The sequence below is a fragment of the Vulpes vulpes genome, unplaced genomic scaffold (genome assembly GCF_048418805.1).
Source record: "Vulpes vulpes isolate BD-2025 unplaced genomic scaffold, VulVul3 u000000652, whole genome shotgun sequence".
NCBI lineage: Eukaryota > Metazoa > Chordata > Mammalia > Carnivora > Canidae > Vulpes > Vulpes vulpes.
In genome coordinates, this window is record NW_027325771.1 from 2,086,888 (window position 1) to 2,158,976 (window position 72,089).

A 72,089-nucleotide genomic window follows, 5' to 3' on the forward strand; every position below is an offset into this window, starting at 1 on the left:
TTGACGTCATTAAGTTTAAAATGACCATAAGGCTCAAGGAGGAAAACTTTTTCCTTTCAAAAGCATGCTTTTTGAAAACTAAACTTCGCCCTCCCTTAAATCACGAACACGCAAGTTCCAATTTCCTGAAAATCTCTGTAGTAAAATCTACCCATTAGAAAACATCATAATTGAATTCTAGTTTTGCCAGAAGAAATTGCTTAAGTATGAACCCAGTATGAGAGTTGCTCGGTGCACGAAATGGTCTTTCATATCGGATATTTAAATTTTTTTTTTAATTTTTATTTATTTATGATAGTCACAGAGAGATAGAGAGAGAGGCAGAGACACAGGCAGAGGGAGAAGCAGGCTCCATGCACCGGGAGCCCGATGTGGGATTCGATCCCCGGTCTCCAGGATCGCGCCCCGGGCCAAAGGCAGGCGCCAAACCGCTGCGCCACCCAGGGATCCCCTCATATCGGATATTAAAAAGATTTTGTATCTATTCACTTACTAATGATGACTTGGCTTTATGGACCAGGGACCAGCCAGGTTTTTAAAGCAAAATCATGTACCCAGGAATCTAGGGACCGGTGCTTAGCGCTGAGCTCATGGGTGGAAATTTAGTTACACACCAGAGTGGGGTTTCTGTATTCAAACCTAGACCTTGGGGCCACATTATTTCCCCCACCCAAGTCTTGGCTGCTTACTCTCTGCAGCTGGGAAGCAGTCCTCAAGGTTAAGCCTGTTCATGAAGCTCACCAGAGAAGGGCCATTGCTCCTGACCTCAAGATCTATATGGATTCAGTCGAAATGATTAAAAAGGAGGGGCATCACCCAAAACCAAACAAAAGCACAAACTCAGCAGCTCTCCTCGATTACAGAGATCTTTGCTTAGGAGAGGCTGTTAAATGGAAGTGGAAGAGTGTGCCTTTTTTTTTTAAATAGCAATATAAGGACTACGCATAAACGTTACAGTCCGTATTTTGTACACTGCAAGGTGACTTCCATCAGGTAGTGTCGGTCACACTCCCAGGTGTGCCTACGGCTATGGTGCTAGGGTACTTGCCACAGAAACCAGTCTGTACCAAAAACGGTTCTTACACTGTGGAGTGTTTACAGGTGCCACAGGTGCTGCCTGAAAACACCAGCCCTCAGGCTCTTATACAGGAGGCCCCAGGTCCATCTGGGAATCTTCATTTTTCTCTTGCGGAAGCACATCAGGTCGTTCTGAGATAGACGGTTCACAGACCGCCCTTTGAGAACTTGATTGAGCAAACACGGTAAATCATAAACCAAATCGGAACACTGTACGTTGCAAAATGAGGAAGAGGAGTAAATCCGATGGTATCATTCTGTAAGGATGGGAAAGCCAATATGTTTAAAAGTCGTCTAAGTTCTGTGTTTTTAAAAACTTGCAGGTATAAGTGTTTAAAAGGGCCAATAAGCCCTTGGATGAGGCCTGGAAGTGACCCCTGCCCCCTGCCCCTCACCCCAAGCGAGCTGGTTTATTTACTAAGTGACATCAATCAATTCCATGTGTATTTAGTGGTTGTCCAGTGGTTCTCTACCCCGGATGGATGCACATTAGAATCATCTGGGAGCTTTCGATAAACTCATCCCTGGGGCCTAGCTCCAGAGATTGACTCAGCAGATGTGGACTGTGCCCAACAGGCATGGGCAAGCTCGCAAAGCTGCTCAGTGGTTCTGATGTGTAGGCAGGGCTAAGGGGCACTGCCCACCTGCTGTATCCATCCTCACTCTCTCCACAGACATGCAGACATCCGCATACACTTTATTTATTTATTTTTAATTTTTATTTATTTATTCATGAGAGACACAGAGAGAGGCAGACACAGGCAGAGGGAGAAGCAGGCTCCATGCAGGGAGCCTGATGTGGGACTCGATCCCAGGACCCCAGGATCATGCCCTGAGCCAAAAGCAGGCACTTAACCACTGAGCCACCCAGGTGTCCCCATATACACTTTAAAAAAGGATAAGGGAGGGAACTGTAGCGCAGAGGGATTAAACAACTCCTCCAGGCCAAGAATTGAGTTGCTGCGTGCTGAGTAGGCTCCCATGTCGGAAAATTAGACAAGCAAGACGATCAGGAGAAGGGAAGAGGCGCTGCTGGAGAGATGTGTGAAATCAAGTTGCCTCTGGTCTCTCTGCAACCCAGGAGATAAAGAATCAGCATTAAACAAAAGGAATTGCAGGAAAGACTAACTTGTGGGGGTTGAAAGCTTCCAAAAAGGGAGGCTTTCCTTTGATGAAAAAGGGACAGAAGAATGCAAGAAGGTATAGAGAGCATTCCAAGGAGGCAAATTAACCCCTGCTTTCTGGTGAGCAGAAATTAGGCACATGATATTCGGGAGGCAGCTTGGCCTCTACTGCCCCTGGCCCTCTCCCCACCGGAGCTCACGGCAGACGGCATTCGCTGTTAACAAGACTCTCCTGACCTCAGGCCCAGCCTCAAAATGCTTCTTAATACAGAACTCACAAACCACCAGTGCACCCCGTTGGGCACAGGAGGGAACACTTATTTGCCTTCCGTGGAATAGTGGACTCAGACTTAAAGGTGAGTACCAGCCTGGCCCCTCCCTGGCTGTGTGGTCTTCGGCAAGTTACCTATGTTTCTGGATCCCATTTTCTCCATAAGTTAAAAGGAAAAAAAAAAAAAAAAAGAATGCCCACCTTGCAGTTTCACGTAAGGTAAATAAGACAAATCCAGTGTATGGCACATAGTGGGCCCTTAACAATGGGTCATTGCACAGACACTGGGACTGTCTACTGCCTTGAGGGAGACATGTAGAAATAGGGAAGAAGTGCCACAAAGCCTTAGGGGGCCTGGCCCAGTAAGGACCCCTGGCCTGTGCAGAATGCTATATTTTACAAGGACGTCTCAAGCTGTGGATGAAATAGATGAGACTTTTGCCAAATCACGCGAGTTCACTGCACGACCCGCTGACTGCACGTGGAGGAAATGCTCAGACGACAGAGCAACTCTTCGCTCTGACATCTGCAATTAGTCCCTGGATTAGAGGAGCAGCAGAAAAAGCACAACGTGGGACAGGGATCTCCAGAGGTCTCTGTTTCTCCTCCTCACTCACCTCCCCTGCCCAAATTGCCTTCTCCTCTCATTTCACCCTAACCATAGCCTGTAAGGTGTATTATTACGAGGATGGTGCCTGTTTCACCATCAGAACACTGATCAGTGGAGCTAATCATCCCTCGTGGTCGAGCTGAGATCTGAGTTCATGCAGTTAGATTCCAGGGCTCTGTGCCGGGAGCTAGACACACGCATCAGGACTCTTTCACCAAAATACATCAATAAATAGATCCTTCCAGGGGAGCAGCCAGGTAAGAGTCTTGTGTTCCTTGATCTCTCAGGTTATTAGAATAATCTAAAAGCAGCAGTCCGCCCCCACGAAATAAAAGCCCTGACCCTTCCTCTATCAGTTACATTAGCTCAACTAGAGGATGACAGAGGGCCCGGGAGCCGGGAGCTAGAAAGCAGTGGTTAATTTATGTGTGTGTATCCATTTGCTTTGATTTTCTCCAGTTAAGAAATGAGGAGATTCAAATTCAGTCTTTACGAACCACCTTCCTACGTGAGGAATCTCCTAGAGTAGCACTTGGGGTCCTTCAAGGCTTAGAAGCACTGCTGTTAGCAGGTAGCACAGAACTCAGGCTGGAGACAGTAAAAACAAACAAACAAACAAACAAACAAACAAACAAAAAACCCCAGCATCTTTCTACGAGATGTGCTACAGAATCAAGATAAATTCTCACAGAACAAAAATAAGTTAAGATAAATGACTAAGCATGTATGATGATCGTTTTTTTCTCTCAATGGATTATTACGGGCTGCGCGGTGCTGGCCTCTCTGGATTGGTGGCCACGGCATTGGGTTTCAAAGCTGTCAGGATAGGGGAGCTTTTGCGGAGGGGCAGGGGTTCTGGGGTGGGTGTTTGAAAGAAAACAGAGTTGGCTGATGCTCAGAGACCAATGGGTTTTACACGTGCCCAGAATGCACTTTCTCCTCCTGCAGATACAAGAGAGAGGATTTTATTTTAGAGGAGGATTTGCGGTTTGAATCAGAATAGCACTATTGTGACAAAGTTGGCTGTCGGGCTAAGTGATGTATTGGCTGAAAATGATGTCTACGCTTTCAGCGGGAGCTCGGAGTGGGTTAGAGCTTACTGCTATGTTTTGAAAATAAGTCCATAAGCGGTAGGCAAGCAGAAGTCCTTTAGCGATATTGACTTACACGTCATTTTCCATCAGCCTCCGAGCTGTGATGATCTAGATTAGGTTCCCTGGATGGCAGGCTGGAGGGAGTTCATCAGTACAGCAATAGAATCCTGGATGCTTCTAGAGTTTCATGGACAAAAATGGTATTTGGTCACATTTGGAGGATGCTCTTGAAGTGCTTAAAAATGTGCTGGGAAATTTGGACACATTTTTTTGAAAATGGTGTCACTTTCTCTCTCATAAATCCACCTCTGAAAAGGTAGAGTGAAAGGGCACATCGGGTGGATCAGGGATTATCCGTTTGGGAAGTTTATGAGATGATATGGTCCAGGCAATGAATAGGATTAAGTATTCGACGACACCCAGAGAAACATCAAAGAGAGTCAGACCACGGATCTCATGATGCCACAGACACCTTCAGGCCTATTGGTTTCCTTCAAGTACTAAAGAGCATGGATCACATGACCTGACGAATATTAATAATGGCATCTAAGACCATTTCTGCCTGAATTCTCAGGTCCTGGGAGGTGGACTGGGAATGGGCAGAGAGAAGTATGCAAGGCCTAAGTGGAAATGCTTAAACAAAAAAGTGTCCAGAAATCTCAATATATTTAAAATAATACTTTGCTCTTTAGGAAATTAATCAAGTGGGAACAGTTATATCAAGTCTGAAAGCAGTCTTTAGAGAAAACAAGGCTAAATAACGGCTATTTTAAGTTGTAAAGACAGAAGCCAGGGATTGCTATGTTTGAATATTTGACCCACAAATTCTAAGGGAACTGATAGAAAACAAAATTGAATTGGTAATGAATTCATTGGACGCCCAAGCAGTATTCTAGAAATGTTTATGAATCACTCAAATCACGGATATCAAGAAATCATATAGATTATGGTCTCTTGAGTATTTTGCTTCCTTTTCTACTTGTCTTTATTAGTTTATTTGGGTTGGTGTAGTTTGCTATTTACTATTTATATCTTTATTATTACTGGATTTTTTTTTCTCAGTTCTTTGTAGCATTTTAATGAAACTAATCCATCAGGTTGTAATTCAGTTTGGGATATAAATAGACAATAAAATTTTTTGAAACATTTTAATAACAGGATTTTCTCTTTGTGTTTTTTTTTTTTTTTTGGCAGGGGAGGGAGCAGTAATAAACAAAGGAAATAAATTACATATTGTTGGTCCTAAAATATCATTTCATAGTTTACTATCCATCTCTTTATATTTAAAATTGTGAATTTTCTTTGTTTTCAAGAACTAATTGACAATGGAAATTTCTTTAAACATTTCCATATGCATTTTTACCCCATAATTAAATCAGTTGTTGATGTGAGATTCCACTAGTACAAGTCAAGTTTGTTCCTATTTCAAGAACCTTGCGAAATGACTATACAGCAATAATTAGAAAGAAAATACAGGCCACATAACTGTTACCAAATAAAATTTGGTGAATATGGAGTCGTTCAGATGATCCCAGAGAACAGGGAGCCAGCGCTTGGCCACAAGGACATCAGAGGTAAGGGGAACAATTTGGGCCTCTCATATTTCCAAATGCTCTGTCCAATTTTAACTTTGCATGACTTCTGGATCAGACGGGCCACCAGCGTGTTTTACCATGCTAAATAAGGTGGTTCTCCACACCTTTGGGGCACTCAAGGGAAAAAGATAAAAAAACCACCCTGATAATTATCACCAGAAGGAAATAGTAGAAACTTTCAAAGTTCTCACCTTTTAAAAAGCTACATTTACGCACATTATATTGACTTCTGTCATCAAAGAGGACCTATTCTACTGTGATTCTCAGCTGGGAATAGTTGTCATAAAGCTGCTACAAATGCAGCTTCCCCTCCCTGCCTCAGTGGGAACTTGGAACAGTGAGCTTGTTCCTAGACAGTTTGTGCTCCTCAGTTCTTCTTTTCTAGTTGCTCAGCCTGTAGTAGAAGCAATTTCACAAAAAGACTGAGGAATACACATGTGATAACCAGAAGACGTTAGGAACAAGCGCATTCTTCTGATTTAAGAAGAATGGATCTCTTGGCCTCCAATTGCCCCTCCTTCTGGCTGGATTAGGCTGTTTTGCTGGGCTCCTTGACTATCCTTTGGTGGTTCTTCTGGGGAAAAAATACTCTTTGCTTTTCCACTTAAAAACCTGTTGCACCCGTGAGCTACTATGGTTGTCATCTTCATCTAAACTGCCTCATAAACTGGAAGGTTGTGATCTCTGCCATCTCCCTCTTCCCACAGTCAATGGCTCTCAACCTATAGACCCTGAAAACTGTGTCTCAGCTTCCTCCCTGTACCTCTGTTCCCGCTGACAATGTCCTGGTTCAAGCCAATCAGCAATGACCTGGGTTTGTGCTCTCCTCTACAGACTCTCTTCTGGTTCCTCTCTCCTTGCACTTTCCCTGTGGGATCTGTGTTTGAAAGCTCTGCTGGAAAGATATTCAGGACTGTCATTACTTGGCCTCCAATTGCCCCTCCAGCTTGTCCCATACCTCAACCGTTTACCTTTTCGTACATCCTCAAAGCTTGGAGGAGTATCGCAGGAATTTGGGGCAGCCCAAGGTCTTAACTTTGACTCAGCTTCTTACTTGCTGAGTAACGTTGGGTCAGTTATTTATATTTCATGCAGTGTTTGGGTGCTGGGGACTGGCTTGGGGTTCTAGAGTGAACAAAGCAGATGAAGTCCCTGCCCCCAGGGTATGTTTAGTGGGACCACTAAACACTCAGTGGTAGCATGTTTCTAATAGGCAAATTGTGCCAGCCACCATTAGTTGCCCACCAAGTATCCACTCTCCTCTCCTCCTGGATGGCAATGTGTACTGCTGAGAGAGCACAGTTCTCAAATTTCCTTATTGCTTGAGATGATCAGTGGGATCCAACTGAAAGTCACCGAGTGGAGCTTCTGGGAAAACTATTTAAGACACAGTGACTCAGTGGAACAACTCATCCATTTGCCATTTTCTCCTTCATTTCTCTTCCTGGCTAGACTGCAGATAAGATGGACAGCTATCTTGGGCAATGAGGCAGCTTTGAAGATGGAAACATTTTGCTTCATCGGGAAGATGAACAAAGATAGAAGACAACCAGTTTAACAGATGACTATGGAGCCTCCAAACCAGCCTTGGGGTGCCTGTCTTAGGACTTTTACGGGAGAGAAAAATACAGGGAGCCTCTATTTCATTCAAGTGTTTTTTTGTTTTGTTTTGTTTTGTTTTTTAGATTTTATTTATTCATGAGAGACACAGAGAGACAGAGAGAGGCAGAGACACACGCAGAGGGAGAAGCAGGCTCCATGCAGGGAGCCCAATGCAGTACTCGATCCTGGGTCTCCAGGATCACACCTTGGCTGAAGGCGATGCTAAACCGCTGAGCCACCCAGGCTGCCCTTGTTTTTGTTTTCTTAAGTGGGCTCCACACTGGGTATGGATCTCAGGTCATGACCTGAGATCAAGACCTGAACTGAGATCAAGAGTTGAACGCTCAATTGAGTGTACTCATTCAAATTCTCTTGAGTTGAGTTTTCTGTTTTGCGTAGTTGAACTTAAACCTCCTTTAGTGCACAATCACCACTTAAATGCCAGATTTGGAAACTCATGACTTTAAATGGTAAAAAAAATTAATAAATAAATTAAAAATCACCTAACTATAATCTTGATAATCATTGCTAGTTTTATTATCATTTAAATAATCACAATGGTTGTGAGAATGTCCAATATTATATTTATGTAAATAAATAAATCTTGCCTTGACATAATCTATCTTAAGTCAATCTTCACATCATCTCTAAACTGAGGACGCAGTTACAGTAATGTCTGTCATCCCTGCTTCAAATTGCTCTTAGTTTTCTCTATGTAGATTCTGATTTTCATATTTATTTTAACTTCTGAATATGGTGCAAGAACTACTTAACATACATGCCGACACTTTCCAATCCCATGTCCATGCCAGACATTAATAATTGATGATGCCATTATCGCGGTTTCAGCCTCTTTCTTATAAACCCTTGCAACGTAGTGCCAGGCAGCTCCTACCATTTGATCACAATTGGTAGCAGACATGCATTTATTGTAAGCCACTTTCAATAATTTTTAAAATGTTGAGTGGGGTTGAAATTATATATTTTTTCTTCAAATTGAAATATTGAGTGTATTTTTAATGTAATATAAACCAAGTAAACATCATTGAACAGATGCTGATTTGTGTCTTAGGTTTTAAGAAAGGGCAAATGGGAGCACAGTTTGCTTACAGGAGCTCTGATATCAGTACAGATTGATGAGTTTAGGGAATAGGCCACATCTATTGGGCACCCACTGTTCAATAAATAGTGAGGATGGAGATAGTGGGAAATATAATGGCTCCTTTTCTCATGGATTTATAATCTAATGAGAGATACAGGATAAATCCAAAATGTTGAATGTATAGATGTCAACAGTAACAGCTAATGGTTTGCAAAAGATCTTCAGGGATAAGAAACTTGAATTTCTAAATGGTATTTCTGTCATGGCCATTGAAATAATAATAAAAATAGCTAGCATTTCATGATGACCTCTGTGTGTTAGGGTCTATATGCCACGGCTTTTCTGTAGGTATGGGGGCCGCATGGCTCTTTAGCTTCCTCCTCCCCCTGGACTGCTCTCTAGACACACAAAGGTGGACTTGTGTCCCCTGTGACCACTGGGCCTCTCCTCATCCTGACCCTGGTTGGGTGACCCAGTTGATTGACCTGATCCAAACTGAGCCAATGAAATTCTCTCTCCCTGGAATTTACGGGAATGAAGAGGCCGTGGCCTGTGGCCACTGAAACTGAGCCACATCGCCATCTGTTCCAGAAAGAAGGGACACAACAGCTGTTGCCGGGATCCCAGAGTGGTCCTAGCTCCTGCCCTCTGAGAGATTTGTCAAGCTTGAAATCATTAAGAACTATGGCGAGGTCTGTATGTGAGAGGAACATTTTAATCTACTCTTTCTCAAATCACTTTCTCCTTGAACAGTAAGATAACTCCAGTGGTCACAAATACTTCTGTTTCTTCTTCCCCTTTTCCTTCCTCCATTTCTCCCCCTCTCTTTTTCTTGCCTCTCTTCCTCTTTTTTTGGGGGGGGCGGAGGGGGCTTAAACTCTCCAGAATCAGATACTATTAGTTGCAACAAAATGGCTTTCACTAATACAGACACATTATTTTCTCTAATCCTCACTACAATACTAAGGGGTGCTTCTGTGTCCCCAGTTGTGAGATACATAAGTTAAGGCGTAGGGAGCTTACAGAATTTGACTCAAGGTCACATAGCTGTTAGGTGGCAGGCCAGGATGCGGACCAAGCTAGGCCTAAGTAAATCGAGAGCCAGGACCTCAAGCAGATGTTTGGTCCCCGACGTGGTGAATCAGGACTTGCCCACCCTTTGTCTTCCAGAAGATGGACAAACTGCCTTCACACGGCTGCGGTTCTGGGAACCGCATTATAAAGCACGGGTAAAGCAGCTCCTCAAAATGTACACCTACCTCATCTTGTCTTTTTTTTTTTTTGGCCTGTCAGTGGGACACGTGCCTTCAAATAGAGCACAAACTATGTGGAAGATGACAGCACATTAGTTTTGTTGTATTTGATATACCAGGTGATCTATTCTTGCTGTGTTTGAAACACCAGATGAAGGTGACAGCAACATCGATAATCCCTTTCTACAGTCTTCCTGACGACCCCGAGTCAAGTCCCCTTCTTTCTTAAAATATAGCTTCCTTCCAGGAAGATTTCCTTAACTGATTTCTTTTTTTTTTTTTAACAGAAGTTGGAATGAAAGGGGGGGGGGGAAGATGCTTATGCTCAAATCTTGATGCATTGTTGCATCCTGAGTGGTTTCCATTTTCCATCCCTCCAGAATTTGTTTCTCTACCTGCTTTCTGGCCAGTAGGCTAATCTGCTTGGACCACGTAAAAGGGGCTCTATTTGATCGTGGCTAATGAGAGAGAAGAAGTAGCAGATTAGAGAGAGGAAGGAGGTAGGGGCTTGTGTCCTCTCGTCCTTCATTTTCACTGATGTGCAAACCTGCTGCACCGTGGTCAGTACTCTATGGAAGCGTCCAGACATTTAATGCAACAGTTAAACCTGCTGTCCAACAGGCAAAATCTGACTTCCATCTCAGAGCTATCTCCAAGTTACATGTCACAATTTGTACCTAACATTCTCACAATTAAATTAGAAGTGACCTCATCATTAGAGTCTGGCACATTTTTTTCTTCTAGTTTTTTTTTTTTTTTTTTTTTAAATAGTTAGAAATGGAGAGGCTCAAAAGGTTACACAACACCATCCAGTTGTAACTTCCTGGGCACAGCAGCTATTTTTGAATTGAGCTGTGCTGCCCAGCATGTGGATGATTTGGGTATCTATGAACACGAGGTCCCAAGAGATGCTACTGGTGACGGGAGGGCTGACCATGAATTAGTAGCTAGCTAGCTTACACTGACTTATTCAGATTCTGAAACCGGGTGATTTGCTCTCGCGGTTTGGGGGAACAAGTCAGAGCATAGTAGGCCAATTGAACGAGCAGCACAAATGGCTTCATATTTAGGGTGGAGAATTCACACAGAAAAGACACCATCGGTGAAGTCACCACTGTTGTGTTGCTCACGAGAGATGGAAGGTACGCCTGCGATCGCGCGGCAGCACACGCGGCCTGGCTGAGACGTGGGCCCTCGGGAAAGCATTGGGGCCTTGCTCTAGGCTCCTGGGTGTGCCGTGGGCCCCTCTCGCCTTCGGGTGCGACATCATTGTCTTTCCATGCTATCTTTCGTGCCGAATCACCTATTCGTTGCACTGAAAGGCCGTCCTCTATTCCCAAAGTCCTGTGCACCCACCGATCTGTACTCCCCAACAGCTGTGCCCTGTCCTCCTCAGTCCGGGTTCCACCTCCAGAGTCCTTGCCAGGTGGCTCCTCTTAACAATTAAAAAGAAATGGAAGTTTCAGAAAGTCTCTTGGCTCGGGATTGAGGGACAAGAAGATGCGTGCGGCAGGTTGGGTTCCTGAGAAGCCGGTTCCGAGGTGGAGGCTGGGAGGCAGGACTGGGATGGGGAGTGAGGAGGCAGGATGGGAGGAGGGGTGAGCAGAGGAGGGGTGAGTGGAGGAGGGGTGAGCGGCAGCGAGGCAGCCAGGACGGGGCTGGCCCTCCCTCGCGGGGCCCCGAGCTGCACTGGCCTCGCATGCCCAGCCCAGGCCTTTGCACCCTCCCCGCCGCCGTTACCAGGCTGCCCCAGGGCAACTGGGCGGCCTTGCGCTGGGCACCCCATGGGGCTGGCGTGAGCAGCTGCAGCTGCGGGGCCAGGCTTCCATCCCGAGGGCGCCCCCGGTGAGCGGCACCTGCTGGGCGCTCCTCCCCCCGCTCTGGTCTCCTTAATCCGCTCGGCTGCTTGCTGTTTCTCGGGCAGCACCATGACCAGGTGGAGACCCGGTGGACGCAGGAACCGTCTCCTTCTTAGGCTCTGCAGGAGTTTCCTAAGACGACCACTCTGCAGTGCACGTAAGCTCTGCGTGTGCAAAACACATACCTCGCGCACCCAACGTGACCTCATGAGCAGAGCATTCCAGGGTCGCCCGGCTCCCCGGGGCGAACGCAGGGCCCCCGGACGTGGCTGCGCTCTTCCCGGGACTTGGGCTTCCAGCCAGGCCGAGGCCCACCCTTCCCCAACAGCGCCTGGTGCTGCGGCCCTGGGAAAGTGACTGCTCTTGACTGACTGACATTTGGCTCGGTGGACCTGAAAACTCATTTCTTGGGGTTTAATTCCTGCGGAAGCTTTCACCTTCCTACGGAGGGGGACAGCACACAGAGGGCCTGCCCTTCCCACGCAGCCTGGGGGCATGACAGGGGTGCCAGAGCCAGGAGCCCTTCCCGCCCGTCGCCCTCCTGGCTGTTGGCTCTGCGGTCCCCAGGCAAAGCCCTGGTCACCTCAGACCCTGCCCGTGCCCTCACTGTGAGAGCAGCTGTGCGGAGTCTGAGTTGACGGCTGTGCAAGGGCGTCGTGACCTGGGACCCACAGCTCAGGCCTCGGCTCCCCGTGTTAGACCAGAGGGGCGCGGTGGCCGCTGAGTCCCAGGGGGGCCCCAGGGCTCGCCCAGGACCGCCCGGAGCCCGCCGGGCACCCCGTCCCCTTACCCCCGGCCAGCGCGTCTCCCGGTTGTCCCTGCAGCCTCGGCCCCGCAGCCCTCCTGCTGCAGCTCGGGCTGCGGCCTGGGCCTCCTGCTTCCAGACAAGCCTCGCGGAGATTTCAGAACGGCATAATGTTTGCCCAAAGCTTTGAATCTAGACTCTGGAAACACGACACTCTTCAGAAGGACTATTATTCAAAAATTGTTACCTTAGTCATTATGCTAAAATCCCCGTTGGGCCACAGTAAAGAGGAGAGGAGCTCATCTTGTATTGGTAATAGAATTACTGAGTGTGCAGATCCATTCGTGTGTGTGCGTGCGTGTGTGTGCGTGTGTGTGTGTGTACGTAGCTAGTCAGAGAGGGAGACAGGCAAAGATGGGGAGAGGGAAAGAGAGCCTCTTGAAAAAGCAAATTAGTTTACCATGTATTTTACATTATTTCCTATCCCTCCTATTGAATAAATTGAGCGTTCTTGTCATTATTTTGCATCAGGGGCTTCGCTCTCAGCATCCTCAGAGTCCTGCAGCTTTTCTGCTTTTCTGTAGGTATTCATTTCCAAAATTTCATTACCATCCCACATGTGAGTCATTCACTCCCATGCAATCCATTTAAAACACCCAACATGCTCCGGGGGCAGAAGGAGAATGCTCAGAAAAGGCCACCCCTCTTCATCTGGCATGTTGAGGACCTGCCAACATGAAAGGGGACAGGAGGCCCAGCAGGGTCACCCCAAGGTAAGGGGTAGAAGAGGCGACAGCATCTGGTTGCCACCCGCCTCCCACCTCCAGGAGTGTTTTGCTCTTTGCTTCATGTGTGGGAGTCTGGACAATGCGGCTGGTGAGAGAGAACAGAGACGAGAACGATTCCTTCAGCAGGATAATAAACATGTGTAAGCTGAATATGAAGAGACAATTACAAAGGCCACATGTGCACGTCTGACGGGTATCAGGAAACCTCAGTGTCTGCAGTGAAATGCGCCCTCGCATGTGAAGGTGGTTGGGGATGTGACGTTTATTCAAGTGTCCATGTATTTTATACCCTAACGGTGAATTATATCCCTGATTTCAATACGGTCCCTCTGATAGGCAAGCAGATAGCTCGAACGGGGGTCTGCATGGCTTCCGTGGCCTCTGAGGGCTCACGGCGGCAGTGTTGCCGGCCGGCTTTTCCTTATTAGGAAGGAAGTCATCTAAGGGGTAACTCTGACAAGCGAGCCCCATGGAAGCTTTCAAGGTACGGGCCTTGGGGTGCACTGCCACTGGACACAGGCGTCCGGGGCCGTCATGCTAACTAGGCCGGGAGGTTCTGCACGGCAAGGCATCACTTCCCAGAAGGTGCCACACGGTGGCCCTTTGGCAACCCTCATCTCCAGCTACACTTAGCAAAGCTAATCAATTTTTCATCTTCTCCCAGAAATGCCAGCTTGGAAAACACAGTGTGAAAAATGCCCTAGGGATGGCCATTCTCTGCCTTCTGCTACAGAGGGGTCTCTACAGACAGTCAGGCTGGCAGGGGTGGCTCCCACAAATAAGCTGTTGCCTCGAGGAACAGGTGGTAAAGAAGGAGGGGGGCATGGCACCCACATCCTTATTAGCAATTTTCTGTGTGTGGCATTTAAAACTGAAGAAGGAGTTAGATACTAGCTCTTGGCTGAGTCCAATACTCAGAAATTCCTGCAAGAGCTACTGCTCTCAGATACGCCACTGCATGACCAGCATGGTGCTCTCTACCCTCAGAATGGATTGGACTTTTTCAGAAATGGTTCTGTTCTTACACCTTAATATTTTCTCCATCCTCCAAATTCCTCTCGTAGAGGAGAGTCATGCTGCTCTATACATTAGAAATTCAGCATGTGGGTTCAAGAACTCCTGGCTACGGAATACGCCAACACACCAGAGTTGGGTTGGGGTTTCTCCTGACATGTGGTGGCTAAGAGGTTCTTTCCCTAAGTGTTTCATTACCCAGCAGAATTGCTTTAATTTTCATTCCGGAGGAAGAAAATGGAGTTTGTGACTCATAAGAGGCAGAGCTAAGCTGAATTTGGAGAGAAGAGGGAATTCCATGACCTTGGCCTGGAGTTAGACCCAGGGAGGGGAATGCAGATCTTTTTTGATTCACATCACTTTGTGCTGTGGGATCTCTCAGATTCTAGGAGCTTGGGTTCCTTCAAATCTGTCTATTTAATTAGTTCAATAGGGAGAAAACTCCAGAAGGATTAAAGGCTGTAGCAGAAGTAAAAATTAGAAACAGAGGAAAAGTGAATTGTAGATATAAGGCAGTTATAGTAAGGTAAGGGCCTGATGATCCAATAAAGGCCTGACTCCCACTATTTTTTAGCTCAGAGACCCTGGGGGGAAAAATCACCATTACTTGTCTGGTCTTTGGTTTACCTGAAAACAATGGAGATAACTGTGGCTGCCTCTTCCACCAGCACTCCATTTATCTCATAATTGTTAGAATGAGCATGACAGTTCCTTTGCAAGCAATAAAGCAAAATACTTCAAGACCGTAGACATCTTGCTCATGTATGTGCATGTGAGTATGTATAAGTGCATACCAGGCAAGCACTTTGTTTATGTATGAGTTTGAGAGTTCTCTTTTCATTTTCTATTTTCTTTGCTAATGGGGTAAATTAGATGTAAGCACGTCAGGGAAGGGTCATCGCTTGTGATGTTTATGGTAGACAGATACATGAGCCAATCTGCACTCTCCTGTGTATTGGAAGTCGACAACTGCAGAAATTATCCTGACATGGGTATCACATTAGCCTTAGGAGAGACACATGGGCCTGTGTCAAAACCCCAAGGGTCAAAGGCCTATTGCAAGAGAAGAGTGTTAAAGGCATACAGTGGGGACTATATTGCTTTTCTATTTTTAGAAACTCCCATGATAGTCTAAAATAGTTTCTTTCACATATCCCTGGCCTGAGAAAGCCTTATCTGATCTTGAAAAAAAAATTTAACCTAAGAACTATTTTAATGTTTTGTTTTGATTCGTATTTGGATGAGATTCTTAGGGAGAAAAAAATCATTAGTTTTTTTTTTTAAATCATTAGTTTTTTAGTTTATTTTTAACATAGGTGGTCTTATAGGAAAATCCTCTTCAATGAAAAGGATGGTCTTTAAATAGGGAAAGAAAACTGTGCTCTGTCATGGTAATTATGGAACTAGTCACAGCCTACGTACATAATAAAAAAAAATGGCTTTCTCTTCTACTGCAAGGAAACTATCAGATTCCAACACCATAGTATTAGGCCAAGTTCATTCAGTATGGCTCTCAGGGGAAACATTCAATTAAAGCATTGAATAACCTTCCCACTGGCATTGTCCTAAAATTCCTCCTAACCTTAGAAGCTAAACCAGTTGAAATTAAACAACAGGCCAAATGTAAAGACAACCTATTGGGTTTCCATAAAATAATGGGCCCTCAGGTTTTCTTGTGAAGTTCAAAGTTAGGAAAGGCTTAGGAATGTTTCCCAAATGGAAAAACATATACCATGAAAATGGATGTGGGGGAGAAAAAATACAACCCTGGGGTAGCAATACTTATATCAGACAAAATAGACTTTAAAACAAAAACTGTAGCAAGAAACAAAGAATGACACTATATAATGATAAAAAGATCGATCCAACAAGAGGATATAACAGTTGTAAATATCTATGCATCTAACATAGGAACACCTAAACATATAAAGCAAATATTAACAGACATAAAGGGAGAAATTGACAGCAATACAATAATAATAGGGGACTTTAATACCCCACTGCATCAGTGGATAGATCATCCAGACAGAAAATCAATAAGGAAACAGTGGCTTTGAAAGACACATTGGACCAAATGGACCTAATAGGTATATACAGAACATTCCATCCCAAAAGAAGGAATACACATTCTATTCAAGTGCACAGTGAACATTCTCCAGAATAGACCATGTGTTAGGCCACAATACAAGTCTCAATAAATTCAGAAAGACTGAAATCATATAAAATGTCTTTTGCAAAGACACAGTATGAAACTAGAAATCAGTTACAAAGCAACAAAAACAACAACCACTACACCACCCTCTCCTCTCCCCCCACCCAAAAGTACGAACACATGGAAGCTAAACAAAATGCTACTAAATAAATGGGTCAACCAAGAAATCAAAGAGGACAGCATCATCAATAGGTGATGGATTCTAGAAAAAAAAAAATAGGTGATGGATTAAAAAAAAGATGCAGTATACTTATATAATGGAAAATTACTCAGCCATAAAAAAAAATGTCATCTTGGCATTTGTAGCAACATGGATGGACCTAGAGGGTGTAATGCTAAGTGAAATAAGTCAGTCAGAGAAAAACAAATCCTATATGATTTCATTTATGTGTGGAATTTAAGAAACAAAACAAATGAACAAAGGAAAAAAAGAGACAAACTAAAGCACAGTCTTAAATACAGAGAACAAACTGATGGCTAATCAGAGGGGAGACAGGTAGGGGAATGGGTGAAATAGGTGAAGGGGATTAAGAATACACTTATCATGATGAGCACTGAGTAATGCATAGAATTGGCAAATCACTATATCGTGAACCGGAAACTAATACAACACTCTACGTTAACTACACTGGAATTAAAATGAAAACAAAAAAATAAAAACCCCAAAGAGGACATCAAAAAATACATGGAGACAAATGAAAATGAAAACACAACGGTCCAAAATCTCTGGGATGCAGCAAAAGCAGTTCTAAGGGGGACATTTATAGTGATACAGGCCTACTTCAAGAAACAAGGATAATCTCAAATAAACAACCTAACTTACATCTAAAAGAGCTAGAAAAGAACAAACAAAGCCCCAAGCTACTAGAAGGAAGGAAATAATAAAGATTACAATAAAATTAAGTGAAATAAAGATTATAATAAAAATAAGTGAAATAAAGATTTAAAAAAATTGAAAAGATTACTAAAACCAAGAATTGGATCTTTGAAAAGACAAACGAAATTGAAAAAACTTTAGCTGGACTGATCAAGAAAAAGAAGAGAAGACTCAAATAAATAAAATGAGAAATGAAGGAGGTGAAATAATAATGGACACCATAGAAATACAAAGGATTGGAAGGAAATGTTATGAAAAATTATAAATTGACAAACTGGACAACCTATAATGTATAGTAAATGGATAAATTCCTAGAAACACAATTTTCTAAAACTGAATTGAGCAGAAACAGAAAATTTGAGTAGACCAATTACCAGTAATGAAATTGAATCAGTAATACAAAAAACATCCCAATAAACAAAAACCCAGGACCAGATGGCTTCAAGGTTAATTCTATCCTTTATTTATTTATTTATTATCTGCAAAGTTTATTTCACAGAGCCCCATATAAATGGAGGTGCAACAGAGTGTTCCAACATGTGACATTTTTGCAGAAAAATACCAGAAACTCATTTATTAGGGCAATTGTCTCTGCCTCCTATATAAAAGAGCTAGTGTATGAAAATAATTTTTAAATCTAAGGCACCAAGCTCTAATCTGTAACAATGGCACAGGACTCTGAATAGCAAGGAATCAGAAAGAATAATTCTTTTCTTTTACTGACCCAAGATTGGTGGCTAGAGAGGAACATGGACCTGCTTGAAACTCTGTCATTCACCAGAAAACTCACTAGCAGTAGGACAACTGATGTGCATTCAAGTTTTATTAAATGGCTTATGCAAAATTTGATTCTACCAAACATTTAAAGAAGAGTTAATACCTATTCTTCTCAAACTGTTCTAAAAAAACAGATGAAGAAGGAAAACTTCCAAGTCCATTTTATGAGGCCAGCATAACCCTGACACCAAAACCAGAGAAAGACACTATACGAGAAAAACCATCCAGCAATATCTCTGATAAACATAGATGCAAAAATCCTCGACAAAATATTAGCAAACTGATTTCAACAATACATTTTAAAAAATCATTCATCATGACCAAGTGACATTTATTCCAGGGGTACAAATATGGTTCAATATTTGTAAATCAATCAATGTAATACATCACAGTAACAAGAGGAAGGATAAAAAACCACACGACCATCCAAAAAAAATGAAGAAAGAGCATTTGACAAAATATAATATCCATTCATGATAGAAACTCTCAACAAAGTGTGTTTAGAGGGAACATACCTCAATATAATAAAGCGATATAACCCCCCCACTCCCCCGGGGATCCCTGGGTGGCTCAGTGGTTTAGCGCCGCCTTCGGCCCAGGGCGTGATCCTGGAGTCCTGGGATCAAGTCCCACGTCGGGCTCCCTGCATGGAGCCTGTTTCTCCCTCTGCCTGTGTCTCTGCCTCTCTCTTCCTCCCTCTCTCTGTGTATCTCATGAGTGAATAAATAAAATCTTAAAACAAACAAACAAACAAAACCATAGCTAACATCATACTCATTGGGGAAAAGCTGCAAACTTTTCCTCTAAGGTCAGGAACAAGACAAGGATGTCCACTCTCACCATAGTACTGGAAGTCCTAGCCACAGCTATCAGACAAAAAAAAAAAAAAAAGAAAGAAATAAAAGGCATCCAAATTGACATGGAAAAAATAAAATGATCACTATTTGCAGATGACATGGTACTATACATAGAAAACCCTAAAGACCCCACCAAAAAGCTTTTAGAAATAATAAACGAATGCAGTAAAGCTGCAGGATACAAAATTAATATACAGAAATCTGTTGTGCTTCTATACACTAGTAACAAAGCAGTAGAAAAATATATTAAGAAAACAATTCCACTTATAATTGCACTAAAAAGAATAAAATGGCTAGGAATAGATTTAACCGAGGAGGTGAAAAACTATAATACACTGATGAAAGAAATTGAAGACAACACAAGCAAATGGAAAGGTATACCTTACTCATGGATTGGAAGAATTAATGTTGTTAAAATGTCTAAACTGCCACGAGCAGTGTACAGATTTAATGCAATCCCTATCAAAATACCAATAGCATCTTCTTTTTTTTTCTAAGATCTTATTTATTTATTTATTTATGAGAGATACAGAGAGAGAGGCAGAGACACAGGCAGAGGGAGAAGCAGGCTTCCTGCAGGGAGCCAGATGCAGGGCTCGATTCCGGGATCCCGGGATCATGACCTAAGCCAAAGGCAGATGCTCAACCGCTGAGCCACCCGGGTGCCCCTTGAACATCACTTTTAACAACATATTTATGGCTATGTCTCTACAGGCAAGGGAAACAAAAGCAGAAATAAATAATTGGAGCTACATCAAAGTAGAAAGCTTTTGCACAGCAAACGAAACCATCAAGAAAAGAAAAAGGCAACCTAGTGAGTGGGAGAAAATATTTGTAAATGATCTATCCGACATGTGGTTAATATTCAAAATAAATAAAGAACATGCATAACTCAACACCAAACCACACAATCTGATTAAAAATGGGCAGAGGATCTGACTAGACATACTTTCAAAGAAGACACCCAGGCGGCCCACAGACACATGAATAGATGCTCACCATCACTATTCACCAGGGAAATGGAAATCAAAACTGCAATGAGATACCGCCTCACACCACTCAGAATGGCTAGACTCAAAAAGACGAGAAATAACAAGTGTTGAAGAGGATGTGGGCAAAATGGAACTTGTGTTGGCGAGAATGTGAATTTGTGCAGTCACCGTGGAAAACAATATGGAGGCTCCTTGAAGAATTAAAAATAGATCTACCGTAGGATCCAGTGATTTCACTACTGCACACTTATCCAAAGGAAATGAAAACACTAGTTCAAAATGATACGTGCACCATGTTTATTGCGATATTATTTATGATAACGAAGACATGGAAGCTGCCAAGTGTCCACAGATAGATGAGTAGATCAAGAAGATACACACACACACACACACACACACACAATGGAGAATAAAAAAGAAAGAGATCGTACCATTTGACACAACATGGATGGACCTAGAGGGTATTATGCTAAGTGAAGTAGAGATGAATACCACAGTGGTTTCCGTTATATGGCGAATCCCCAAAACAAACAAACAAATAAAAAACCCCAGACTCAAATACAGAGAACAAACTGATAGTTGCCAGAAGGAAGGGGTGTGAAGGATAGATGAAATAGATAAAGGAGATTAAAGGTACAAACTTCTAGTTATAAAATAAATAAGTCACAGGGATAAGAATTACAACATAGGGTATGTAATAAAAAATATCGTAATAATGACATAGGGTGACAGATGGTGACTATAGTCACTGAGATGAGCACTGAGTAATGTATAGAACTGTGGCGTTGATATGTTATAACCTGACACCTGTAATAACACTGTATGTTCTTTATTCATCAATTAAAAAAAGAAATGTTAAAAAAAAAAAGAGAAATGTTTCCCAAGAACATCATCTTTAAGAGAGAGAAAGACTTGGAGAGCATGTAAATTTTGTGACAGTTCATGGTAACAGTATAACTTTGCACTTTTATATTATACCTTCTGTCCAGAAAACTCAATGAGCCACAAATATTTAAGCACTCACTGATTTCTCAGTCCTTATATCTTTTCAATTTATATTATTCATAGACTTTACATAGTTTTCTATTGGCTGTTGGGCCTCCACGGTGGTGGTGGTGGTGGTGAGGGGGCATTATGTTGCCATGAGCAGAGGGACCTGCTTATTAGTTGAGATGAACTCAGATCCAGAATCATTCTATATGGGGCACCCGGGGGGGCTCCGTGGTGGAGCGTCTGCCTTGGGCTCAGGGCGTGACCCCGGAGTCCTGGGATGGGATCGAGTCCCACGTCAGGCTTCCTGCAGGGAGCCTTCTTCTCCCTCTGCCTCTCTCTCTTTCTGTGTCCCTCACGAATAAATAAATAAAATCTTTTTTTTTTTTTAAAGAAAGAATCCTGCTTTCTGCAGGGCCATGCTGACGTTTTCTAAAATTTTTGAACAAAGACTAGATGTCTGTCGGCAACAACAGACATCTACGTTGGTTGCTCTAAACTCTGGATGGTTTTTTCAAAAGGCTATTTCCATGTGGTAATAAAGTACTTGAGGCAGGGGAGCAGTTCTCTGCCCCTCTCTTGAGCAGAGGGAGCTCTCCTGGGGCCACCAGCACGGAGGGGGAAGAGCTGGGCTCCTGCGGGAGCTCTGCGGGGCGTTTGTGGGGCCGGGTGCAGGGCCTCCTGGCTGATCGAGCCTCAGTGTCCCCTTTTCTAACAGCCTCTTGCTCTCTTTCTCCGCAATTGCTGCTACTAAATACAATTCTCGTCTGTGACGACCCATAAAGCAGGCAAAGTCACTTGGCCAACGTGGCCCAGCATCCAGAGAGCGGGACTGGCTGGCTGCGCGCCGCTGGGTCTGTGCTCTGAGCAGGGGACACAGGGCACTGGTCCCCTGCTGGTGAGGGCCTCGTCCCCACCATCTTCTTTTTTTTTTTTTATATTTTTTAAAAATTTATTTATGATAGTCACAGAGAGAGAGAGAGGCAGAGACATAGGCAGAGGGAGAAGCAGGCTCCATGCACCGGGAGCCCAACGTGGGACTCGATCCCCGGGTCTCCAGGATCACACCCTGGGCCAAAGGCAGGCGCCAAACTGCTGCGCCACCCAGGGATCCCCCCACCATCTTCTTCTAATGGAGAATGTTCAAAATGTTCTCATTTCCAGGTTTGTGTACAGTGAGCCGCACGTTCCAAGAATTAAGTCAGATGGGCGCCGAGGCCTCAAGGTGGCCGGTGAAGAGGCTGGGGGACCTGGGCCCGACGGGCCACCTGTGCCGCAGCCCCGCCACCGGGCCCAGGAGCCTGAGCTCCCCGGGGAGAAGGCACCCTCGACCGTGGGGCCGACCCTGAGCCTCGTGTGGGGTGAATGAGAACGGGACACGGGCTGTGGTTCTCCCTGGAGTCGACTCCCACCGAGCCCCGGGGGTGGGGGGGACAGCGCAGCCCAGTGTTGCAGTGGCCGCGGGGTCGGCTGCTGCCACCTGGTCACCTTGGAGAGCTGCGGCTTGGCCCGGTGCAAGGACAGAAGCTGGGCACCTCGGTACGAGCCGCTGGGGGCTGGCTGCTGGGAGCCCTTTTCTGCCTGAAACCATGGAGAAAAAGACCCCAAGAGCCAAAGCGGTCCTGCTTAGAATAGTAGGGTGTAGGGTGCCAGCCTCAGACCTTTCCTTGCCACCCCCGTTGCCAGCCCAGCCCCTCTGGTCCCTGTCTCCCTTCCTTCTTTTCATTACGTCAACTTTTCCTGCCCCTGACAATACCGCCTTGAGTTTTAGAGAACACAGCCTCCCGTCACGACTGAAGTCTTTATGGTTATGTCCAATCCCAGAGCGCGATTGATGTGGCGGGTGGTGTAGGCCGCGGCCTCTCCTCCGGGTAATGAATCCCAGCCTCCTTTTGGGAAACTGGCTCGTGGCAGGGCTGTGGCACCCAGGCCAGGGGACCGGATGTGAAAAGTGGCGCTTCTAGGCCAACTTGGAGATGACACTTAGAGATCATTATTTGAAGCCCTGAAAAGAGAGGCTGTTACCTCCACGGACCCACTGATCCTATTTCCTTAGCACTCTCCGTCCCGGGTGGCCTCATTTACCTATAGCTATTAAAACATTTGTTGTGTCTTCCCACGTCCTGTGCAATCAGCATCACTGAGATTCATGACAATGTGATTTCACGAAGCTTTAGAAATAATCTACTAATATGTCCAAACGAATCCTAAACTCCTCCCCGCCCCCAAAGAAAAAAGTTCAAGGGAAATAGAGAAATGGATTTGGAGCATAAGGACCCATGGCACTTTTTTTTTTTTTTAAAGACACACACGTAGAATACTTTTACCTGGAGGCAACAGAGGCTATCTGAAACTTGGCAAACTACCGGCGAAGAATTGAGATGAAACGAAACAAAAACAAAATAGAACTGGGATAAAATCTCCACCGAATCTGTCACCCTCTGTAAGAGTCAAATGCAACTTTGAAACTTGATGCCAGTTCCCAAGTGGTCCAAGTTACTGCCTTTGCTCTTTTTAATATGTTGGCTGATTATGGAGCTAATAATAAATATAATTGAAAATCACTGTTGGATCCTTTGAAGTTTGCTGCCAAATAACGTTTTGTGAAAAAAATGTAAGAAAAAAAGAAAAGAAGTAGAAAAATCCTGAAGGAAATTTCAAACAATACTTTAAATATTCACAATCAACAGTCATTTTGTTAGATTTACCTTAGGAGGTTTTCACAGCGATTATAAAATATAATATTAACACAAGAAAGCACCCTAATTCCTCCATCTCTAATAAATGTCACCAGGGCAGTCATTGTTCTAATTACTTAATTTCTGTCTGGCTCTGACTGAAGTTAACTTCTTATTTCCAAACAAATGTGTGAGCAGAACAAAGGACACAAATTAATCAGCTATTATCAGTTTCATCCATGAATTTGGAAATGATGCCACCCCAACAAAGTCTTTTTTTTTTTTAGCAGGAACGATGTCGTTTTGTCCAGACTTTCATTTTAGGACAGGATTTCTGCTGCAAATTAATAGTCTTTAGAAATGGTACAGAGCTACAATAACAGCTTTCTGGTTTTGATTATAAGGCAGAATGATTTCTGGTTCTCGGTGATATTTGCATTGTGAATGGAATTCCATTTTTTTTTTTTCTCATCTGGATGCAGTGATCAGGTAAGAGAGATCTGAGCCTATTCCAGCAAAGACCCATACTGTGACCAGAATACAAATCACTTGATTCCGGTTCTTTAAGAGACACAGCTTATTTTAAAACAGAGAAGCTAGGAGGGCAGTGCACAAATGAGAATTTGAGAAACCATGCCCACGTATGCTGTGCACTGTGTTACTCTGGGCTTCATGGTTGCTGGCTGCACACCTCTCCACTGAAATGCTTTCCTAACCCTCTTCTCGGGTGTTAAATTTGAAAAATTAGGTGTGTAAAAATAAATGCGGCCTAAACAAAGGTAAGGCAGTGGAGAGGGATGTCATCCCGGACCACTGTCGTGGGCATAACTCCAAGGAGATGGCTGAGATCAGAGGCCTCCAAGCCCGCGGATTTCAGCCGGTAGAGGTGTGAAGAGCGAGAGAAATGGATGGTGGATTCTAACCTCCCTGCGGAACTGGGAAAATCACCGAGGTGTCTTTTCTTTCTTTAATTTTCACCCCCTGAAAATGAAAATGCAGTGGTGATGGTGTGTATCATCATCACAAGGCTGATCAAAATCTCTAGACAGGGAATTTTTTTTTTTTTTTTCAGAGAGATGGCGCCCCCAAGCTTAATGATCAAACAAACCAACAACAAAAATGGCTCAAATCTGAACTAGACTTTCTTCAAAGTAGAGCAAAACCTCTTATTTCATTATTACTGTTCATATTTTCAATCAATTAGTGCCTCTCTGACCAAACCCCTGGCATTTCCTTTGTAGAAACATTTCTTATGCCGGTTTGGCTCCACACTGAGCAATGCTAATTCCTTTCCCTTGTGACCATCCTAAAAATATTTGAAACAGCTGTCATGACGCCCTGAAGGATTCTTCTCTCCAGGCTAAACAAGCCCGGTTCTTTGTAGGCCATGGTTTTAAGTGCTCTAGTTATCTTCAGCTCCCCTAGCTACAAAAGTCTTTTCTAATGTTGGGATATTGGGAACAGAAAACGGGGCTCATGTTGTGGTCTGTCCACGTGGAATCGGGCAAGCGTCCCTGCTTCATGTGCTCAGCCTCCCATGGCTCTTTAAAGACAGCCCAAGTGGACTCAGTTATTTTTGGGGGCCACATCAGATCATTGGCTCTTGTCAGACCTGGACTCAATTAAAACCACGAGTCATTTTCACACATGCCCCTGCTAAGCCACTGTGTGTGCGCGCAGCTATATATAGTTGCTATCTGTTGATGCTTATTACAGGCAAGGCAATGTGCTAAATGCTTTGCATCTTCTGCATCTCATTTAATCCTCACATCAACCCAATGACACTATTAGTACGTACCCCTAGCCCACGCTGCAGATAGGTGGAGGCTCACACAAGTAGACACTTGACTAAATACGTCTGACTCCCAAGGCGGTGCTCTTGACCTTGTGCCACTCTGCCTTCTGTACTGGTATGAAGCTTTTGTTTCTGACTTCTCTTAGAAGGGGGCTGCAGAGGACGACATCAAAGAGCAGAACCATGAGATATGAATCACGTTAGACCTGCTCATCCTTTCAGCCTGCTGAGATCTTTTGGATCCTGGGCTTTCCCCAAATATATTAACCATTCCCTTAAAGCTTTATGCCACCCGTGGATTCATCAGCTACCATCACGATTCTCATTCAAGTCATTGCTTCAAAAACTAGAACCAGACCAAAGACAGAGCCCCGCCCCCATCCGCATCAGAGCCTCTATTGTATTGGCATTGATCGCCACTCTGATCAAGTTACAAAGCCATGGTACTGTGATTCAGCTCACATGTTTTTCCTCTTGTCCATCATGAAGACCTTTGCCAAATCCTTTGCTAAAATTCAAGTGCAGAATTTCTAAGGCATGCTTCTACGAGTCTAGCATTACTGCCACAGAAAGCAAGGAGGAGAGGTCTGGCAAGATTTCTTGGCTGTGAACTCACATTGTTTTTAAAATTTCCTGAGCAGGATTCCCTATGCTAAGGGAGCATGGGCCAGCCCTAATTCTCCATTCTAGACTCTGGTCTAGGACTAATATCAAGGTCACCACTTTCTGATTTGCAGCATTCATCTTCGCCTCCTTGAACATCTGTTTTACATGTGACTATGTTTAGCTTTCCTATTTCTCAAAAGAAGCCTTAGTGACAGTAGTTGGGTGCCATCCTATACAAGCTCTTGGCATATCTCAGAGCGTTTTTTTTTTCTCTTGACAAGGAGATCTGACCACATTCGGGACACACAACCATATTTGTTGAACCTTTCACAGGCTCAATACAATTTTATTTTATAAAGAAAACAAAGTAAAATGCTATGAAGTCATTTTGTAAGGCCTTCCAGTTCAAGATCTGCATTTTATTCCTTTGAAGCTATTGAGGTGCATTCGTGCCATAAGTAAAGCAATACTACACTGTTACCTCTCCGTTTCGGATCTGCTCTTAAAATTGGTGTTCCAGGGTATGTATAGATCCTTCTGGGGTAGGATGAAGATAATACTACGGAACCTATGAACCAGTATCTTAAGAAAACAACAGAGTCGAGAACAGTCAGGGCTCACACTACCCCGGATGCTTGCCAGCTTTCGTATGCAGTACAACTCCGCTGAATGGAGAGAATAGAAGTTCTTTAATTTTTTTTTAATTAAGCGCTCAACAGATAATAGCTAATTTGATTTTTCCACCAAGCCTTTATACTAACTTGAACCTGATACAATAATTTAAACTATTTGTCTAGGAAATAATGTCATTTGAATATAAACAGTCTCTGAAGGTTGCTTTCTCCTTCTGCTTCCTTTCCGAAGATGGCATCCAAGTTGGGAGAGGAACTTATATGTCACGGTGGCTTAATGCAAGGATGGGACGACGGGCCTTATGCTAGTTCTCTGTGTGCAATAGCTCACTCTTTAATGGCCTCTCCAGTGGTTGGCTTTAGGCTTTTTTGAATGCTCTGGTGGCCTCCAAAATTGTTACACAAGACCAGTGAAGTCGTAATCTATTCTTTCCACTTACACGTGCTCATGGGAAAGATAAGCCATGTCTCTGTACATGACTCAACTTTCTTTGTGGCAAGAGGCAGACCACAGGGTTTCTACGGCTTCTCCATCAAGTCCCTCTGGCCAGTGTTTTGTCCCAGCCTCTGCTCCTAGTTCAGTCTGTCCCATGACCGCGGCCTAGCTCGTACTACCATAGTCCTCCCCCGCGAGAACGGGGGCTAGCTTGGGAGCACCAAACAGGCCCACCCTCTGCGTGACCCCGCGTTGTGAATCCAACCTGGCAACTAAGGGAATATAACCTTGACCCGGATGCTCCTCTCAATGGATTTGGCACTCTCACTCCTGTAGGCTAAGGCGCAGAGGGAAGTCGGGAACAGGTCTGTTTAATAACCTGACTTCTCTCACTTCCCCTCTGCTCCCTGTCCAGTTTCTTCTTGAAGGCAGGGACCGAGCTGACATTGCTTTGGTTTCGCCAACATGCTGACCTACTTCTCTCTAGCTCCAGCTAAGCCAGGAGGGTGGCTGTATCTCCTCTGTGTTGCAGTAATTCTTCCTCTCTGAGCTGGATCCACAGAGTTCAGCTGTTGATAGGCTGAGGGGAAGACAAAAATTTGAACGTTTTCGTCTCATGGCGATGCACGAATCGACTGACTTTCAAGGCTATCTTCCTATTCCTGCTGCTTATTCTTAGGAGACATTTTATATATAATATAATACACATATACCTATCATATGTGTACAACATATATACACACTTTATATGTAACACTATACGTACACTGTACGCAGGCATGCGTGTATGCAGCGGCTTAAAGGTCTTCTCTGCTGGGTCAATATGCAAAGCTTCCTCACTGCGACTCTATCTGCCTCTCTGATGCAGTAGCTGGCACTCCATGAGTGGGATGCTTGAGTTGCATCCCTCCACCTTTCTGAAAAACTGCCTTCATTCATTTAGGGGTAGGCAGAGATGATTACTGTTAAACAAGGAAGCGGGAAGACCCAGGATCTTTTCTTCGGTTGATAAACAAATGTATTTTGCTCTCATAAACAATTTGCAGTGAGAGACCACCTGCTCTTGGGCGGCGTACTTTGGATTCTAAGAGTTCCCTCCCGTTAGCCCCCACAAGGTTTATTTCATTGAAGAGGCCACATGGGTCAAGGCAAGAGGACAGGTTTGAGGCTAGTTAGGTGGAATTCTCCACCATCAGGAGAAGTGTCCTGGGGGGACTTGAGTTGCTCCGTCCCTATCTGCCTTGTTCTCCTGTGTCTAAAGGGAGACCAGAGATGCCTACACGGTTAAGGCTTGTGGAGTAAGATGACACCAGGAAGGGAAGTGACTACAAGTTGCCTACGGTTTGCCCTATCACTTTTGACCTCTTTTCCATATATACTTTGCCAGTTGCCTCTAAAAATAAGAATCCGCTGGTTCCACAGTTCTAGAACCATGTGACTGTAATCCAACTCCTGGACCAAGCAGAGAAAGTGAAAATATTCCTCTCACTCTCCTGCCCTCTCATCAATGACACAGCAGGTAAGCAAGGCTAAGATCAAGAGGCAGACGCTCCTACATGATAAAATCAATTTATCTCCACAACACAGTAGGACAATTTGTGTGTAGACATATATATATAAAATATATTATTATATGCTTAGATAATTATATATTTATATGTTTACATATATTATAAATTTTATATATTAGATTTGTGTGTCTATATATTTATTTACAACATATATATCCCATTTATTTCTTTCAAATTAAAAAAAATTTTGTTCAGTCTGTGTACAGGTAGAGAAATGGGAGATTCTTTCCCTATTATTTACAAACTATTATCAACCCTTTGTGTCTGCTGCATCACTGCCTCCTTCCAGCAGTCTGGGTCACTGTGATGTAGGGTCATTTGTAGCCCCTGGACCCACCTACACCTTGTGAGGCTGGGATTCGACGTATAGCTGAGAGCGAGTAAAAAACTATGCTGTACTCCATCCTGGGGTACGGCAACCTCTTGGGCTTCTATTCCTCTTAGGGCCTGCACCCCTAGCCCACTCTACGTGCCTCGTAAAGGAAGCAGCATAAGTCCTCCTTGTAAGGGACACAGAGATAACGGTATTTTTGGAGTCCTCCAATACAACAGACAACCTCTAAGGAGCCACTGGGCAGGGTGGTCATAAACGTTCTCCAAGACCACTGACTCCAAACATGTTGAGGCCAAGTCCCTTGACTTTAGGGAACAAATGACTTATGAAGGACACCTGCGTCCCGTCCTTGCTCTGACTGGTTCCCAGATGCCGAGGAGGACATGTGCATCAGACCACAATCACCAATAAAAACCCCAGACCCCCAGCAAAGACAAGACTCATGCTCCTCTTCTTGCCGAGTCTCCTGGCCTCTCCGTCCATATCTCTTTCTCTATATGTATCTTCAGTCAACTCTGGTTTCAATTCTGCTGGCTCTCGTTGGATTTCCATCCTGTTTAAAGCCAAGGACCTTCTTGGCTAGTCCTGTTGGAGCCCCTCTCTGGGTCTTTGGACTCAGCCTGCCCGCACCACAAGGACATGGACTTTTTCTCTTGAAATAAAATTTTAAACACTGATAATGTCCCCAGGTTACATTAGGCTGAGACAAAATCTTGGGAGCCCATGTAGGTAGCAAAGATATTTCCTTCCTCTAAAGAGAGAGGGGATCATCCCACGTTTCACCTTTAGATGAGGCCAGGCCACAAACCACAGCTCATGGTGGGGTTTGACCTGGCAAGAGGGCAAACATCCTCAGCTCCCAACCTATGGACAGGGACAGTAGCAGTAGTGCTAGCCTGTTCTTTATATGTCTCTCTCCAGCCTCTGTAGTTATGGACTGCTTGTAGAAAGGAGGAGGAAACTATTGGATGCACACGTCATATATTTCCCTTTTGCTCATTTAATTGTCCTCGCTTTTCCCTGCTCATCCAGGATGGTCTTTTCCACTTATTTCCAGCTGTAGGCTCCAGACCCAGGAAGGCCAGTGGTAGAGATTCTGTTCTGGGTGAGAAATCTTGAGAACCAGGAGCTTGGAGGGCAAGAGGGAAATGTCCCAGCTAAGGCAGTGAGGCGAGAGTGACTTGTCTTTCCTCCTCCCTTTGTTCTAGTCAGGCCTTTGGAAGAGGCCCCCCCACCCCAGGGAGGGCCATCTGCTTCACTCAGTCCACCAATTCAAATGCTAATCTCCTCTGAAAATACCCTCACCAGACACACCCAGAAATAATGTTTAACCAGCTATTTCTGCATCCCGTGATGGACTCAAGTAGACATTGAAGATTAACCCTCGCACTGTTTCCACGCATTTTTGTTTGCTTTGAAAGAAAATATTCTCTGTATGAACCAAATCCTTTTTCACAATCAAGCACTAAATAGGAGATACAGGTCACATGGTTTATGAACAATTTGGCATCATCCACGCATCTCAGCATATTCTCTCTCAGTATATTCCTGTTACTGGTGACCTTTCTCAGATATCCTCGCTTCACTGATCAATAAATATGTCTTTTGTTTTTGTCTTGCGTTTAGCGGCAACGCAAGAACCCTACAGCCCAGGTGGTTTTGTGTTGCGGGAGTGTGCGAGAGGAACTGGGGGGAGGAATTCCGTGCCAGAAGGGTCCCCCAGACTCCTGGGTGATGAGAGCTCCTGGTGTCTTCCATCAGCTGGGCCAAAGCTGGGGGACTTTGACCCTAACAATTTGGAGTCTCCCTGGGGAAAGGATTCATCCCACTGACCTGGCACAGAGCACAGGTGGCCTCAGTTTGCTTCTCGGGTGACTGAGGAAAGGACCGTCTGTGTGCTTGGACTTGACCCGCCTGAGAGGACTTCATGTCCCTCGATTTTGACCTCAGTCTGTGCTTTCTAATTGGGTAAGTTCTTTCCAGCTTATCTCTTAACTCAGGCCAAAGGCCCGCAGGCCAAAGCCTCCCAAACCAGTCCCTGGAGCAACCGGAGGCCCCCTGAGCCCACAGGTCCCTGCCCCCAGCTGACCCCAAGTCAGTGATGGCCTGACCCCCCGCTGCCCAGGGTCCCTGTCCCGTTTTTGCCCTGTGTAACTGGGAGGCACTTTTTGACTCTGGGGCTGGCCTTTCACTGGGGCCACTGTCTTCCTGGTGGTGGACTCCCTACATTAATTCCTTCCTGGTTTCACCACTGCTCGTCTCTCTCTGCCTTTGGGTTTTGTCACCAGCCAGGGGCCACCCCGGGTCTGTCTGGGACGCCGGGACCCAGGTGCTCCTGCGCTTGGCCTGCGGGCCCAACCCCACTACGACTCACTCCACCCCTCTCCCAATTTTAAGGCTCGATTACATATTTGCTCAAAACAACAAAAAAAGTTGGTATAATTAATTTAGTGTTAACGACCAGTGTGCAAATGTTATGTCATGACTAAACACCTTGGTTAAAATTTATGAGACTTAAATCCTATTGACCACCCATTTTCCAGTTGTGAGCAGCATTAGCTTGAAACCCCATGTTGGGGATTAATGATTCTTTACATTTATGGGAACCTGTACTAGGAAATATTTGGTTCTAATGACAGAAGATTCAAAAGGTTGTATTATGGTACAGATTTTCCTTTGTTGTGTCTCTTTTTTAAAGTTACAAAAAAAAAAAACTGTTTTAGGTATAAATGTATTCACCAGCCATTTAGTACACTTAGACACATTGCATATTTAATGTTCTACTTTACCGCTTGCTGAAAGAAATAAATGCATAACAAAATGCTTTGAAAAATGCTTAATTTTTCAACTGTTGATTTAATGTGTAACGGTTCAATAAGGCGATGGTCTACAACCACTGAAAAATAGAAAAATTACCCACACTGGAAGGTTGAATCTGTGAATATTAAGTTTGTCAATGTAATTTATGACTCGGCAGGTAATATACCGGTAATTTGCATACTAATTGCCGTGGTGGAAGCCGAACGCTTTAATTCAGTAAATGAGTCTGCCTAAGCAGGAGCCAGCAATTGCCTCGGTGCTGGGGCTGGAGATGAAGCCTGTTGGGGAGGAAATGGAGCTGGGCCGGGAGGCAGGCGGAGCACAGGCCCTCTGCTGGCGGCCAGGCCAGGCTGCGGGGCCCTCGCCTTGCTGCGAGCAAGCAAGGGTGGGGGGGTGTCCTTCCTCCAGCAAAGCCCAGAGGATTTTCCAATTGATTCAAATTCAAAAAACAGGTCAAAGGAGTTCACCCTGGGTAAAAAACAATACATGTCTGCGTGTCCATAAGAGAATCCATGAACATGTGAAGGCACACAAATAATCCATTCCAGCTTCTTCAATGATTATTTGAATGATGGGCACTCTTTAATTCTTTAAAAAAAAAAAAAGGTTTGATTCTCTTTCTTAACAATAGAGGTGTGTAAAGAGGAGAAAGGCTTAAAAAAATTAAGTCGAGGTGTGTCTGGAGAATCGCAGGAGAATCAAACAATATCTTAAACGCCATGGAAGCAATATGCATACAAAAGGATGCCCAGCCTTCTCAATAATAATAAAAGAAAAGCAAATCGAAACGCTGAGGTGTATTTTTTCCAGCAAAAAACTAAAAAGATTCAAAGCTTTTATTATTGTCAAGGGCAAAGGGAAATGCACATCGTGTAAACTGGCATAACCTTTTAGGTGGGCAGGGTAATAGTGGATACAAAATTTTAAAAAATGCACATATGGTTTGACTCACCAACCCTACTTCAGGAAGTGTATCCTATAGAAATACAAATGTATAGCATGAATCACATGAAATTACTGCGCTCAACCCTTCTGATACACAAAAACAGTAATTTCGAATGAGTCAACATAATACAAGGGTATTCACTGGAGCATCTTGTAATGATGACAGTCTGGAAAAAGCCTAAATGTTTAGCAAAAGAGACTGATTAAATAAAGAGCAGTACATGTCTTATGAGGCTTTTAAAAAGCAAGAGGTGGAGCCAATGTAACTGAAAAGGAAAGGTGACCACAGACTATTAAATAAACAGACCAAGTCATGTGATATCAGGCATAATCCCATTTTTCTTTAAAAGGTGCCTGTGTGCATATATTTATATATTCTGCTTTGCGTACAATACAGGCACAGAGGAAGACTGGACAGATAAATCCTAATGTTTCACCGTGGCCACTCTAGAGAGTGGAATAGAGTCTGGGGAGAAGCGTCTTCTTTTGCCTTCTTTGTATTGTTTGAATTTGACAGTAGCCAGAGTGCCCTTTTCATGGCTTAAGAAACCCACAGAAGAGCATGAAAATAACACATAAATGCTATGAGGGATTTACCTGATTAAAAGCAATACTGAGTGAACTAAGTTAATATTCAGCAACATAGTATTTGCTGTTTGGCATGTTAAGATTCATCCATATTAAACTCCTTAAAAAAGTGGGATGCACCCCTATGTACGGGTCAGTATTCCTTTCAGAGTGGCAGGTAACAATTAGGGTAAACACTGTGATTAAAAGTAGTTATATGTGAAATTAAAGAAGTTCAACAGCTTCAAGAATACCCAGTTCCAAACTAGGTATTTGCCACTCGTCACTGTGATCCTCAAGTTTAGAAAGCAGAGGGCTTTCCGTGAGGGCTTAAAAAGGCACTCGAGGGTATGAAAGTCATGAATGAACAACTGGACTAGATTACTTATTGAAAACACGGTTAGCTTTTCTATCCTTTTCTTTTCTTTTTCTTTTTTTTCCTGCTAGTGGCTTATTGCGGCATAATTTATATGGAGGAAATGTCACGAATCTTAGGTGTATGCTCTGATGGAACTTGATAAATGCACCCAGGACGTACGGGTCAGCGGGCTCTCTGGACGAAAAAGCAAAGTCTGATCTGTAAGAGTTATTGATTTTCACGGTTTAGATACACCCACCATGGTCAATGTCAAGCTAGCAATGGTTTAACAACGGGCTCACAAAATTATCCTGATCATTTAGGAATTGCCTCTCAGGAACACCAGAGCCAGACTCAGCCCACTGCTATGTCCAGCCACTATCCATATCCAGAGTACTTGGTCCCTCCAGAAGATCCCCTTATGGTCCTTCCAGTTAATCTACCACAAGTCTGACTTTTATTGCCATAAATTAGTTTCAAGCTCCATATAAACGGTACAACATAGAGTATGCTTCTGTTTATGGCTTCTTTTGCTCAACTGAATAGTCTTGAAATATTCATCCATATTGTCGCAGAAGACATTATATTAAAATCATTGTGTTTTCCTATCACTATATCACCTATGTCCTTGTAGGTTGAGATAAATCATATGATGGCTAGGGGTCAGGCAGGAAAAATTAGTCATATATGTTCTTGAGTAATAATGAGTGTAGATAGTGTGAATGATCCATTTATTAGTAGCACTGAGAGGAGAAAAATTGCTAGTGTGAGATTGTTTGGGCTACAAGTGGCTCGAAGGGCTCCAGTTAGAGCATATTTAGAGTTTGAAGCTCATCCAGATCAGAGTCTTTGGTCCATGACTGGGATAGAATCTACGCTTTGAATCATAGTTCTCCTCCTTTGGAACTCCTGTTTCTTATTTGCTTCCTCTCGCTGCTCGGAATGTGATGTTGGCCACATAAAACACAGGATATAAGACAAAGAGGGGATTCTTTGACTCGTATTATTCCTAAATTTCAGATCTCATATTTTATGAAAATAGGAATTGAGTGGGGGAAAAATCATGGAATATCACCAGAAGCTGTTCTCCATTTGGTTTCTATTCATGGTGTGTGTGTGTGTGTGTGTGTGTGTCTGTGTGTGTTGTGAATCTCTGAATATGGTCACAGCAAAGCCTGGCCACAAGAGAGTATGCACCAGCCAGACTCAAACCTAAAAACAGCCTGGATTTGGTGCACCAGCTGGGAATGTTTTCCATGGCAACACCCCAGACTCATCACAAAGACATTAGAAGCTAGAGGCTAGAGATGAAGGTCTGAGGCTCTAGGGCCTGAATACAGGAGCCCTTCAGGTAAACTGATGTCTGGTGGCCACGATGCTGTATACTGTCACTAAGAATCGGTATGAGACTCGGACATTTCATGGTGTTTTCAAGTCATTTATGCAAGGAGTTCCAAAAAAGCCATTTCCAACTGCTCCAGAACTGCTACTGATTTTACAAAGAAGGCAAATAATGGGATCTTGAACCAGTGCACATTTTAAATCATCTGTTTCCATTGGGAACACACCTTCCTAAGTTCTGATCAGCATTTATTTAAACGTGTCACTTGGGGTTAGATGACAATTGAGCATGGATTTCAGGAAAGAATTTCCGAATACTTGTATTGACTAGGTTTTTTTCTTTAATAGTAATTTAATAATAAAATAATAATTTAATAAGCAGAGCTAAACTTTTGGGTTAAATCGAGTTTTGTAGACCCAGCACATCGCCATCCCCTTCCAACCAGGACTAGCCTGTGATCTGGGGACTTTGAGCACTTGTCAAACGCCTGTTCTAAGCACCCACAGAAGGCAGGCTTGAGTTTCTATAGTTCCTGCTCCCCAGGCCTGGCCACTTCACTCTGCTCTGATGTAACTCCACTCAGATGTCTGGTTGTCCTTTCTCCCCCATCTGGCAGGGCGCTAGGCTGAGATGGGCCAGCGTAGACTGCTGAGCCTACGGAGAGCCAGTGGGTGTGTGCGGGAGGATAAATATTATTGTTGCATCTGCACTGAGGACATGTTCCCCCCCTCCCCGGTTGTTCCCTGCCAGTGACCACTCGTGGCATGGAGGCTACAGGAGACCCATTTCAGGGAACCATGGGACTCCTTTGGCAGCCATTGTGGTGAAGCACCCTCCCTGTCTTTGGCCAAAGAAGAGATTCTCCTCCTCCGCACCAGTCTTGGCTGCTGCTCCAGCAGAGGGGGAACTGTGAAGGGAGCACTGCCTGGCATGACATCCTTACCAAGTACTTGCTGTCATCTCTTTCTGGCCCATGCCATCTCTGTGATACTCTGACATAGCTGGGCATGAAAGGGAGTCTCTGGGCTTGAATGCAACATTGGAGGTGGGAACCAAGGAAGACCCCATGCATTCGAGAATCTGGACAAATATCCTCAGTTGCTCTAGAATCAACCAGAAGACAAAGGTATGGTGTCCATACACTGCTCCTTCCAAGTGAGTACCACAAAGGGTGATAAGAGAGCTTGCCAGTCTAACCAAATTTCAACAACAGGAAGTAGATGCCACCGCCGCCCAAGAACAAGAAAGAAGAGATGAAAGATCTTTGCCTTTCCACATTTTACCTCCTATGTTCAGCCGACTGCTGAAAATCTCCCTGGAAGTAGGAGAACAAGGATCCTAAAGCAAAGATCTCTTACTTGCAAAGGATCACTGACTCATTAGGTCCTAAGAATCTGGTCAGAATCAAAGTGAGGAGAGAGAAGGTTGCTTTCTTTCATGGTGGGCTGGTCATTCTAAGTTCCTGGGATTCCTCAGGGGTTGGTTTGTTCCAATCTGGTGGGGAAGTTAGTCTTTTGTGTAGTGGGTCCAGAGCCTAGGTCAGTCCAAGGCCTTGATGGAGACAGAAGAGAGCCATGGCTAGGTCCAGCTTTTGAATCCAACCCAATCTAGATCATATTCTGAGGAGTAGGCCAAGTCATATTAGCATCTGCAAAGTGGGCCAGAAATGGGTGGATGATATTTTCCAAGGCTCATGCTTGGACTCAGCACCACCAGGCTTTGCTGGACTACCCAACTCTCTAAATATTGAAGTCTCTCTTGTTGTATAAGGAAACCCTTGTGCCCTGGCCATTACCTTCTTCTCTTACCTGGGGTTCCATCAGGCTGACTCTGCACACATGGCAGCCACTACGGGAATGTGTCCAGCAGAATGGCTGGTTTTACTTCACTTTACCGAATAAATAAGTGTCTTTCATCAAAATAATAAATCAGAAAAATGAGAAATTTCTGAACTTGGGGCCCAGAGAAGGGATATAGACAAGCCATGGTAGTTTGATATGTGCTTTGTTAAACCACCAAACTCTGAGATCAAAATTAAACTGTCTTCTGCACCCAATTCACAAGGCAACTCTAAGCACTTAGAAACACATGCCTAACAGAAACTGGACACACTAAATTAGCTCCCAGATGTGCAGTCTAAAATATAGGCATACAATTTGAATACCAAACCTAGGAACTAGCACGCCTTACTGGGGAAGATGGTCTCACTGCAAATCATCCTGCCCTTGAAATCTTGGCAGTGAGTGAAGACTTAATGTATCTAGATCTTTCCTCCTCTCTGAGGAAAGAAGGTGTTCCTAACGCCAAGCCCCCCTGACAGGGTCCTCTGAGGTTGCCCCATAATGGGCCATGAGACATAAGTTAATTCTCTCATTTCTATTCTGGAAACAACTGCATGAATATGAAATCCACAGGTAGATGCTTTTTATTAAAAAGAGATGGCAAGAGAAGTGGAGTTAGACCTTGGAACAATTTGTTCCATAGAACAGAATGAATCATCTCCCATAATGAGCAGTTGTTGGCTAGAACTGCAGCGAACACTGAACGGTCCCACTCATCAATTATTCAAGGGCCCTATGCCTACCAAGGACATTTATTAATGTACTGAGGACGGATTGGTTTTTTTTTTTCCCCTCCTACTTAATGTCCATCCAAAGGATCTGGACTTGCTTACTATTCTGACTCAACGGTTGTAGGCCTTTGCATGGAAGACAGTGGTTTAGTCAACAAGAATTTCTACCAGAATTCTTCTCCTCTTGACTGAAGAAGACACAGTGTCACATGGCGTGAAATCCTTTTTTTGAGAACTGGGAAGCAGAGGAGGACTGTGCTCTGCAGGGCAAGGTTTCAGAAGTTCTTGTCCAGTCAATAAGTGTGTGTGCTAAGTCCTTGCCACTCAATCTGTAGTGTATAGCATGAGTCCTTAGAGCTTGCTAGAAATGCAGATCCTTATCTCCACCCAAGACCTATTCAACCAAAATTTGTGTCTTAATGAAAGTTTGAGAAGCATCGTAGGAAGAGAAGAGGGTACTGAATGATGATAGTACAAGGTATCCTGGCCACTGCCTTTCCAGAACCATAGTGGGAGGTGGGTGGAGGGTTGATGTGGTAAGAGAACTCATTCTACAAGAGGGAGTCTGTGGTAGAGGTTCGTACAAAGTCTAAGATATCAGAAGAGGCAGTGGTTAATGCCACCAGTGGTGATGGAAGCTCTAGGAGGTGGTGGGTCTTTGCTCCATCACTGCCACCCCACTGCCTCAGGCTAGGCCTTCGTTGTCTGCTACTTGGACTGCCTCAAAAGTCTCCTTGCCTCTAGTCTTTGGGGCCCCACCACTCCACTTCCTAAACTGGTCCCTGAATCATCTAGCTAAGCACAAATTATCCCTCCTCTGTTTAAAGCAAAGTACACACCCCCTAATTGGCATACGAGCCTTCTGTCTGGTGCACAACCACACCTCTCTGGGGCCAACTCCTGCCATTCTCCAGCCTGCCTCCTGCCCAGCCCTCCAGAACTGCCAGGAATTTACTCACACCTTTCTGATTTTGCCACTCCACCTTTTTAGTGGCTGTTCCCTTTCTGCCTAGACTGCTTTTCCTCCATGTTTATTTGGTGAACTCCTCTCCATCCTTCAAAGCCTTTCCCTGGCATTACAATCCTCTGTGAGGCCTTTTATGAACTACTCCTAGAGAGAGGCAATAATTTCTTTGCTCTACTTCTGTGCTTTGCAAATCTATTATTTTTATATGTCAGATTCTGTTGTTATTATTTGCTAAATGGAAGCTTCACCTACAACGGTAGCTGTGAGTTTATTCTTTGAAGGTAGGAAATGTGTTAATTAGGATCCCAGGACTGGCACGGAGAAGCCTCCTGCATTGTTTTTTAGATTAAGCATGTAGTTTGGAAAACTCCTGAAGGCATGAACATGCTGGGTGTGTTAAGAGATCTTGAACTCTGAAAAAAGAAAAAACCCTGATGTTCTTTATAGCAGGAGAACTCAGTGTTTGGATAGGTGGCAAGGGCCAGGTAGGACACAGGTGTCAGGGCAGGGGGTAAAACAGGAAGCACCGAGACTTAAGCAGCTGCTGTTGTAAAAGCCTGGGGAAAGAAGGACTGAGTTAGAACAAGAACTAGAAATAAAGAAAAAGAGTCAAGGCTTATCTCTCAGAAAAGTACCATAAAAATGGGCTTTAACAGTGACCATATTGTTCTGAGTTTTTATGCAAAGGCTGGTGTGTTATCAGAAGAGCTTGCTTTAGTAGAGCAGGACTTTGAGAAGTGGAATCACGCTGGCAAAGTGTGGAGTTTTGATCAGTGAATGGAAGAAAATATTTGTGAATGACATATCTGATGAGGCGTTAGTGTCCAAAATATGAAAAGAACGGGTGCAGCTCAAAACCAAAAAACCCCCATAGTCCAATGAATATATAAGAAAGGTGTGGTATACGCACACATGGTGTAACATCACACAGCCATAAAAAAGGATGAGATCATGCCATTTAGACAACAGAGATGGGCCTCGCGGATCCTTAAGTGAAGTAAATCAAACTGAGAAAGACAAATATCATGTAATTCCACTAGGAAGTTGAATCTAAAAAAAAAAATGAATATAGAAGCAAAAAAGCAGACTCAGACTTAGTAATATAGAGAACAAACTGGTGTGTGTCACAGGGGACACACACCAATGGGGAGCTGGGCAACACGGGGGGAGGGGAGAGGCAGATACAGGCTTCCAGTTGTGGGGTGAATTGACCACGGGAATAAAAGGCACAGCTCAGGGAGTACAGTCGGTGATATTATAACAGCAACGGAAGGGACAGATGGTAGCTACACTTGTGAACATAGCGTGATGTCTAAACTCGTAAGATCACCAAGTCATACACCTGAAACTAAGGTAACGTTGTGTGTCAACTACACTTAAAACCTCGTGGAACGATAAACAAACAAAAACAAATAAACACAATAAAAATCAAACCCAAAACAATCCAATTAAAACATGGGCGGAGGACCTGAATAGACATTTTCCCAGAGATGACATCCAGATGGCCCACAGACACCTGGAAAGATGCTCGACATCACCCACCGTCAGATAAATGTAAATCGAAACCACAATGAGATATCACCTCACACCTGTCAGGATGGCTACTGAAAAGGAAGACCAGGGTAACAAGGATCGACGAGGATGTGCAGCAAGGGGAACACTCATGCACTGCTGGTAGAGATGTCAGTGGGGCAACCGCTGTGGAAACCGGTATGGGAATTCCTCGAAAAATTAAAAATAGAAATACTATAGGATCCAGTAATTCTGCTATTAGGTCATTTACCCATAGAGAGTGAGAACATCAATTGGAAGACATCTACACAGTCCCGTGTTTATCGCAGCGCCATTGACAGAAGCCAAGATACGGAAGCAGCCCAAGTGTCCGTCCATAGATGAATGCATAAAGAAGAGGCGTTTTATATACAGAGATACCGGGGAATATTACTCAGCCACAAACAAGAACGAGATCTTGCCCTCTGCGACAATGCAGTTGGACCTAGAGGGTCTTCTGCTAAATGAAATATGTCAGACAGAGAAAGGCAAGGGCCGTATGATTTTCCTTACACGTAGAATCCAACAAACAAATCTACAGACTCTTAAACTCAGAGAATAAACTTGCAGTTGCCGGAGGAGAGCGGGGCTGAAGGATGGCTGAAATAGGTGGGGGGGGATTTAGGGGTACAAATGTCCAGTTATAAGATAAAGAAGTTAAAGAGATGCAAGTACGGCACAGGGAACAGAGTCAATGATATTGTGACAGTGTTGTCTGGTGACAGGTGGTGACGACGCTTACGGTGGCAATGCACACAACTGTCACATCACCGTGTTGTACTTGATATGATGTTGTGTGTCAACTGTACTTCGGTGACAAATAAAAGATGCTTTAAAAAAAGTGAGGTTAAATTCAAGCGTCTCAAAGGTTTCTTAAGCCCCTAAGAGTCCATGAAACTGTCCTCCTGTCCAATAGATGTTCAATAAATACTTAGTGAGTGAAATTGCAACAGTGGAGTGTGAATCTCTCTACGAGAGAAAATACTTTCCTAGGTTGACATATGGCTGGGTCAGATGTTTGGGGCCTTACCGTAGTAGACCTTGTGCAGCAGGACCGCCTTTCAAAGAATGCACTTCACCAGCTGGTTAGCCTTCCGGGGGAAAAATAAAATATCCAACACGCTGTGCGTATGCAGGTTTATCATGAATTCTACTAATAGAAAGGACGTGCAGCACACAGTTTACAAATAATAATAATAAAATACACGATACTCCTTACTGTGAATTCTATCTAGCCGGTCGATTCTCACAGAAGGATTGAATGGATCCTTGCTAAACACTTGCACCTGCAGCCCAGAGATCTTGCAGCTGAGCCGTGATTTGACACGTGGAGCTGCCGTCCAGCCTTGTAACTTCTCCCCCCGAACATTTAACCTCATTACTCTGATATGCAATGTGTCATTGAACTAGTGCTCACCTTTGCAGAGGCTGTAGGCGTCACACCAAACCCTCCCTGAGGCTTGGCACTACGCACACCAGAGCTTCGCCCACCCTTCACCCAACTGGACAATGGCTCTTGAATATTCCCTCAGTTTCTGTGTGTGCACAGGGCAAGGTCTTGGGGATGACAACTTTTTTTGAAAAAGATTTTATGTATTTATTTATGAGAGACACAGAGAGAGAGGCAGAGACACAGGCAGAGGGAGAAGCAGGCTCCCTGCAGGGAGCCCAACGCGGGACTTGATCCCAGGACCCCGGGGTCACACCCTGGGCCCAAGGCAGACGCTCCACCGCTGAGCACCCAGGTGCCCCTGGAATGACAACTTCTGAGCTCAATCTACCTCCTCCACATTTTCTCTTTCTCCTACGTCTACACAAACCATAGCATAATCGATGGCACCCTGAGGTAATGGCATTTTTTGATGTCTGCAGGGTAAATACCCCAATCATGACTGATCTCAGACTACCAACATAACATGACGGTGCACACGGAGCTGGTAAGAGACGCCGGCGGCCCATCGTTATCAGGGCTTCTACTATGCTGCACAACGGACATAACCACCCAGAGGACATGGATGACATAAAATGATTACCTAGTGATATGTTCTAAATATTTAACTACCTGCTTTTACTAAAATATATTCAATGATAAGTTCGTGTGACATGATTTTTAATAATGGCTCTTTGGCAACCAGCTGTCCTTCCCCCCTCGTGTGTCCTGGAATCACCTCCTACTGAAACTAGATGCATCTGAATCCTCCTCTGGGTCTCCCAGGGCCCCCAAGCAAGGAACCTGTGTCACCCAGGTCCTGCGTGAGGTCCCTTCTGTTTTGAGTCCTTTTGTGGTTCCTGTTTTCCTGGTGAGGCGCCAACGGGCACACCTGCTCTGATGAGTACCCCGCCATAGGCTGTCTTTCCACGGCGCTGGGAACGGGGAGGAGACCCGCCAGGTCACTGCATCTCAGAGGAAGGCCCCAGAAGGAAGTCTGCAGTAAGGTGGGTGAACGAGAGCCCACGAGAGGCAGACAGTCCCCGTCATCTCTGTGCAGGACATCGCTGAACACCTCCGCAAAGCTGATGGAAGGCGTTCGAGCCTGGCCTGCTTGGATGGATTCTTCTAGACGCTGGAAGTCAAGACTCCTCTGGAAGGCATGTCTTAATGCTCATCTTACACTTTTCTTTCTCATGATGAAATGTGCCAATTCCATCCAGCTCCCTGGTCCCTGGGGGCACCTGCCCAAGTGGGGAGGCGCAGGGAGCCTCCAGGTGGTTTTGCTCGGTGTTGGATGGACGACTCCGCGGGTGGGCTGAGAGCATTGGAGGGGAAGCAATCGGTGATATTTCGAAACAAATGTGAGAGCAGTTGGCGCGAGAACCCCCCCACCCCTGCACCTCATTCCGTTTGTCTAACGGCTCCGTGTGGTGTTTGTTTCGCATCAACATCTGTGCATCATGGAGCCAGCCCGCCGGGCCCACCTGTGCGAACGATGCCCCGGGCCTGGGGTGCACCTCTGGGATGCCATCCACAGGCTGCAGCCCGCTCCTGGTCCTTTAGTGCGCAGGGGGCGCAGACACCAAGACACCAAGACATAACCAGGCCTTGCGAGGCAGCCTGACTCCCGAGGAGGTCGGAGGAAGCAGTATCTAGAAAGAAAGAAAGAAAGAAAGAAAGAAAGAAAGAAAGAAAGAAAGAAAGAAAAAGAAAGAAAGAAAGAGAAAGAAAGAAAGAAAGAAAGAAAGAAAGAAAGAAAGAAAGAAAGAAAGAAAGAAAGGTGTCTGTCTTAAAAGGAGGCCTCCAGCCACGGGGAAGCAGGTTGGGCGAGCCAGGCCCGGGCAACTTACCCGCTTGGGGCGTCAGTGCAGGGAGAGGCCAAGGAGGAAAGGGCCCCTGGCTCACACGACTAATTGTGGGCACAAGGAAGAGAAAAATAACACGATTAACATGTTCTCTCCTTCCCTCGATTAAGACGACAGGGGCGGGCAATCTGCTGTTTGTGCAGCAAGGCCACCAGGAAGGAGGGAAGGGAGCATCTGTGCTGAGAAACTGCTGTTTAAAAATGCAAGAGGCACGTACACAGCGCCAAGGAGGAACGGTCCGCGGCGCAGGCTACTGGCCTGGAAAACGGGGGGCGGGGGGCTCCGGGACCCCGGGGCCTGCTGGCCTGTCCCTCCTTCAGGGCGCTGGCTCTCAGTGGCTGCCCCTGGCTGTGTCGCCTGGCACCAGCCTTCCCTCAGAGCGGGGCACACCCACGCCCGCCCCTGGCCGGCCACCGTCACCCTCGCTGGCCACTGCTGCCCATGTTAGAACAAGTCACAGCGCTCCGGCCTCCACCCAAGGGGTGATCATCACCGTTTTTGACAAAAAAAAATAAGGCGAGCCGGTGTCCCCAATAGGATGACGGCCCTCTCAACCCCCCAAGACTGAAGGGCCTGCAGAATGTCGGAGAAATCAGGGCCCTGGTTCAGAGGCACCGGGGGAGGCCAGCAGTGGGCCTCATGCGAGGCCCTGAGTTCCCCGTGGCCTCGAAACCCTCCGGGCTGGGGGGCAGGCAGGGGCAAAGCAAGGGTCCCTTATCGGGCATCTCTGGTTGCCTTTGAGGGTCAAATCCAGCACCTGCAAGGCTGTGGTGCAGAGCGGACGTGGGGGTGCCGGCGGTTCCACAGGCTCCCTTCCAGTGGAATATTCTAGCTTGGTGAATCTCGAAACCATGAGTGGGGACCGTGGCCACCTGTGCATTCCTCGGAGATGACGTGGATGCCACCCTCGTAGTAAGGACTTCACCGTGATGGACGTTGGTGAATTATTGGCCCTCACATCTTAGCGTCCCCATCGAAGCAGGCGGGGCTCGCAAATGCGGACCAGACCTCAGTCCCCTTGCCCGAGTCTCAGGGGTCTTTCTTCCCCCTCTTCACTGGGTGGAAAGGCTCATTTCCAAATCTATCTTCTCATAGTGAAAAGGGAGCAATGGTGGGTCCCAGTTACAGGACTTAGCGCCGTAGGGCCTGTGACACTGCAGCACAGCGTCTACCGCCGTGGTCACCACCATCACACCATCCAAGGTGAACCCGCTTTCCCTAGGAGCTCGGTGAGCAACACCCGAGCCCCGGGCCGCCCCTTGGAAAGAGAAGAGGGCGGTGACACACCACGGAGGCTGCAGCAGAGGGGCCTGGGCAGCCCCCCGACATCCCGCGGGCTGCTGGCAGCCGTCCCTCAAAGACCAGCGCTCGCATCCCACAGCCCATCCTCACCCCCAGAGCTCCCCGGACACACCTGTGCTTGCTGCTCTCGGCACCGTGGCCCAGCATCGCCAGCTCCTTGAGAGAAGTCCACCCGCAGCCCCGCCTTGGGCCCAGATGTGCCCTGCTGCTTGTGCAGCCCCGACGTGTCCACAGGGCTCAGTGGGCCCGGGTATGCCTGGAGGGATAGGGCCTGGTGGGCCTGGAGGGACAGGGCCTGGTGAGCCCGGGTAGGCCCGGAGGGACAGGACTCGGTGGGCCTGGTGGGCCTGGAGGGACAGGACTCGGTGGGCCCGGTGGGCCCGGAGGGACAGGGCTGTGTGACCTGCCCTGCGAGACCAGCATCTGACGAATGGCATCTGAAGGCCGCGGCCCGGGCCGCTGAGATGAGGGCTCGGCGCTGACAGCTGCCCGAGGAGTGCTCACGTGCCTTCCATGAAACCCTCGCAGCACACGTTATTATTATGATTATTATTTAAAGATTTTGTTTATTTGGTTATTTTTGGGAGTGCGAGGAGAGCGCACGAGGAGGAGCAGAGGGAGACAGAAGCTGAGGAGGGGAGGGAGGCACAGGCCCCGCGGGGCCATCCGGTTGGGGCTGGTTCCGAGGCCCAGAGACCATGGACCAAGAGGCGGCGGCGCAGGCAGCTGGGCCGCGGGGCGCCCAGGACACAGCCGGTGGCCGCCACTGTCCCCCTTCCAGGCCTCCCCCGGGCAGCGAGGGGCCCAGGGCTGGGGTGACGCTGAGCACCCGGCCTCGAGCAGCTCCCAAGCGAAGGCAAAGCCCCGTCACAGTGCATGGGTGCGGGCTTCTGGAACCTGCCTTCTCCATCTCTTTCCCTTTCTCCTGGTTTTCCATCTCTACGTTCGCGGCCTCCCCGTTGGGCCTTCCGTTTACGCCGCTGCGATACCTGCGGGCCGTCAATGGGGAACGCACTTGGGTAAAGAGGATCAATCAGCAGTTGCGCTCTTCCCTAATAAGAAGAAGGGTCACTGGACTCTTGCTTTTATTCCAAATGTCTTGCTGCTTTGCTCCCTAGGGAAAGATCCATTCAGGGTAGGGTTGTCGGATATAACACAGGAGGCATGGCTAAATTTGAATTTTATATAAATAACGAATAATTTTTAGGATGAATATGTCCCAACTATTGCATGCTGATTTTTTATAATAAAAATTATTTGTCATTTATCTGAAATTCAAATTTAACTTGATGTCTGGTATTTCATCAGCTACATCTGGCAGATTCAGAGTGGTAAAGATGCTAGAGCGATGCAACTTGCTTTCGCACCTATGCATAGCATAGCTAAGGAAAAACCTGTGAGATTAAAACAAGCTTATAATAATAGTTTAAAACCCTGAAGATGCGTTGGATGTCTTTAAAGTCAGATTTTCGACAAATCTTTTTTTTTTTTTTTTTTTAAGATTTTATGTATGTGTTCATGAGAGACACAGAGAGAAAGACAGGCTCCCTGCAGGGAGCCCGATGTGGGACTCGATCCCAGGACCCGGGGATCACGCCCTGAGCCAAAGGTAGACGCTCAACCGCTGAGCCCCCCCAGGGGTCCCTCATGATGTGATCTTATGGTCTTGCATCTCCTCTGGCCTTACCGCCTTGCTGTGTCCAGAGGGAAATGGAGAGGATCCCCTTTCTGAACTCTGACCCACTGCAAACACGGGCCCAAAGCTGCCCTCCGTGGGCCTTCACAAGCCACACGGTGCTTCAGGATGAGAACTCCTTCTGCCTCTCGCTCAAGTCCTCTCCACCCGGCCTGAAGGACCCATCTCTTGGGGCCTGGTGGGGAACACACCTCTCATGTCTGCTTTCTTGGCCCCAGAAAGCAGAGCTCACGGGCCCCTCCCTATAACGAGAAAAGCCCTCCTGCAAATCAGCTTATGATATGACTGGTCTTGAAGCTTTTCCAATAGTCTGTAGACATCCTTAAAGTTAACGGAAATGCAATGAGGAGCAGACCCTAAAGCTCACACGGATCCTCTTGACACACACTGTGCCTGACTGGGGGATACTAGGTGGCCTTACAGAGGGTTGTGACTATAACTGGGGCATGAACATCCTCTGCTGCAGGTGGCTTCCTCCTGCTGCACCCCTGGCACCTGGACAGTGCCTGGCACTTCACAGACGCTCAGTAAATGTTAGTTGGGTAAACAGGTGAATGAATGAATGAGTAACACGTGTGCACAAATATATTTCAGGAAATGCTGCTCAGTTGTCAAAACCCATTGGGGACTTTCTGAAACCGACTCAAATGTCACTGACAGGGGTTAGCGGTGGGCAGATCATGATATCTGCTTTCAGTTTGAAGTCCTTGACCAGAGTAGATGCAGAAGAATCACTAAGGTCATCAAATACAAAACCAAGAAGGGCAATCTCCCCGTATCACACCTTGGAAATCATAAAGTGTGTATGAATAAGAGATATTATTACCACCTCTATTCCTGGATGTTTCTGGGCATGGGTGACTCAGCACCTAACTGGGCTGGCGTTCTCATTGTTATGTAGCTTTGCCAGTTAGACAGGTCTTTCTATATCTAGCCAGAATTTCCCTCCTAATTGCTCACTGGTTTCTTCTACATCTACAGAAACCCACTTTTGTCTTTTTTTTTTTTTTTTTTTTGGTCCAGCAAATACAGCTCCACTGGCATAGCTTCAAAACAAGCAACAGAACTATGTCAGGGACGGACAAAGATTGCATGTGAGAGTGAGACTACGGTTGATCTGTGAGCTCTGGGGAGTGGAGGGAGGTGTGAATACAAGGAAAAAGGGGAAGTTTAAGAGTCTGGTGAAGGGATGAGGTGTCAGGACTGCACCCACACGAGCGTCTCCTCCAGCTGCGTCCCGCACACTGCCTTCATTGGACATTTGCTTTCCCGGAGTCCTAATCACCAGTCGCCTTGCTCCAGCTGTTCCATCTCTCAGAGGCCTTGGGCCTTTGTTTTTCCTGACTGCCATCACCTCTTGTGTGCCCACTCCCACACGGCCTCAGGGCACACCCCGTCCCCATGCTGCCAGTAGCTCCCTCTTAAGTTCCTTCCTGGGTCTGCCCTAAAGCTGCACATACTCCTCTCCCCACTCTCCTCTCACTGACCCCCTGCCTTCCACTACCATCCATGCTCTGACAACCCCCAAATCTAAACCTGTGCTTCCTACTTACCTCTTCTCCAAGAAGTGGGCCCACACATTCACAATTCCTAACTTGCTAATTTTTAATCTAGATTTTTGGTTGGTCCCCAAACTCAAAAGGTCCAAAATTCTTTATCTCTTCCCACTCCCAATGTATTCATCATGCTGCATCTCCTATTTGGGGAATTGACACAACTATCCAAGCCTGAAACTTAGGGGGTCATTGGAGATGCCCTTTCCCACTCCAGTGAGATCCAACTGATTGTATTTACTACCTATATCTTGCAACTGTCTTATCTTTTCCATGTCCCATCATTGCCATCATTTAGACATTTTCCTACCTGGGCCATTCAACAACTTCCAAAAGACCTCCTTGCTGTCATTGTCTGCTACCTTTTCTCCCCTTCTCTCCCCTTCTCTCCCATCCTCCATGGGGGCATCAGAGTCACCTTCCTAAGCTGCAAATGTTATCACATCTTCTTTGACATGGTCCTTGTAGGTCTTTGTCCACTGGACTTACGACTGTGCTAGGTCTGGTGGAGGATGTAAAGGAAGTTTAGTAGCACACGATCTTCAACTTCTAAGGGCTTTCAAAACTGACACATGAAAAGAATTACTGCACAAATAAGTGCTTCATTGGGTGGTATAGACTCCAAAAGCAGTGTATTTCCAGGTTTTCTAAGGTTCAGAAATATCTACCAATATGTGTGCACACACATAAATTATGCATGCGTGCTTCCCTGATTGAAAGTTTATAGTGCAAATTCGGCTTGGTAACACTAGTTACTTAAACTGTGAAAGGGGAAGGAGGTCACCTCTGTTAGGCAGCAAGCCTTCATTAGTTTGAGTGCTAACTTCACAAAACTGCTTATTTTATTGCAATATTCATCCTATTCTCATTTCAGCAGGAAGGAAAATGGTCTGTGTAATTGAAACCAAAAACGGGCTATTGCTTACACCTCTTAGAAGGATGTAAATCAGACAGAGTCAACATCAGGTCCGACAGGCAAGGTGAGGAAGAAAACTGCTCATCACCAGGCTCTGGACGGCATGCTTGTTTCCCCCCCAAATTCACATGTTGAAGCCCCAATGTGATGGTATCTGGAGGTGGAGTGATTAGGTCATGAGGGTGGAGCCCACACTTATGGGATTAGTGCCCTTGTAAGAAGGGAGCATCTCTCTCTGAGCCACATGGGTATAAAGGAGAAGGTAACACATCTACAAGCCAAGAGCCAGGTCCTCAGGAGAGAAGAGATCTACTGGCGCCTTGACCCTGGACTTCTCGGTCTCCAGGACTGTGGGGAATAGGTGGTTGTCGGTTAAGCCCCCCCCCCTTCCCCAGTATATGGTATTTTTGTTGTAGCACCCTGAAGTGATTAAAACAAACTCTTTCACATAGCAACCTAAATTCACCTGCTGGCCCGCTTCGAAATAAAGAAATCGAGCTCAAAACAGAGAACCTCAAAAACAGAGGGGTCCCCTCCGCAGGCTAATAGTGGTCTGGCCGTCTCATCACGAAGCCCGGGCAGGCTGGCCCACTCTGAAGCTCCCATCTTGTCCAACCCCCACGCAGAACTCCACAGGGAGGCCGTAAGCACCCAGCTCTTCTCTCCTGAAAATAGATGGATTTGGCTCTGCAGAAAGGAAACCAATTTAGATGAAACATGGCGCCCATTACTTTCCCTGTGAAAACTGTTCATAGGTGAGGTATCGGAAGGCCCTGGAAAGGATACTGCCATGGGACTCAATGTGTCTCTTCTTGTTCTTGCTCATTAACTTGTATGGGCTTGAGACAAAGGAAACCGGCGCTAAAGGATTTATATCCTGCTGGAGGGTTTCTCTGGAGCTGCCCGAGCTTTAGACCAGGAGCCAGGAAGCTTGAGCCCTAGGCCCGGCCCCGCTGCTAGCCGCCGGCCTGTGCCTGCTAAAGCTCTTAGCTTCTGGAGTCTCAGGCTCCTTATAAAGCCCTGCCGGCAATAAACACATTTTTAAAATGAAAATACATCAGGAAGTTTGGGGCCCTAAAAAACGGAGGGTATCTGAGATTCCTACTGCAACCTTTTAAAGCTCCCCTGGGCTATTTATACCCAGGGCCAGTAATCCCTTCGTGACTCGCCTCGGTGCAGAGTTTACCAAAATGTGAGCACCTGCTCACTTGTTCCATTGCCAAAATTAGGTTGTAAAAGGACCAATTGTATCAACACAGTATCTTCAAGTTTTGGAAGTACTTTCACGACACCATTTCATTCAATCCTCACAATACCTCTGACATAGGCAGAGCGAGGGTTATTTTTACTTAAGGGGTGAGGGAACTGAATCCCTGGTTCAGCATCCAGGAGCACTTCACTTCTTTTGTCCCCTCCCAACTCCCCAGCTTCTTTGTTTCCCCAAAGGTCACGTGTCTGTTTTTCCGTGCTTTCCAGGTCAGAGTCTAGATACTTGGGTTGGTCTTCCCACCTGGCCATAAACACGAGTGTCCTCTCTTGTTCTTCCTTTTATTATTTATTTATTTATTTATTTATTTATTTATTTATTTAAAAGATTTTATTTATTTATTCATTCGAGACAGAGAGAGAGAGAGAGAGAGAGAGAGGGAGAGACAGGCAGAGACACAGGCAGAGGGAGAAGCAGGCTCTATGCAGGTTGCCCAACATGGGACTCAATGCCCAGACTCCAGGATCACGCCCTGGGCTAAAGGCAGGCCCTAAACCGCTGGGCCACCCAGGCATCCCTTGTTCTTCCTTTTAATCTGAGGTTTTCTAGGTGATTCTTTATCTGGGAGAAAAAGAAAAATCCCAGCCTTTCCCCAAGCATCAATTGCCATCTACTCCAGGCCAGATGTTCTATTTTCGTCCTTCTTCCCTTCCTTCCACTCTCCATCACTATAAAAATAATTTACTCAGCAAATATTCCTTGAGCCGCTACATTTTGCAGGGCACCATTCAGATCTTTAGTGGGGAGGGTGGCAGGTACACACGAGGTACTTACGGTTGGAGACAGCTATTTGTATTTTTAGGCAGTACATCTGCCTAAAAGTCCTGCATTCTTCTACATTCGTATCTTCGGTCTTAGGTTATAAATTAGACAAGGTCGGGTCCCTATATTTGGAACACATCCCTTGTTGATATATGGAGAGAGATAGCTCAACGGGGCGTTTTTACTGTCTCAGAGATCTCCTCTGATACCAAAAGTCAGGGGTGCCTAGGTGGTGCAGGTGGTTGGATGGCTGACTCCTCCTGGCTGCTGGGGTCCTTGTCTCAGGGTCCTGGGACTGAGCTCCACGTAGGGCTTTGCGCTCAGTGCTGAGTCTGCTTGGGGATTCTCTCTCCCTCTCCTTCTACCCCTCCCCCACTGCCTCTTTCTCTCTCTAGAATAAATAAATAGATCTTTAAAAAAAAAGTCTGCACTTGTCAGAACATAGAAAAAAAACACAAAGGTTTATCATACAATAAACAGTTAAATAGTGACAAAAACAAGACCATTTAAATCATCGAATGGTAAATGTTCGTTGGTCATCGTTTATAAGACTACAGGGATTCTCCTACACCCAGCTCCAGGGTTAAGAGAAATTTTCTGCTAAGAACCAGCTGTGTTTACAAAAGCTCATTTGTGCATCTGCTACATGAAGGCGGGAGCGAAGTCTAAGTTCAAGACCTTCTTAATTCATTAGTTGGTCACTTATTGATTCTGAAAGCTACAGACCCTGTGCCTTGTCATCGTTTTCATAAAGCATTCCTTAGGGTAGTGCTCACCGTAAAATATTGAGCTTATTAAGAGTTTTGGGGCCTCTGATTAACTTTCACAGCAAAAGCTATGTTAAGTAAATTAGGTACCAAATAAATCTAATATGATTGTGGAAAGTCTTTAGCTAAATTAAGGCACTGACAGCTCACATAACAAGATGTGAGGCAATGGTAATTAAGAAAAATAATCACCTGTGCTGCTGAGAGGACAGGTCTGACCCCCAGTGATGTGACTCCCAAGGCATCTGTTTTCTAAAAGATAAATCTTGTTGTTTTGTTCTGCTGCAAATGGCAGAGTGGGGCAGAGATCTCTTTCTTTATTCCAATATTCACTACGTAGTCTTACACAGAGAATTAGAATTTGAGGCAGAGGGCGGATTAGCAGAATCACCCAAGCTCCCTTACATCCCCCAGCATGGCCCTCACAGTTCCTCTCGCCCTGCTCTCCTCTGTGGAAGAGGCAAGAGAACTAAGAACCTCACCATTTTAGACTCCCTCCCAGGTCAAGTGACCATCCTGGCCACCGGGATGTGAATGGGACTCACCGGATACAGGTGCTGGGGAAGCTTTCCCAAAGGGGTCGTTGTGACCGGTATGACCATCTGCCTTTTGCCCCCTCATCCTCCTCCCTTCTTCCTGCATGGAATGAGACCAAGATGCCCCCCTGGAGGTGCAGCAGCTACGTTTGAAGGACAGTGGGACAGGGAGCCGAAGGGGGCTTGGGTGTCTACTCCTCGGGGGCCTTCTCTCTTGAGAGAAGAACCCCCATCTGTTTAAGCTATTTTCAGCAGGGTTTCTGTTGTTTGCAATAAAATATAAGGCTAATTCTAGGATTTTTCAGCTCAGATAATTCCTCAGCAGTGCTGTTGGGTTTAGGAGACGTAAAACAACAACAGTCTTGTATCCTTCGTGGTAACCATTTACGTCAGGAATTTTCAGACAGTGACATAGACATCTTTGAAGAACTCAGCACAAGACCCATGCATACAGACCCAGTATAAAAGCTGTGCCCGTCGGGCCCTCCAACCTCCCAATCTGTGACAATTCTCTTCTTGAGACCGAGGACCGGCAATTCTCTTCCCAAGGACCTATTTAAAGAGCAGGATCATACCTTCCTAATTGGCTTCTTGAAATGGTTCATCTGTGTTTGCTCTTTGGGGATTGAGTATTTAAACCCTTCCTGTTCTGAGGAATCCTTGGACGAGTATAAAAATAAGATGGAGGTCCCTGGTTATATTGCTTTTACCTTCCATATTTTGGTTCTCTCATATATTCCTGGCAAATGAAGCAATGACAACAAAGATAAATTCAGACCTAAACAAGAGGAGCAAAGGGCAAATGGGAGAATGATGAACCGTAACTCCTGTGGAATACGATCTTCTAGGTCACAGTTGGTTTGCCATGCCATTCCACATCTACTCAGGATGCTCCGCAAGCACTCAAGTAAGAGTCCAACAGTGGTCAGGTCGCGAAGTGGATTGTAATACCTCCACATGCTTCCTCTTTGTATTATGTTTCTACAGAGAAGAGCCATGATGAAGAGTCAACTTTTCTCCCTGCCAATGGCCTAGTTGTATACATTTCAAGATTTCTTGTACTTAATTATGGGGCATATGTACTTAATTATGGGGATTTAGTTGTATTCCTTCTTTTTTTAAAGATTTTATTTATTTATTCAGAGAGAGAGAGAGAGAGAGAGAGAGGCAGAGTCACAGGCAGAGGGAGAAGCAGGCTCCATGCAGGGAGCCCGATGCGGGACTCGATCCTGGGTCTCCAGGATCACATCCTGGGCTGCAAGCAGCGCTAAACCGCTGCGCCACCAGGGCTGCCCAATTGTATTCCTTCTTGAAATAGGATTTATTTTATTTTGCTAACAAATATTTATTAGACACAATACTAGTTATCTATTTCTACGTAACACAGTGCTCCCAAACGTGGTGGCCTAAAGCAAAAATAATAATTTATTATTTTACACAGTGTTTGAGAGCCAAGAATTTGGGAGCCATTTAGCCTGGTGATTCTGGCTGGGATCAAGGTTATCAGCAGGGTTGGCTGCAGTCATCTGAAGGCTGGACTGAGGCTGGAGGATCCACCTCCAGTACTGCTCACTCACCCAGCTATTGCTAAGAGGTCTTAGTTCTTCACAGATTGTTCTGCTCATTAGTCAGCACTAACCCTTTCTAGAATGATTCACAATGGCTCTTGGCTCCACCCTCAGAGTCATCTTTCCTTTTCCATCATAGGTAACCTGTGTGGGCAGTCACATGGCTTTCTCAGCTTGTTTCTTTCTGCAGAAGTTTGGAGATCTAGAGGTGACTTTTCCTTTTCTGTTATCTCTGCCCTTTATAACACAGGTTGGCCATATTTAGGACAATACAACGTACAGGCCTCACAAAACTTCAAGGATCTGTACTCTTATTGGGGTTCACCCTATTAGGTAAAACTCATATCCACAAATTGCTTCAAGGTAAGCCCCCCTCTTCCTGAGCTTCTCTGGTCCTTCTAAGGGACACCATCCTTACACATCTTTTAAGCCCTACTATTTGAACGAATCATGCTTGAAACACAACCTGGGATCTTTCTGGGACATTAAGGATTTTATAGTCAATTCTTTGGTTCCATCTTTAGATCATGTTTTTCTGAGAGTGCTCAGAAGAGTTTGCTAGAAGGGAAAACTGGGAAACTTTAAATATAATACTTCTGGGGTCATTTTTGTTTATCAGTCCTTCCTTTAGCTCTTTTTTTCCCTTCTTAAATTTTATTATAAGCAGCAAGAAACCAGGTGGCACCAACACTCTGACTGGAAATATCCTCAGACAAAAAGAAAGAAAAAGAAAGAAAGAAGAAAGAAAGAAAGAAAGAAAGAAAGAAAGAAAGAAAGAAAGAAAGAAGTCTCCTTAGACAGATCAATCAGTTCACCAGCTCTATTTTCTACTTTCCACTTTGTTGCTAATCATTTTGCCAATTCATAAGAAGAATCCATTTTCTTCTCATTTCCAATAACTTTTTCCTTATTTCCTTTAAGCCTCCCTTGCCGCCTCCTCAAAGGCTATCCAACTTCTACTATCAGGTCCTTCAAGGCTCTCAGCCTTCTTTCCCAATGTCTTCTATGTCCTTCCAACTTCTTCCTGCTTCCCAAGCTCAAAAGCCATTTCCATGTTTTAGATTTGTATTATAGTAGCACTGTTGTTTTCAGGCACCCAAATCTGAATTAACTCCTCTTATATAACAAATTACTCAAAAAATGCAACATCTTAACAGTGGAAACATTCATTATCACACACAGCTTCTGTGGGCTAGGAATTTGGTAATGGCTTAGTTGGGAGGTTCTGGCTCATTCTCTCCTGATACTGCAGTCAAGATGTCGTCCGGGGCTTCCATCACTGGAAGGCTTGACTGAGGCCAGAGGATCCACTTCCAAGATGGCTCATGTGGCCATTGGCAGCGTCCTCAGTCATAGGACTGCTTGAGTGTCATGACAGTCAAGACTCATGACAGACTCATGACAGTCTTCGCTAAAGCGAGTGATCCAAGAGAGAGCAAGGGCAAAGCTGTAATGAACTAGCCTCAAAGGTCACAAGCTGTAATTTCTTCAAAACCCTACTGTATAAGTCAGCCCTATTCAATATAGAAAGGACATGAACACCGAAGGATGAGGATCATTGTGGCCATCTCAGAGACTGACTGCCACACACTTACCAAGGCAAGGGTGTGTGCAGTGCAGGGCACAAGTGGGGACAGAAGAAAAGAATCCTAGTCCTCAAGGAACTTAGACTAGAACTTGGGTGATCAGACACATACACAAATAATGTGAAAAATATCATTAGTTATAGAACCAAATCGCTGGGAAAGGAAAAAGCACTCACTTGATGCATTTCTGTATTTATTTCTTCTACTAGTTTATAAGCTCCTGGCAGGACATCACTCATCTTTAATCCCCACAGGTCTGTGCTCAGGCCCTTGCCAATGTAGGTGTTTAGCAAACATCTCCTGAGCAAACAAAACCCTGCATCAAGCTTGAGAAAGACTGAAAAGTAGGAATAGGCCATTGAGACTAATGATTCAATTTCAGTTATTTTCATTTCCCACAAAATGATTTCAGGAGACAATTGGAATAAAATCGAGACTACAAGGTGTTAAGGAGGTAGGGAGAGTGGATCAGGTTTGGCAATAAAAGGAAGGGTAAAGATGAGGTTTAGCTGGAGAGGAACTGGCCAAAAGGTTCTTTCCAAATTTAATTAAAATGTGAGTGTTTTTCTAGGCAAGAAAGGACTCAGAAAGCAAAGAGAGAAAATAGAATTGAAGAAAAAAATGTTGGTCATTGATGGAGCAATGTCCTAGGAGGGATTCCCAAGCACAGACAGAGGATTAGACTTTGAAGAGAAAAGGAATCTTTCTTCTTTTGAAAAAGGTCAGAAGATCAAGAGACACTTTTGAGTCAAGAAAAGGTAAGTTCTGTTATGTCGCGTTGAATGACTTTGTTTTTCAGTAAAATTGGGGCAAGAGCACTCTCTGGACCAAGAGGACCAAGCAGAATGGGAGCTTGAGAACACAGGAAGGTAAAAGAGCCGTCAGAAGAATTCGAGAGGAGTGACCCCGATCTCGGGGCTGGTGGGGAGGAGGCGGCCAAGCTTCGGGGGTCAGTCGTCCGGGTCTGGGGTGCCAGTCCTCCCCCCGTGAACCTGAAGCTGAGGAGAAATGGTGTGACCTCTCACAGAAACGTGTGGTGCGTGACGGGGAAAACATGGAAAGAGTTTTAAAGCTTTTTAACGATTCTTTACATGGATGATTTAAGATTCGGGTCCTGATCAGCTCTGCTTCCCGTCAAGTAAATGGTGTCACTATCCTCTTTACACTAACTCAGCCCACAGCAGATAGAGCCGCGGTTTTCGTGATCTTGCACAGATGGGTCTTCGAGCCAACTACGTAAGACCCGCGGCATGTTATGGGAAATGGTGTCAAGAAACAGCAGGGGCCCGGGGATTCGAAGATCTGGGTTCGTGCAGCTCTGCACTATCTATGTGACGCTGAGCAAGTCCCTTAATCACTCCGGGGCCCTTATCACTCACTTGTAAAATAGGAAACTGGATTGGATGCTCTCTACTGCCTCCAGTTCCACCATTTCATGCTTCTGTGCTTTCTAGCCCATCACATGACCTGGATTTTCCCTTGTGAGTGCCATGCAAGCTGGACATGAGGGGTCGCATTTAGATTATCACTCATAAACACATCTGTCGGAGACTGGTAAACGTGTCCCATTTCCCTCAGTAGATGGCACGCAGCAGCTGATGATGACTGGCCTCGTCTCTCACTAAAAAAAGTCTTTAAAGGGGATTGCGTTGCTTCCCCTTCTGGCCAGCTAAGGATTTGGGGTGGGGGGAGTGATAAACATAGGCTCCTAGGACTCAGAAATCTCCCTTTTTGCTCATGATACTTTCTTTCTCTCACATACAACCCCAAATGAGGCCAGCCATTCACTCTCAGGCACGTAAATTTTTCCCAAAGCTTTCATATTTTTCCTATCCTCCTTAGCTAGATACATGGTACCCCCAACCAGACCACTTAAAAAAATCAGTTGCTTTCATGAAAAATAATTTCTGATAGCTCCTCTTTGAATGGTCGGGATGTCTTCCACGCTGGTTTTCACGTGTCTCTTCTGCTTTTAGGCGAAGTCCCCTAGAGAGAGATGGGCTCCTTCCCCAATTTCTTTGCCAGAAAGTCTCTGCAATCTTTCTTTATAACATTACAATTTAGGCATTCCCTCATCTCGTCTAAGTCCTGTTTGCCCTAACCTAGTGTTCAATTCTCAGGGAAGATGAGAAATTAAAATTACTAGTCATCATGAGGAAGAAAAATGTCATAAAACATTTCCACACTTAATAGTCTTCCTCGCATCTAGATAGCTTTATAGTCTTAAAGGTGCTTTTACAGATGTTTTCTTTAAGTGTCACTTGTGTTTCTTACATCCTTGTCTCTCCTTTGCTAGGAAACAGAGCCCAGAAGGGACACAAGAAGGAAGGCCCGGCAGAATAGGAGACCAGGCCCAAGACTGAGGGAAGCACTAGAGTCTGCACCCTGGGTTAAGCCCCGACTCAAGCCATGCCTATTCTCTGGGCCTGGATTTCCTCATCTGAAAATTGTGGATACGAATGCCCACTCTATCCATACTTCCTAGAGGAGAGTTTAAAGGAAATGCCAGTTAACGATATAGTGTTGACCCCGGGAAAGAGCTACTATCCCAGTTGCCTTTCCTCCTCCCAAATCCTGGTACTCTGAGCTCTGTGGACAGCCTGGAGAAAATCCAGAGGCTTCTTTACTCCTACAGACAACAGGATGATAGAGTTCTCTGCTTCCCCTCCTCTGTGGCCTACCTTCCAGAGCACAGAAGACAGACCTTTCCTCTCTCCTCTTGCTCCTGATCCCTCAAGAGGCCCAGTGCCCCTGCCTCCGATCACTATGCTGCCCCACGTTCCTTAGGTCAGAGGGCTCCCAAGCACGAAGCTGGGCCCCATGGTGACCACGGCTTGCAAGCCCTCTGCTTTCCCCACCGCTGCTCTTCTCCTGCTGCAGTTTTGTGCTGACTCTCCGGGGGTAAGAAGTTGTCAACTTTCCTCCAAATCTTCTCTAAACTTAGGATATCTCCATTTATAACAAAGCATGGTGGGAAGCGTTGGTGTCAAAACAATTTATATTTGTATCCAAGCTCCTCAGATGACTGGTTGGGCAAGTTATTTAACCTCCCTGAGCTCTGGTGTTTCAGTCAGTGCAGACGTGGCATAGTTCGGAAGCTCCAGATGCTGAGCGGGACTGTTCCTCTGTCCCAGAAATGCGGCTAACCCAGAAGTGAGCACCGCAGGCACTGGGCACCCTCCACTCCGTGGACAGCCAGCATGCTTGGGAGGAAAAGAGGGGAGGGACACCCCACCCCATCCACGGACTTGAAAGGATGTGGGAGTGGATCCGTGTGAACCTAAAGGAGCTGGGAGGGTGGCGGCGAGTTAGGAGCTGTGCGGCTGCCAAGCAGCCCATGGGTTACCCTGTGGGATACCGACCCAGCACAAGAACCTCGGGTACGCGTGAGGTCCATGGTGGATGTCGCTGGCCCTCGGGAGGGAGGGTTCAACAGCAGAGGAGTGGGAGTGAAGCCGGACACCACATCTGTCAGGAGGACACCGTCGGCAGGGGCCACCAGAAGCAGGCAAAACTCTGTCCCACTGTCTGTAGAGTGGGGGAGGAGAAAGCTCAAGGACAGAAAAAAACGGTATGAAGAGAATTTACTCTTGTCCCACAGCTGAGGGCAGGAGAAGAGATGAGACCAGAATGAAGTTTTAAAGTAAGATTCATCTTAAATATCAAAATGAGAGGGTCCCAACAATCATAAGTGATAAGAGTGTTCTAGAACCTATAGAACCTGATAAGAGTGTTGTAGAACAGGGAGTGATGGGCCAGCTACCCCCTGGGAAAGGAGGGTGTCAAGGGAGCCTATTTAGAAGTAATTAGGAAAATTTTAAAATTTCAAATGTTTATAACCCAGTGAGCTGAGACCACTCCTCAGTAACCTGGTTATACGAATAATTGGTAGTTTATTGTTTTAGTGGCTTTTAAACTCTATCCGCTGCTTTCTCCACCATTGCAAGATCCTCTTTTTAAAAGTATTTTTTCATTAGTTGTTTGTCTTTCCTGTCTCTCTCCTCTTTTCTTTCAAAATGCCCCATCTTGCCTAATGAGCTCTATTTCTTTCCCCAACCTGACGAACATTTTAAACATTTATTTTGAAATCGTTTTCAGATTAACCCAGTTCTTTGAGTTTAATTTCTCCTATTTTTGCACCAGTTGATTATCTCTGAACAAACCGCATCCCTTTATTTGCTTTCAGCTCCTCTGCAGTGGAAATTACCTTCTTCAAGTATCCTATGCACTTCTGAGTTGTGGAGACAGACCTTCAGCTCAGTTTTGAGATCACCTCTGACAGGGTGCTAAGAGGCCTACCAATTTCTCAACCCCGTGTTGCTCTGTGTCTGTCTGTCTCTCTATGCAGGGCAAAAGTCTGGCCACATTGCTTCATGCAGAGCAGCCTGGAGGTTCTGATTTTTCAAGAATGACTCTTTTTCCAATAAGAGGGGTTGACACTTGGGTCCACAACAAGCCCTCGAACTGCAGACAAAGATTTTCCCAACTCCCAGCTTTGTCCAGGAAGTCAATTCAATTTCCCCACCTGTGCAAGACCTATGGACTCAGCTCCTGTCCCCCTCTCCTGCACACCCCAATCCCTAAACCGTAATAACACCCGATGTCGAATTTGCTTACTCCTGTGGGTCACAAAATCCCAATTCTCATCAGCACCAAGGAGCCCCTTTGCATTTTTTTGGCACCTAGACCTCTCTCTTGGTTTCAAAACTTGACATATATTGTTAAAACACTTACCCATTGTTTCTGTGTATTTGCTGGGGAGGGAGCTGAATCCAAATGGTTCCCATTTCTGTACTTGGAGATGGGAACAAGTCTGGGAAAAGCATCTGTCTATAGATTTTTTTAGAATCTGGTGGCTTTAGAGGGAATTGGTGCATAGATTATCAGCGGTAGTGGCCTCATTGTATTCCAGAATGGCTATGGATTTAGTGTTGATGTATTTATTGTTAAATATTCTGAAAATCCCTAAGAGAATCTGGAAAGGTGGAAAGACAAGAAATTAAGGACTGTTTTCAGCACTTGATTTGGGGAGTTGTCATCTGATTCTAAGGGTAATGGGGGAATGCCTCTTTGCTTTAGGGAACTAGCTCAGTTTTGGGACAAGATGTCTAGGCTGCAGCTGCTGGAGAAGGAACCCATGATCTGATGAAATAAGCATCTCACCCTAGCCTAGGAATAATCAGAATGAGAAAAAAGAAAAAGTAGGAAAAATGCTTGTTGATATGTATCTCAGAACTCCATTTTCTGTTTTAATCTATGACAGAGATGAAAGAGCTTGAGAAACTGAGTTCTGAGTTATTTGGGCTACATAGTTCTTTGTTGTGGTGAACTTCTCTGCACTGTAGGCTGTTTAAGAGTATGTCTGGCTTCTACTCAGTTGACACCACTTATAACCCTTCAATCTCAGTTGTGATAACCAAAAAATTCTGGAGACACTGCCAGACATCCCCAGGCATGGGGATATAATATAAGAACAAAGGATTGTCCAACCTTATCCAACTGGGTCAATTAATCATTTGACAAAGATGTTTTCAGGGGGCAGGCCCTAGCGCACAGCCCGAGTTTAGATCCTCGCCTATAAGTGTCCGAACATGAAGATTATGCTACAGCGTCACTCTGCCCAAGGAGAACCTCAAAAAGGGACTGAATTTGGCTGGATTTCACCCAACGGGAAGAATTGAGGGGTAGCCCAGAACCCACCATGCAAGGTGATGAAGGTAAGTAAGTAAGAGAGAGCAGTCTGTGTTCTGGAGACCCCAAAACATCAGCCTCTGATGTCCAAGAGGGACATTTCTTTTTTTTTTTTTAAGAGGGACATTTCCTTTGAGAATCCTTAATCTAGCAAACATCCTAATATGACAGAATTTTCTCCAAAAATTCACTAAAGTTTTATATAAAGTGTCTGAGCTATCTCTTTAGTAGATTTTATTAATGGGAGGCTAGAACATAGGGTCTGTGAAGCTTCATAGCTCTGGGATCGACGCTCCTGACTTGGGCCCTCACTCGGCCTCTTACTAGTTGTGTGGCTTTGACGGTCTGTCCCTCAGTCTTCTCAGCTGTGAAGTAGGGACAATAACAGCTCTAACCTTATAGGCTTGCTGTGATGATCAAGAGAGACCAGGCATCTGTACTTAGCACAGCTCCTGCACACAGCAGTCATTAAAATCCCTTTTTCCTCTCTCCTAGACCGCTTCCAAAAGCATATAAATACGCCAGTATATATTTAATTTTTTAAAAAATTGTGAACCCCACTATCAGATTGTTCTCTTTCTTTTTACAGAGAAACTCTCGAAAAGAATTGTTTATAGACTCATCACCATCTCTTCTATTCTCTCTTGAAGCCCCTCCAGCCAAGCTTTGGACCCCTTCACTCCACCAAAATCATTACAGTTGAGGTCACTAGTCTCATGATCTTACCATTAGGTCGACATTCTGAAACTTCTGCATTTCCATCTCCCATCCAGACCCTTCCTCTAAACTCCAGGCACATCTATCTAACTGGCTGTTTGGCATCTTTACTTGGATGTTTACTGAGCACCCCAACAGAAGAGGTCTGAAAACAGACTCCCGCTTTCCTCCTCATTCTCCCTGCAGACTGCATCCTCTGCGGCCTCCCCATGTTAGTTGATGGGAACAGCGCCTTCTGGTTGCTCAGGCCGTGAGCTTTAGAACCATCCTGGACTCTTTATTTTCCTTCACATCCCACATCCAATTTATTAGCAAATGCCATCAGTTTGACCTTCAAAATATATCCAGAATTTACTACTTCTCATCATGTCCACTGCTTAGCACTCTGGCCCATCTGGATCATCCTATTATCTCCTTATTGGTCTCCCTGACTCCACCCTATCCTCCTGTGATGGTTACTTTGATGTGTCAACTCGGCTGGGCTATGGTTCCCAATTGTTTGATCAAATACCAGTCTGGATATTGCTGTGAAGGCATATTTTTTTTAAAGATGTGATTAACATTTAAATCAGCAGACTAAGTAAAACAGATTATCCTCCATAATGTGAGTGGGCCTTATTCAATCAGTTGAAAGTCTTAAGGGCAAAGACAGAGGCTTCCTAAAGTATGAAGAATTTTGCCTCCAGACTATAACGCAGAAATTTTACCCTTTGGATTCAAGACTTCTTCTCCCCATTTCTTTTAGCATATAACATAAAATTCACCATCTTAACCATTTTTAAGTGTGCAGTTTGGTGGTATTGAATAGATCCACAAGGCTGCACAGTTATCGCCACTATAACATCCCCATCTATCTTTCCCTCTTATGAAATTGAAATGCTATAATCCATTAAATGAGAATTCCCCATTCCTCACTTCCTCTGGTCCCTGGAAAACATCATTACACTTTCTATCTCTCTGTTTTTTGACTATTCTAAGTAACTCATGTAAGTGGAATCATACAGTATTTGTCCCTTTGTGACAGGCTTATTTCATTTGGTATAATGCCCCCAAGGTTCATCCATGTTACAGCATAGTCAGAACTTTCCTTGTAAAGGGGGAATAACATTCTATTGTACGGATACACCACATCTTGCTTATCTGTTCACCGGCTGATGGACACTTGGGTTGTTTCCACATTTAACTACTGTGAATAACACTATGAACAAGAGTATACAAATGCCTCTTTGAGGGATGCCTGGGTGGCTCAGTGGTTGGGCGTCCGCCTTCAGCCCAGGGCATGACCCCAGTGTCCCAGGATCGAGTCCCGCATCGGGCTCCCCGCACGGAGCCTGCTTCTCCCTCTGCCTGAGTCTCTGCCTCTCTCTCTCTGTGTCTCTCATGAATAAATAAAATCCGTGAGAAAAACAACAACAACAAATACCTCTTTGAGCCTCTGCTCTCTATTCTTTTAGGAATAGACCTGGAAGTAGAATTCTAGGCCGTATAACAGTTCTATTTTTAATTGTTTGAGGAATCACTATAGTGCTTTCCGCAGTAGCTACACCATTTTACATTCCCAGCACCAACGTACAAAGGCTCCCACTCTCGCCAATACTTGTTGTTTTCTGGGGTTTGTTTTTGGATAGTGGTCATCCTGATGGGTGTGAAATGGTGCCGTCCAGCGATACGGGTTTTCAACTCGCCAGGCCTAACAATAGTGTGGGACAATTCTTTAAACGACATCTCCCTCTCTCTCTTATCCTATTCATCCCGTTTTTCTGGAGAACCCTCATACACCTCCTCAAACAGTTATCCACGGAGGGCACTCAGGGGCAGCCCCTTGAAATAAAAACCAGCATGTTGCTCCTCTGATCAAAACCACGTGGCAGTGGCCTCCCATTTCCAACAGAGCAGAAGCCAAAGTATTTACAACGGCCCGTAAGGCCCCAGGTGATCTGGGCTGCTCATTCTTCTCTCTCTACGCTCCCTTTCAAGCCAGATCAAGTTGAAGAGCGTCACTATAAAGATAAAGCAGGTAATACCACCTACCTGTGTGGACCATCCAGAGGCAGGAAATAAACCGCACGTCAGAGGCCCAGCGGGAGTCAGCACTGGGAGCTCTGTAGGCTGAAACCGGAGGCTCCTCTTTGGGCCTCTCAGGGGGCACACGCTCTCCTTTCTCTCGGGGTCTCCTCCCCACCCCTCGGGCGCTCTCTTTCCTTTACCCTCCTGGGCTTACTCCTCCTCCACATGGCCTCCGAAGGCTGACTCAGGCCCCATGTCATCCAGCACCAGCAAGTACTAAGTGGCTGCCTATCGTGTGGCAGGCACCGACCTAGGCCCTGTGGATGAAGAATGGGGTTTCCCAAAGCTCACGGTCTGCTTTGGGGTGGGCCAGGGGGCGGGGGTAAGAGGAAAAACAAAATAAAACAAGGTGAACATTTTCAGGCGGCCCTGCAGGAAGGAAGGCAGTGTGCAGAGCGGGTGGCTGGGGACGGTGAGAGGGGGCTAGGTGGCTGAGGGTGGGCGGCAGGCGAGGACGGGCCTGGCGGCCAGGAGGGCCTCGGCTTTTACTCGGGGTGAGATGGAAAATCATTGGCGGCTTCTGAGCAGAGGAATTTCATGATCTGACTCACAGTTTAACAGAATCGTGGCGGCTGCCGTGCTGAGAACAGACGGCAGGAAGATAAGGGCCGGGGAAGGGGCAGAGGTGTGTCGGGCAGGGCGCAGGGCTCACAGCGACCACCCCCTGAGCAGAAGCAGGCAACGCAAACGGGCGCATTAAAGGACTCCCCTCCAGACAGCAGACCATAGGCCCCAAAACAGGGAGCACTCTGTCACTGTGGCTCTCACCACCGCCTGCCACAGCCTCGCCTTTGCTGTCCTGTACGCTGCTCCTTGAAGTCTGTCCGGCCTTGGGTGAAGGCCTTCATCACCCATGGCATTGGTCCCCAGTTCGGCGGGGACACCCCACACATGCGGCCTATATGGGGACCCTCTGTTGCTCTGAGACTCTCCCCGGATTCTCCAGGAATTTCTGGGGCCTTTCCCTGGCGGGCCGACTCCAGCACTCAGGGAACTGACCACCTTCGGCTGAGGGCTGGGGTTACTCCTCCATTGGGATCAGAAGGGGGAGCCAGCCAGACCACCCCTTCCCCAGAAAAGGTGAAGGATTTCCCTTCTCCACCTTCAGAAGGATCCTCTCTCTCTCTCTCTCTCTCTCTCTCTCTCGGGCCCTGAACCCTGGAACTTCTCAGACGACTGAAGATCTGTGGCCGGCCTGGCTCCCTGGTGCTGTTTGAAGGTCTGAGGACCAACGGGGTGGACCGGCCATGGCCATGAGGGTGAAGGCCTCCCTTCCTCTACCTCCCACTCCACCTGCAGCTTGTCCAGGGCAATTCTGCACATACCGAGGACTCGGTTGGGGCCCTTCCTGATGCTGGCTGACTCTCAGCACCTTGCTGCTTTGGGCTCTGTCCCCTTTTTCCTTTGTTCCTGTGGATCCAGATCTGCCCTGATCTATGGGCATCTGAGTGGTAAGTCCCCTCCCCTCCCTTTCCTGACCCCGGGTGGCCACCCAGTGTCTGGCTTTCTCTTTTGCAGGGATGCCCCAGCAGGGGTTGCTGTTGCCCTTGCTGTGACCCTGTCCTTGGAGGGATGCCCCAAGGGTCCCTCGCCCCACCTAAGGTCAAGTCCGTTCGCGGGTCAGGGGGATGCCCTGACTGAAACTGCAATGACGAGCTCTGTGGAGCTCCGTTCCCTTTGGTGGGTTGTCCCTTTGGGAACTGGCAGCCAGTCTCTCCCCCTATGGGCCAAACCCCCCTTTTTCTTCAGATTCCCCCTTGGGCCATATTTTTAAGAACTGGAACACACTTGACCCCCCAAATCAGAGGAAAAATATCTCATCTTTTAGTGTAATTAAATTTGTACTGGCCTCAGTTCAAACTCCCAGACTAAGAGGTATGGCCCCTCCGTGGAACCCTTTTTACAATACTATTTTCCAGCTTGACCTCTTTTGCTGGAACTCTTCCGTATAGTTGGAAGCCTCACGTAGGCAAGCTGTCACGGCATTGTCCCCCAAATCCCGACTGCCACAAAAACTGCTGAAAACCCCACAGCCTGGACCAGAGTGGGAGAGCTACAGGAGCCTCCTACTATTCCATCTGGTCTAGAGTCAACTCTTTGTACAGGATTTCTGGAATGGGACGGAAACCAAAACACGACTTAAAAAAAAAATTCATTAAAGCCCTCTCTTAATAATCCTGCAGACCGTCACCACACCGTCTCTGAGCAGATTGTCCCCAAATCTGATCACTAAAGACTTACTCATCACCCATCTTGCCATCTCTCCTCGGGGCACCGGGAAGAGCTTGCTCTAAATGGGGAGAGTAAATTCGAACAAAATTTGTTGAGTAGATTATTTAATTATAAATAATCATTTGCATATTTCACAGGTTTTTATCTCTAGTGTGAAATTAGTCGATAACTCCTTCTCAGAGGCCTGTAGTCACCGGGCTGATACCCAACAGGGAATGGTCCCCCACCATTCCTCAGGTCACACCTGCCCGGTGGGCTACCGCAGAGAGATTAGGCTGCAAGGTATTAGCCTCCCCCAGATCTCCCCATTTATCCCGCTGATGCTGGAGGTAATTTTAAGACTCTTTTCCATCTTATCTTAAGAAGATAAATTAAATGAATTGAAATGTGGGAAAACTTATTACGATAGCTTAAGGATTATCATAAGTGGAAAAGTAAGATAACCTCCAGGACTCTGGAGGACTCATTCACTCACTGACCTCACCCGGCCTCTTCCTTTCGTGCACAGTAGGGCCTCTGGGGACACAGTGGGACAAAGCCACGTTGTCTTTGTGGCTCTCAAATGGGGGAGGCCTCCTACAGAACAGGGGGGCCCAGGCTGGGCTCCGACTCCAGACGGCCCCGACGCCTGCATATGATTCCCAAAGTCACCCCCATTATGTCTTGGAGCTTGAAGTCTTGAAGGATGGGGAAGACCTGAAGAGGGTTGGGACCCTGAGGTCCAGCCTTGCCATCGCAGGCACAGCACGTGGGGGCAGCCCAGGGCTGGTGCTGCTTCCCCGGTGCCAGGGCCCCGCTCTGCCTCTCACACATGTGAGTGCTGGCACCTGCGGCCCCCATGGCCAGGACAGCTCCTCCTCATCCGTGGGTGTGGACGAGGCCAGAGAACCCCGAGCCCGGCCAAGTCTGCGAAGCCCTGCGCCTTCCCAGTAAAGCAGAGGAGCCCGGTAGGGGTCCGTGGGTGTCGGCCCAAAGCTATTGCTCACCTGGGACAAATCACAGGCCCTGGGGCTCAGGGAGGGGCCTCAGGGCCTGTATGTTGCAAGGCGTCTGGTCTGCTCCTGCTAGAAGGAGCTACAATGTCCCAAGCAAGGCAGCTGTGGTTCCTGGGGCTCCTGGAGCTTCTGGCTCTGTTAGAGCTGGGATCCCAAAGGTGGAGCCAAGAAGTCAGCAGGCCTCCCCCCCCCTTACAGAGGGGATGGGAGTGGCTGGGGAGGGCCGAAGGTGGAGGAAGCAGCAGGTGGGCCGGGCGCTGGGCCTTGCAGGCTCCCAGAATCCCCAGTAAGTGCACGGGGTGGGGTGGGGGGTCTGCCCAGAGGCTGGGGACCCAATGGTGGGCTCTTGTTCTTTATGCCGTAGGGGGAGGTGTTCAGAAGGAGACTTCCCCGTCTCTACACCCCCCTCAGGAAAGGGAGCCCCACCATTCCTCAGAAGTCTGAGAAGTCCTCATACTACCACCCCTTACACACACACACACACACATACACACACACACACACACCTCTGGGAGGGGATGTAAGGAGCTTCCATGTTTTTAAGACCCTTGAGGAAGTGTGACATGAGTCGTCCCTCTGGGAGGAGGTTAAGGGGGGACAGAGGGTAGACTCGGAGTCAGTGAGGTAGAAGTGGCCCGACCCAAACGTTCCTGCCAAGGGAATCCCCCGAGTCTGGGGAGATGGAGGAGAGGACGCAGGGCTGTGGCGTGAAAGAGCAGAGCCGACTTGGATCCAGTCATCACACTCAGCCAATGTTCCTTTCCTCAGGGACATGTCCACGTTCCATGCTAACTCCTTCTCTCACTTCCCACCCGGGGAAGTCCAGATTCCTCAATTCAGAACTTAGTAAAATAGCCATGATCTCAGGAACACAGAGGCCTAGAACATTATTACAACCGAGTCTTACATCCTGACTGTGCAAGTGCTGTTTCTTGGGTCTCGATGAATCGATGCAGAACCTTTTTAAAGAGGAGCCATTCTTTGGAATTAACCCAGTTTTAATATGAAACTTTTAAATTGAAGATAGATTCCAGGGTTTATATGAGAGACATCCCCAGCAAAGCCGAAGCCTTACTTTTTAGCATTTTCCGAAGATCTCTCCCCTTTTTGCCTCTGTACTATGTATACCCCTGTTTGTGTCATGCAGAAGTAGCCTACATTAAATTACGGATTTTGTTTTCAGCAATAATGCAAATAGCTAAAAACCTTCAGAGTCTCAAACAACTAACTTCTATTTTCTTTCCACGAAGACAAATTTTACTCCGTGCTGGTCTGAATTTTAATCATGAAACTGTCATCTCAGTTGAGCGACTAAACTGGAAAAGCCAATGTCAGTTGATTTCCAAAACATGGTTTCCACTCTGAGCTCCCATTGCTCACGTGTGATCACGTGCCTTGAGAAATTAAACCCAAAAAGAAAATCGGTACTCACTGGATTAGCTCCAAATGGTGATCTGTAGCCATCGTCTCCTAGATGTCACTTGATTAGCCACACAACTTGGAATAATTATCTCTACTTTCATTCATGAAGTTTACACCCTGATTTCCATAAAGGATCTGGGGCAGCCCTTTGGAATATCAAGAAATATCTACCGTCACCTCACACACACAAAAGTAGCTCACACGGTAGTAATGAAACGTTTTTATTTAAAATCATTTAAATGATTTTACCAAAAGCTAAAGGAAATGCTCTATTTTTATGTTTATATTTTCCAAAAATAATGATATTATTATTAATTTTGTATGATTATGTATCCTTTTGGGACGCCTGGGTGGCTTAGTGGTTGGGCGTCTGCCTTTGGCCCAGGGCATGACTCTGAGGTCCCGGGATCGAGTCCCACATCGGGCTCCTCTCAGGGAGCCCGCTTCTCCCTCTGCCTGGGTCTCGGCCTTGCTCTCTGCGTCTCTCGTGAATACATTATGTACACGTTTGCATATTGCCATGTTCCTGAATAACGTAATCAGGTGGGACTTGAGTTGAAATCCACCAGTTTTGAACTTCACAACATCACAGACAAGCGGACCATGTGGCTCTGTGACATATACAAGCCAGCCAGGAAAGCCCAGGTCACCACCCCTTTCCGTACTGTCTCATGTGCCAGGAGGTGTCACGCTGGTTCTCAGTCATCAGTACCAAGTACTGAGGAGACTCTTCTCAGCTATGCTTTGCCCCAGCTGGTTGGCATGTATTGTATGTTAACGGGAACTCCACCATTGCATGCTCTACAAACCAGCTATCTTCCTTGTCCCCTCCCATTTTTTGAGGGGTAGCCTTCCTCAAACCCATCTTTATCCCAACTATCTCTTTCTATGTGATTATTTCATTTTCAAGTTTTTGTCAGCTTTCCGCTGCAGCTTCCAAGGCACTTAAAACCCGCCTGCTTGTGACAATTACTACTCTGCTGCCATGTTCAAGGCAGAAACAGTAATTCATTTTACACTGGCCCTTCTCAAACCACATTCCACAGCAGACGCGGTTCCTCCAAACGTTGACACATGCCACGAGCGAAGACTTCATGGTTAATAGAGCTTGCAAAGTGGCTATTACATGCATCGGTGTTTTAAAGAATTCCTACAGTAAATAAATTTGCCTAATCTGGATGAAGCCGGCATTTCCCAAAAGTATGTGCCATAGTGTGACCCTCCAATCCCCGTCACTGCTTTCATGAAATATAGTTTGGGACAGAAACATGCATGGGGCTTGCAGACTCCTGGGGTAGACAGTTATTATCCAGATGATGTAGATGAAGATCTTTTTTTTTTTTTTTTTTTGTAGATGAAGATCTATTTATAAATTGAGATAATTAGTCTTAAGACCTTGATTTAGGCTGGGAGTTGAAGAGTATTTTCCCAACGATGTTACTCTTTTGCTGAAATCTAAATGGTGAACAGGAGCTGGCCACCTCCCGGTGGGGTGAGGAGCCTTCCTCGGGGCACATCGTTCGTCCTTCTGTCTTACTGGAAAGGCGCCTGGGTCGGCTCAAAGGATAGGGACTGGGAAGAGATATTTCATGCTTTGTGGCATATGGCCATTCAGTTGAGTCTTTGGTAACACTGAGATTTCCTTAGAGAGAGAAAAGAAAGGACTGAAAAGCCACTAAAGCTTTTTTTTGGGGGGGGGACAAAAATCCTCACAGAATTAGGAGACAGCTGGGATGTGGGAGGTGGTGGCTGGAGGGAGTGAGGAGGGAGATGCCAAAGATAACACCGATTTTTATAACAGGACTTGGGTTATTTTTACACATGATTGTACAGATTGTTCAACTGTGGTCTGTAAACCATAGACTGTCACTTGTCAGTAGTTACAGGATATTGTGTAGTACAACCCTCAAGAGCTCAGCCTATTTCGCATCATACACTCGTTAATTGCTGAAATTATCCACCTTCACCCATGAATGGACTAAACTTAGTATTTAAGGGATTGAAACCAGGTGCAGGAGGCATTTACAATTAGGGAAGCAATTATGTGTTTATTTAAAGACCTGAAAGTTGAGGCTTCTTTCTCTGATCTTTTCTTTTTTCTTTTTTTTTTTTTTTTTGATTTTTCAGGGAAGATGATCTGAACGTTTTACTCCGTCAGAGCATCTAGTTTTGAGAAATCTTACATTCAACCGTTTCTAGGCTCCTCTCTAAATGCAATACAGCACAGCAAGCCAGACTACGTAGTGCAACATGAAACAGGTAACAGGACCTCATCAGGAGTGACCCGAATCTTGGTGATTGGCCAACAGAGGGCTATTTATATATGATTTACCTTCCCGGGCATCTCCAAGCCTGGCAGGTCAGATGGTCAGAAATCCAGGAGTTGGGGACAGGGTTCGGGGGCACAAGCAAAGCACGTGAGAGTGCAAGTAGGATACATTATCATGAAAGGATAGGGTCTCCCAGGGTTGAAGCCTAGGGAGGGGCCAGAATCAAGAGCACTAGGAGGGGACTGTACTGCTCTCACGCAGTGGCAGGCCTAACGAGCAGCCTGAGATTTCAAACTGCCTTACTGGGGAGTGTTCAGTGCTGTGAGACCCCCTCGGCTAGTAGCAAATCCACTCTGGCTAGACTGGCCCCGAGGGCTCAGGGAGCAGAGTCAGAACAGGGCAAAGCGTAGTGGTGCCAGAGAAGGCCTTAGAAATGATCTCTCCTGGCTTGACCTTGTCTCCGGCTTGGTGGCAATACAAAGCTACCTCATGACAGGGAGCCCTGAGAACGCGGAGTGGGAGCCTCACTCTGGGGGAAACGTCACTCAGTTTGCAGGTGAAGACCTGAGAAATCTGCTTTTCCACTGTCCACACAGTGCGGTCTTCGGGGCGTGGGTGCCGGAATCAGACTGACTTTCACGTCTGACTCAGCTATGCAGCCACTGCTGCAGGAGTCAGGATCCCTGGATCCCTGCAGGGCAGCAGGGCCCTGCGCGTGGAGGGGGGGGGGGGGGGGAAGAACAAGAACGGGATACAGCAAACTCATTACAAATGGAATTAAAGGGATGAAAAGCTACACGGGGGATGCCTGGGGGGCTCAGCGGGTGAGCACCTGCCTGCAGCCCAGGGCGTGATCGCGGGGTCCTGGGATCGAGTCCCTCATTGGGCTCCCTGCATGGAGCCTGCTTCTCCCTCTGCCTGGATCTCTGCTCCTCTCTCTGTGTCTCTTGTGAATAAATAAATAAAACCTTAAAAAAAAAAAAGACAAGCTAAACAAGGGACAGTGAGGCTCCCCTCCCCCCGAAGATTAGCAGAGGGGGAAGCTGCTGTCACTTGGAGGACTCGCATTGGGTGGAAGAGAGGCCGAGGCTGGGCGGGGGCGCTGGGAACCTGAAGGCAGGCGCTCTCCTGGGACCTGGAGCTGAAGGGGATGTGGCCCCCACCAGAGACGTGCCCAAAGTGGGGGGCCGGGCCCAAAGCAGGGGGCCGGCAGGAGAAGGCCGCTAACAGGCAGCAGCGAGGCGTCCGGCCGCTTGGTGTCTACAGGCCGTGGCCTCTTGGCTCCGCTGGGCTCCCTGTCCTCCTTCACCTGCATCCCCACACCCGCTAAGCCGGGCAGTGTCACCATCCACGGGGTCGGCTTCCTCATGATTAGAGTCACGGGCCCTTTTGCCTGCTCTTGGGCTCAGCATCATTCACCCCCACTGACCAC

The 72,089-nt window shown here is 46.1% G+C and overlaps 1 long non-coding RNA gene across 2 annotated transcripts; it reads right to left on the reverse strand.

Moving 5' to 3' along the window:
• Positions 1-1,817: 1,817 nt before the first annotated feature.
• LOC140597291 (uncharacterized) lies at positions 1,818-25,459 on the reverse strand. 2 transcript variants are annotated; one of them, XR_011999157.1, is made up of 3 exons: positions 25,316-25,459; positions 4,250-4,353; positions 1,818-2,147 (listed from the first exon to the last, which is right to left on the reverse strand). It is a non-coding gene; the product is annotated as an uncharacterized lncRNA (long non-coding RNA). The 2 variants fall into 2 exon arrangements; XR_011999158.1 differs by lacking the exon at positions 25,316-25,459 and adding an exon at positions 12,580-12,655.
• Between the last annotated feature and the right edge of the window lie 46,630 nt (positions 25,460-72,089).